Raw genomic sequence first — 70,611 nt, 5'->3', positions numbered from 1 at the left:
TCAGTGACTGCAGTGGCCAATGACTTGATCCTTGTAGAACTGGAATGGCAGGCCACATTCTCTGTTTACAGTATAAACTTCCAGTTATAAGATAAATAAGTACTAGGGATGTAATGTACAACATGATAAATATAATTAGCACTGCTGTGTGTTATATATGAAAGTTGTTAAGAGAGTGAATCCTAAGAGTTCTCATCACAAGGAAAACATTTTTTTCTATTTCTTTAAGTTTGTATCTATATGAGATGATGGATGTTCACTAAACTTATTGTGGTAATCATTTCATGATGTATGTAAGTCACATCATTATGCTGTATACCTTAAACTTACACAGTGCTGTATATCATTTATATCTCAATAATACTGGAAGAAAAAAAATTAGGACACCACTCAGATTAGATTAGGGCCCACCCTAACAGTCTTGTTTTAATTTAGTCACCTTTTTTTTTTTTTGCGGTACACGGGCCTCTCACTGTTGTGACCTCTCCCGTTGGGGAGCACAGGCTCTGGACGCACAGGCTCAGCGGCCATGGCTCATGGGCCTAGCTGCTCCGTGGCATGTGGGATCTTCCTGGACCGGGGCACAAACCCGTGTCCCCTGCATCAGCAGGCAGACTCTCAACCACTGCACCACCAGGGAAGCCCAGTCACCTTTTTTTTTTTTTAAGTTTTAATTCTTTTTTGAATTTTATTTTATTTTATTTTTATACAGCAGGTTCTTATTAGTTATCTATTTTATACATATTAGTGTATATATGTCAATCCCAGTCCCCCAATTCATCCCACTGAGTTTTAATTTTTTTTACAGTAGGTCCTTGTTGGTTATCTGTTTTATTTTATTTTATTATTTAAAAAATAATTTATTAATTTATTATTTATTTTTGGTTGCATTGGGTCTTTGTTGCTGTGTGCAGGCTTTCTCTAGTTGCGACGAGCAGGGGCTACTTTTCGTTGCGGTACGCAGGCTTCTCATTGCAGTGGCTTCTCTTGTTGCAGAGGATGGGCTCTAGGCACACGGGCTTCAGCAGCTGTGGCTCGCAGGCTCTAGAGCGCAGGCTCAGTAGTTGTGGCACACGGGCCTAGTTGCTCCGTGACATGTGGGATCTTCCTGGACCAGGGCTCGAACCCGTGTCTCCTGTATTGGCAGGCGGATTCTTAACCACTGCGCCACCAGGGAAGCCCTCCATGGTTATCTATTTTAAATATAGCAGTGTGCATAGGTCAATTCCAAACTCCCAATCAATCTTAAAAAAAATTTTATTGGCATATAGTTGACTTACAATGTTGTGTTTGTTTCTGCTGTACAGAAAAGTGAATCGGTTATACATATACATATATCCATTCTTTTTTAGATTCTTTTCCCATATAGGTCATTACAGAGTATTTTTAAAATATTTATTTATTTGTTTATTTGGCTGTGCCGGGTCTTAGTTGTGGCATGCGGGATCTAGTTCCCTGACCAAGAATCGAACCCCAGCCCCCTGCATTGGGAGCATGGAGTCTTAACCACTGGACCACCAGGGAAGTCCTGGTCATTATGGAGTATTGAGTAGAGTTTCCTGTGCTATACAGTAGGTCCTTATTAGTTATCTATTTTATATATAGTAGTGTGTAAATCTCCCAATTTAGTCCTCCCCCTTAGTCAACTCTTTAAAGGCACTATCTCCCAATATAGTCATATCCTGACGTCCTGGCGGTTTCAACATATGACTTTTGGGAGGGAAACAATTCTGCCTATATAACAGGTCTCCACAGTAAATTTGAATTGGCAGAAGAAAGAATTAATAAACTTGAAGATATATTCATAGAGATTATGCAATCCAAAGAATAGAGAGAAAAAAGAATGAAGAGCCTCAGAGAAATATGGAACACCATTATGCACACCAACATATACGTAGCAGAAGTACCAGAAAGAGAGGAGTGGGAGAAAGGAGGGAAAAAAAGATATTTGAAGAAATAATGGCTAAAAACTTTCCTGAATTTATTGAAAAACAATCTACCCATCTAGGAAGCTCAATGGACGCCAAGTAAAACAAATGCAAAAAGATCCATAAACAGACACATCATAATAAAAATGCTGAAATATAAAGACAAGGAACAAATCTCGAAAGCAGCAAAAGAAAAATGACTCATCATTTACAAGGGAATCCCAATAGGATTAAAAGCTGACTTTTTATCAGAAACAGTGGAGGCCAGAAGAAAGTAGGACAATGTATTCAAAGTGCTCAAAGAAAAATAAAAAGACAGTCAACTAAGAATCCTGTATTGAGCAAAGCTATCTTTCAAAAATGAAGGTGGGGCTTCCCTGGTGGTGCAGTGGTTGAGAGTCCGCCTGCCGATGCAGGGGACATGGGTTCGTGCTCTGGTCTGGGAGAATCCCACATGCCGCAGAGCGGCTGGGCCCGTGAGCCATGGCCGCAGAGTCTGCGCGTCTGGAGTCTGTGCTCCGCAACGGGAGAGGCCACAACAGGGAGAGGCCCGCGTACCTCAAAAAAAAAAAAAAAAAAAAAAGAAGAAGGTGAAATAAAGACATTCCCAGGTATATAAAAACTGAGAGACTTCATTGCTAGTAGACCTACCTTACAAGAAATAGGAAGTTGTTTAGGCTGATATCAAGTGACCCCAGATATTAGTTCAAATCCATACAAAAAACCCCAAAGAACAAAGGTAAAGGTAATTGTTGGAGGAGGTCATCAAGATGTGATCGTTGGTTGACCCGAAAGCTGGACCCAGGCAATTAGAGGCTCCTTATCCCCACTACCTGAGTCAGTGGAATATGTATTCTACCCACCATTCCCACACTAGGTGCCATTTCAAGAATGTAGCCTTGAGAGAGTAATGCTGAATTGTTGAGACCACCTGGACTGAATATGTGACTGAACCCTGTTAAGGCCTCTATGTAAACTTTTAAGATTCTGATGGGTGGATGCAGAGATTTACTTAGCTTGCAACCACCCAAGACACGCCTCCTATGTAAGTTCCCTTGCTTATTAAAACTGCCACCTACAAATCTGGAGTGGTCTGCCTCTTTCGTTGGTATCTCCTTACCCTCCATGTAAGGGGGCCAATTTCAGATTTCACCTGGGGAACTCCTGAGGTTACAAACCAACAGTAGTTGTATAATTATTAAAGACAATATAAATGCATATTTCTTCTCCTTTCTTCTCTTAACCAGTTTATATATTAACTGTAGAAAATGATATGTCTATAGTGTATTGTTGGGCCTATAACATAGAAATGTAATATATTTTCCAATAGTAGCACAAAGGAGGTGGGTGGAACAAAGATGTATTGGGCTAAGGAAAAATGATAAAAAGAAGGTTAATATAACAGAAGGTATAAATATATACTTGTTCTCCTTTCTTTTCTTAGCTCCTGTAAAAGTCATAAAATTATATAAAGTAATATAATAATGTATTATTAGTTTGTAACATTTATAGATGTAATATGTGTAACAGTAATATCACAAAAAGGGGCAAAAGGGAATAGAAGTATATAGGAATGTTTTATATCTCACTGGAAATAAATTAGTATAAATTAGTATAAATCTGAGTTTTTTTTTATAAAGGATATATATATATATTTTTTGCGGTACGCGGGCCTCTCACTGTTGTGGCCTCTCCCGTTGCGAAGCACAGGCCTAGCCACTCCGCGGCATGTGGGATCTTCCAGGACTGGGGCACGAACCGGTGTCCCCTGCATTGGCAGGCGGACTCCCAACCACTGCGCCACCAGGGAAGCCCTAATTAATTAATTTTATTTTTGGCTGCATCGGGTCTTCGTTGCTGTGCGCGGGCTTTCTCTAGTTGTGGTGAGCAGGGGCTACTCTTTGTTGTGGTGAGCGGGCTTCTCACTGCAGTGGCTTCTCTTGTTGTGGAGCATAGGCTTTAGGCGCATGGGTGTCAGTAGTTGTGGCATGTGGGCTCAGTAGTTGTGGCACGCACTCTAGAGCCTGTGCTCCACAACAAGAGAAGCCACTGCAATGAGAAGCCGAAGCATGGCAGTGAAGTAGCCCCTGCTTGCTGCAACTAGAGAAAGCCCGTGCGCAGCAATGAAGACCCAGCACAGCCAAAAAGAAAAAAGACATGAATGGTAAACCCTAGAGCTGCCATTAGGGAAATAATTCCAAAAATGTGAAAAAATCATTAAAGAAGTTAAAATGCTATATTAGAAAAATATTCACTTAATGCAAAAGAAAGCAGTAAAGTTGGAACAGAGGAACATAAATGAAAAAAAGTAAAATACAAACATACATTCAACTCTATCAACAGTAACAGTAAATGTGAATGGATTAAACAACGCAAAAGATAAAGTTTGTCACACTGGGTAAAAAAACAAGATCCAACTGTTATTGTCTACAGGAGACACACCTTTTTTTTGGGGGGGGGGCTGTGCCATCTTAGTTCCCTGACCAGGGGTTGAACCTGTGCCCCTTGCAGTGGAAGCAAGGAGTCCTAACCACTGGACCGCCAGGGAATTCCCGGGAGACACGCTTTAGATTCAAAGATATAAATAGGCTGAAAAAGATATATCATGTAAACAGCAACCACAAGAGAGCTGAAGTGGCTATACTAATATCAGACATAATAGACTTTAAAACAAAAAAGTGTTACTACAGATAAAGAGGGACATTCTATAATGATAAAGGGCTCAATCCATCAAGAAGATATAACAATTATAAAATATATGCACTTAGTAAAGGAGCACCAATATACATGAGGGAAAAACTGACAGGAATGTAGGGAGAGATGGACAATTCAATAATTTTTGAGACTTCAATACCCCATTTTCAATAATGGATAGAATAAGTAGGCAGAAGATCAACACAGAAATAGAAAAATCTAACAACACTATAAACCAAATAGATCTAAGAGACACATCCCACTCTTAGAACCCTCCACCCAACAAGAGAATGTACATTCTTCTCAAGTGTACATGGGACATTCTCTAGAATGGACCAAATGATAGGCCATAAAACAAACCTCAATAAATTTAAAAGGATAGAAAGAATACAAAGTATGTTCTCTAGCTACAGTGGAATGAAATTAGAAATCAATAACAGAAGAAAAACTGGAAAATTTATAAATATATGGAAATTAAACAACATACTCTAAAACAATCAATGAATCAAAGAAGTCAAATGGAAAATTAGAAAGTACTTTGAGATGAATGAAATGAAGACACAACATACCAAAACTTATGAGATGCAGCAAAAGCAGTGCTTAGTGGGAAATTTATAGCTTTAAATCTGTAGATTAAAAAAAGAAAAATCTCAAATTAATCACCTAACTTTCTACTTTAACACACTGGAAAAGTGTCTTTTCCAACTAAACCTAAAGCAAGCAGAAGGAAGGGAATAATTAAGATTAGAGGGGAAATTAATGAAAGAGAGAACAGAAAAATAGAGAAAAATCAATGAAACCAGAGCTGGTTCTTTGAAAAGATCAATAAAATTGGTAAACTTTTAGCTAGATTGACTAAATAAATAAATAGCAAAAGAGAGAGGACTCAAATTACTAGAATCAGAAATGAATAGGGAAGTCCCTGGCTGTCCAGTGGTTAGAACTCGGCACTTTCACTGCAGGGCCTGGGTTCAGTCCCTGATCGGGGAACTAAGATCCCACAAGCTGTGCGGCGTGGCCAAAAAAATAAAAAAAATAAAAGAGGGGACATTACTGATGATCTTATAAAGATGAAAAGGATTATAAATGAATACCATGAATAACTGTAAAAGAAATTAAAGATTAAAATGAATGGAAAAACATCCTGTGTTCACTGATTAGAAGATTAACATTAATTTTTTTAGTTACTTTATTTATTTTGGCCACGTCGCCATGAGGCTTGCAGGGTATTAATTCCCTGACCAGGGATTGAACCCAGACCCTCAGCAGTGAAAGTGTGGAGTCTTAACCACCGGACTGCCAGGGAATTCACGATATTAATTAATATTATTTAGATGGCAGTGCTTCCTAAGTTGATCTACAGATTCAATGCAATCTCTATCAAAATTCCAGCTGATTTATTTGTGGAAATTGACAAGCTGACTCAAACATTCATAAGGAATTCATAAGGAATTGCAGGAGATCCAGGATATCCAAAACAATAGGAGGGCTCACACTTCCTGTTTTCAAAACTTTCTACAAAACAACAGTAATCAAGACCTTGTGGTACTGGCATAAAAATAGATATATAGATAAATGGAATAGAATTGAGAGTCCAGAAACAAGCCCATCTGTCTATGGTCAACTGATAATTTTACAAGACTGCCAAGAACATTCAATGGTCTTTTCAACAAATGGTGCTAGGTCACTTGATAGCCACAGGCCAAAGAATGAAACCAAACCCTTATCTCATGCCATATACAAAAATTAACTCAAATTGTATCAAAAACCTAAAAGTAAGAGCTAAAACTATAAAACTCTTGGAAACATAGGGGTAAATCTCTATGACTTCAGATTTATTTATCAGATTTATGTATTCTCAGATGTGATGCCAAAGTATGAATAACAAAAGAAAAATGGTTAAATTGTACTTCATCAAAATTAAAACCTTTTGTGCTTCAAAGAATACCAACAAGAAAGTAAAAAGACAACCCACAGGTTGGGAGACAATATTTGCAAATTATATATCTGATATGGGCCTGGTATCCAGAATATATAAAGAACTCTTACAACTGAACAACCCAAAGTCAAAGAAACCAATTAAAAAATGGGTAAAGGACTTGAATAGACATTTCTCCAAAGATGACATACAGATGGCTAACAAGCACATGTAAAGATGGTCGTCATTAGTCATTAGGGAGGTACAAATCCAAGCCATGATGAGATACCACTTCACAGCTACTAGGATTGCTATTAAAAAAAAAAAAAGGAAGTAAGTGCTGGTGATGTGGAGAAATTGGAGCCCTCTTACATTGCTGGCAGGAATATAAAATGGCACAGCTGCTGTGGAAAACAGTTTGCCAGTTCTTCAAAAAGTTAAAGATAGCATTACCAGGGACTTCCCTGGTGGCACAGTGGCTAAGAATCTGCCTGCCAATGCAGGGGGCACGGGTTCAATCCCTCGCCTGGGAGGATCCCCCATACTGCGGAGCAACTAAGCCTGTGCGCCACAACTACTGAGCCTGTGCTCTAGAGCCCGTGAGACACAACTACCGAGCCCACGCGCCTAGAGCTCGTGCTCCGCAACAAGAGAAGCCACCGCAATGAGAAGCCCGTGCACCGCAATGAAGAATAGCCTTTGCTCACCACAAGTAGAGAAAGCCCGTGCACAGCAAGGAAGAACAAACGCGGCCAAAAAAAAAAAAGATAGCATTACCATATGACCCAGCAATTCTACTCCTAGGTGAATACTCAAAAGAATTGAAAAACAGGTACTCAGAGATATGTACACATTTTCAGAGTAGCCCTATTCACAATTGCCAAAAGGTGGAAAATAAAAAATGTCCATCAACAGATGAATGGATAATAAATTGTGGTATATACATACAATGGAATATTATTCAGCCTCAAAAAGGAAGTTCTGATACATACTACAATGTGAATGAACCTTGAAAACATTATGTTAAGTGAAAGCCAGACACAAAAGACTACATATTATATGATTCTATTTATATGAAGTATCTAGAATAGCTAAATCCACAGAAACGGAATGCATATTGGCGGTTGCCAGGAGATGCTGGGAGGAGAGAATGAGGATCATTTGCTTAATGGGTATGAGGCTTTCTTCTGGGGTGATGAAAATGTTTTGGAATTATATAGAGGTAATGTCATCAAACTGTTCCTTTTAAACCGGTTAACTTCTTGTTATGTGAATTTCACTTCAGTTAAAAAAAATGTTTTAAAAAAGGTTAAACAGTTACCATATGACAGCATTTCCACTTCTAGGTATCTCCCCAAGAGAAATGAAGATGCACATCCACACAGAAATGTGTGTACATGAATGTATCATTACTCATAATAGCCAAAATGTGGAAACAACCTAAAGTCCATCAACTGATGAATGGGTAAACAAAATATAGTATAACCATAAAATGGAATATTATTCAGCCCCCTTAAGGAATGTATTGATATACTGTACAACATGGATGAACGTTGAGAGCACGCTCAGTGAAAGCAGGCAGTCACAAAAGGCCACATATTATATGATTCCATTGATATGAAATGTCCAGAAGAGGTGAATATGTAGAGACAGGAGATTACTGGTTGCCTGGGGGGATGGAGAGTGACTGCTAATGGGTATGCTTTTCTTTCTATTTTTTTTATTAGCAAACTTTTTTAAATTTTAAAAAATTAGAAAAAATTTTATTGGAGTATAGTTGATTTACAATGTTGTGTCAGTTTCAGGTGTAGGGTATTGCTTTTCTTTTTGAAGTATTGAAAATTTTCTGAAATTAGATAGTGGTGATGGTTGCACAACCTTGGTGAATATACAAAAAGCCACTCAAATGCATATTTTAAAATGGTGAATTATATGATATGTGAATTATATCTCAATAAAGCTGTTACAAAGAAGAGTACATGGGAGAGAAACAAAAGACATTAAGTATACATTATTCTTGGTTGGGCGAGAGGGAAGGAGAGATAAATAGCTAAAGAGGAAGATCAATGGAAAAAAAGCAAGGGAGTGATTACCATAAAAATCAGCGTAGTGGTTACCTGTGTGTGTCATCTGGAGAATCTGGATAATGTGATGGGCTTCTTGAGTGTTGTCAGTTTTGTATTTCTTGACCTGGGTGGTGGTTATGCAAGGGGTTCCTATGTAACTACTTGTTATACTGCAAAGTTATGTTTTATGCACTTTTCTCTATGTGCCTCTCTCCATCTCACTAAGTGGTACCACTTTCCACCTGGTTGCTCAGGTCAAAAATCTTGGAGTCACCTTGACTCTTCTGTCTTACACCTCATATCTAACCTGTCAAGACAACTTGTCAGTTTTACCTTCAAACTACATTCAGAATCTGACCCCTTCTCACCACCACCTGGCTTGAGGCACTTACCATCTCTCACCTGGACAACCTTTTTTTTTTTTTCTGGCTGCGTTGGGTCTTCATTGCTCTGTGCTGGCTTTCTCTAGTTGTGGCGAGCAGGGGCTACTCTTCGTTGCAGTGCGCAGGATTCTCATTGCAGTGGCTTCTCTTGTTGTAGAGCACAGGCTCTAGGCACACGGGCTTCGGTAGTTGCAGCATGCTGGCTCAGTAGTTGTGGCTCGTGGGCTCTAGCACGCAGGCTCAGTAGTTGTGGTGCACGGGCTTAGTTGCTCCGCGGCATGTGGGATCTTCCCGGACCCGGGCTCGAACCCACGTCCCCTGCATTGGCAGGCAGATTCTTACCCACTGCACCACCAGCAAAGTCCCAACAGCAGTAGCCTTCTAACTGATCTCTGTGCTTCATCCCTTGACCCTCCTGCCCTGGTTTATTTTCGACATAGCAACCAGTTTCTTTTTTTTCTCCTTTGATCTGAAGGTGTTTCTTAATGAGATATAATCACATACAATGAAATGCACATACATGTACAGTCCAGTGAGTTTGGACAAATGTAGACACCTGTGTAACAAATACCCCGGTTAAGATATAAAACATTTCCATTATCCCCCATAAGTTCCAGAAGGATCCTTTTTAAAGCCAGTGTTAGATCATGTTAGTCCTCTGCTCAGAACCTCCCAGTGACCCTCCATGTCACTGAGAATAAAAACTCAAGTTCGTACAATGGCTCATAAGGCTGTACACAGTCTGCCCTCGCCCCCGCCATTACCTTTCTTATCTAATCTTAGAGTTCTTTCCTCTTCCTTCAGTCTACTCTGTACGGGCTCCCAAAACAGATAATTACATTTCTTCCTCACTGTTCCTAGGACACGTCAGGCACTTTCCTGCCTCAGGGCCTTTGCACTTGGTGTTCTGTCTGGAATGCTCTTCTCCCAGATATCTGCTTCATTTAGGTCTCTGCTCAAATGTCACCTTATCAGAAGAGGCCCTCCCTGACCACCCTATATAAAATAACATGCCCCCCCACCCTGCACTCTCATCCCCTTACCTTGCTTCATTGTTCTTCATAGCACTTAGCTCAATCTATTATATATTATGCATGTATAATTCTGTTAGTCTCTCTCATGTAAGTTCTAGAGTGCAGGGACTTGAATGCTTTTGCTTTGGCTGTATCTCCAGTGCTTAACTCAATGCCTGGCATATAGTGGGTGCTCAAAAACTATTTATTAAATGAATGTCCACAGCCTCCGGTCTAGTCCAGTCTGCCATCATATCGCCTGGACTAGTGCACGAGCCTCCTAACTGATCTCTCTGGCTTGTGTCCAGTCTCCACAATCCATTTCCCACACTGCAGAATTATCTTTTTAAAATTCAGATCTGATCATCTCACTTTCTTTCTTAAAACCCTTTGATGGCATCCCTTTGCCCTTCTGATAAAGTCCAGAGTCCTTAACATGACTTGCAATGTGGCTGACTTGGCACTGACTACCATCTGTCTTTTGCCTCCAGCATCCTGGTCTGCTTTGAGTTCTTAGCTGAAGCCAGTCCCTCACTTCAGGTCCTTGGTGTATACTAACCTTCTGACTGTGATACTCTTCCTACCACCCCCCTTTCAGGTCTCAATTCGAGGGTCATCTCCTAGGGGAGCCTCCTCTGAGCTCTCAGACTAGGTTAGCGCCTTCAGAGTCCAGCTGCAACTCATCTCTGCTGGCATGCTTTCTTCCCCCCCCCCCCCATATTTATTTATTTTTTGCCACGCCACAAGGCTTGCGGGATCTCAGTTCCCCAGCTAGGGACTGAACTCGGGCCACGACAGTGGAAGCCCGGAGTCTTAACCACTAGGCCACTAGGGAACTCCCTCCATGTTTAATTTTTTTTTAATTTGTAGGAATAACTATTTAGTTTTCACCTATGAAATGAAGTTGCACCATTTAATTAAACGTGATAAAAATATTTCTTTTAAAAACTTTAATCATAAACTTTGTAAACATGAAAAATACCTTGAGTACACCACTGATTTTTGCTAGTCATTGTCCTGTTTCTTTCCATGACACTTTTTAGAACACTGTCTTCCTTTGCGTTCCACCTCAGTGTAAGCTTCTCTTTCTCCATCTGCCTCTACAACTTCCTCTTTCCTGTTCTGCTGTTTTTTTTGTCTCATCTCTTAAATGCTGTTTTCTGTGTGATGCTTTCTTTAGCCCTTTTCCCACTAGGCTTCTCATGTATCCCCACTGTACTTAATACATTCTGTTAAAGAATGTTATCACATTATATCAAGTGAGTTTGATTCTGAACTCTCCCAAAGTCTGGGATCGGCTTAATCCTGAGAGATCAACCCACTGCACTTTTGTTCTTGTACTCATCACACCTGCACTGTTTGATGTCCAGCTCCATGAGGTAAGGGGCTATGTCTATCTTGTTTGCTAATATCCTGTATGCCAGGCATGGTGCCTGACAGAGTTGCTCAAAGAATATCTTTAAATGGACTAATGAATATGAATATAGAAACTAACCCACAATTTATTCTTACATCTGTTTCCTGGGATCAGCCCAAATTCTAGTCAGATCAAGAAAAATTTACTAGTCATTTTCCCTAACTGGCCTCCCTGCCTTCCATCTCCCTGCCATCTATCCAATAGCCTGCAACCACAGTAACATTAAAAAAAAAAAAAGTCTGATTGTGTTCCCTTCCCCAAGTCTCTATCTCGTCATTACCAACGGAATATAGTCAAAGCTCCTCGGCTTGGGTTCAAGGCTTTGGCCCTGATCTCCTTTTTCAAACCTCTGTGGGTTTATTTATTAAGTGCTTATTATATGCCAAGCACTGGCCTGGTCACTGAGGAGTTCACAAACTAGTTGGGAACACAGGTACATAGATTAACTTTAATAGGGCGTGATCAGCTCTATTACAGGGTCTGAGAGAACACAGTTTCAGACAATGGATCATAAAATGTTAGATTTTTGCCCTCTGCAGGTTCACAAGTTCAGTGTAGAACTGCATGTCCAAAACGGTGGCTACCAGCCACATTTCAAGTGCTGAACAGCCACACGAAGCTAGTGTAGTGGCTGTCATACTGGACCACGGAGCATAGGCCATTTCAGTCATCCATGGCAGGGGGTTACCTAAAGGTGCTTTAAGGAGAGCAAGGAGCATCTCCCATACGCACAGGCTGTGGGGCTATAGCTACCAGTCTCCCGACCCAATTCTCCCACTCCCACTGCTGCCCTCAACCCCCAACAGACACACCTTGGCTGGGGTGTATTTTGTTTTGTTTTGTTTTTTGCGGTACGTGGGCCTCTCACTGCTGTGGCCTCTCCCGTTGCGGAGCACAGGCTCCGGACGCGCAGGCTCAGCGGCCATCGCTCACGGGCCTAGCCGCTCCGCGGCATGTGGGATCTTCCCCAACCGGGGCACAAACCCGCGTCCCCTGCATCGGCAGGCGGACTCTCAACCACTGCGCCACCAGGGAAGCCCGGCTGGGGTGTATTTTGAAGTAGTACGCGCTCCCAAGACGGATAATGTATGAAAGTACTTTTGTAAATTATTAAGTGATGCAAAAATGTGATATAATAAATAGGTCCAGTTCTTGCTTTCATCACAGGTTTGGTCACTTCAAGCAAATTCTAGCTCTTTTCTCGAACTTCTCCCATCCCCCAAATTTATGCTAAAGGGTTTTGAAAAGTATCTGTTACACACAGGCAGCATTTATACCAGGTAAAAATCCAGATTATACCTACCTTGGTGCTTTTACAAGCCATCCATCCAGCACCCTACTTCACCACCCGCCTTTTACTCTCACTTTCCCTAGAAAGGAAGGACACAAATTAAGATTTCCAAAACAAAAAAACATTTATTTTGAGATTTGAGAATAATGGGAAAATTAAGTAATGGGAATTGGACCCTCATCGGGGTCTTCTGGGAAATCGGAAGCACCATCCTCTTCTGGAGCTCTGTGCTTCTCCAGTTTAGCAATCAATTCTTTCGCTGGATTGAAGACGCCATTGGTCTGCTGGTCACAGACATAGCAGCGCGGGGTGGTGCGGAAATGCTGCAGGGCACAGCTCTCGCAGAAATAATGCCTGCACTTGGTGACAACTGGGTTTTGGAAGGTCTGGCGACAGATGAAACACTTGAATGGTATTTCCTCCTCATCACTTCCCACTTCATAGTTTTCATCCTCATAGACACCATAGCGACCCTCATCAAGCTCACGTTCGATCTGCCACCCATGCTTGTAATCTGAACGGTCATGAAGGAATTTGCAGCTGTCTCCGAAGCCGCAAAAGCCAGTCTCCTTGTAGTCCTTACAAATGTCGGGCTGGTAATCCCAGCGCACGGTGGCACGCAGATGCTCGGGAGCTCGGATGGGGCCCTTCCTCACCATCCCGGAGGAAGCATTGCCCATAGACGTATCCTTAGGCTTCATGTATTTCTGATAATTATTGATTCCCCGATAGATCTTGTCATCTTCCTTGCCCTTCAGCTCCTCCTGGATCTTCTGGCTGCGCTCAAAGATGGCTTGCGCGTCACGTTCCTTCTCTGTGTCTAGTTCGTAGACAGCAGTCGCCCCCATATCTTCTGGCCCCACGGGTTTCGCCGAGCGAGTGGACTTATACACCACGCCGAGGCTCTCGGGCTCGTTCTCCCCCTCCCCCTCTCCGCTACTCAGGTCGCCGTAAGCCGCATTCTGTTTACCACTGCCACGGGTTTTCTGTATCATCGGATTGTGGGTCGCCCGCTTCTTTTCCGGGCGGATCACAGTGTTGCCTTCGTCACTGCTGCTGCTGTCTCCGGACTCTCGTTTGCAGACCGGGCGCTTTCTGCGGCCTGCAGCCCCTTTTCGCACAGGCTTTTTGAAAAAAAAGGTGCACACCTGGTCTGTCGTCTTTCCTGGAGAAAGTTGCTCTGCCATTTTAAGAGTTTCGAGCTCCGAAACGGCTGTGGCCTGCTGGGTGGCGCGGAGCTGCTTCACGTCACTGCACGTCTTGCACTTGACCGCGAGTCGGTGCAAAATCCGCTGCGGAACGATGGGTGTGGGAGCAAGAGTGTGCGAGAGCGCAGGCGCGCGCCACGCTTGGGCCCTGCCGCGCTCCGTAGCTTCCTCCGCGTACATGACTCCGCCCCGCTCGTTCGCTGCCGCGGAAGTTACGGGAAAGGGATTGAAGCCGGGTCACCTTTAAGGAGCGTGGAAGGAAGTGTTTGGCCTTGGTAACGGTGTCGCGATGTGGTTCGAGATTCTCCCCGGGATCGCCGTCATGGCCGTGTGCTTATTCATCCCGGGAATGGCCACTGCACGCATCCACAGGTTCACTAACGGGGGCAAGGTAAGGCGGCTTCTCCGGCCCGGCGGCTGACTCCACCGGCTGGCGTTACGAAATGGGCGGTGGGGTCGGGAACCCATTAGAACCCGGAGCCTCTCTCCGAGATGGGGAATACCGAGATCGGCCCTTTTTCTTTTTATTGCCTAAAAGCAGAGGCTTGTGGAACGAAGCCGACGGGAACCGTATTCTACTTTAGCAAGAAACAGCTGGCTGCTAGGTGAAGCGTGGGCAGGAGGGCGGAGTAGAGTTTTGGGGGCTGGAAAGATAGGAGATTGAAAGAGGTAGGTCCAAACTGCTAGGCAGAGGAGAGAGGCGTCGATTAGTCTTGGCCCCACTCCATCTGACCTCTGGTCTCCTTTCTTGCTGGATTTTGGTTTTAATTTCTCGCATCCATATCTTGGTATCTTCATGTTTTTCACTTTTTTCTAGCCTTTGTTTTGTTTTTGGCTGCGCCGCGCGGCTTTCGGGATCTCAGTTCCCCGACCAGGGGTTGAACCCCGCTCGGGCAGTGAAAGTGCCCAGTCCGAACCACTGGACCTCCAGGAAATTCCCCTTAATTAGGTTTTTTTTACCTTGACATTTTTTTATCCTCCCACTTTCTCTTGCAAGCCTTTAGGAACTTAGGTCATGCTCCTGTTTTTCACATTAGGATTTGTGATTTTCCTCTCTAATTAGTCCTTCACATTATCTCAGAGTATAAATGTACTTACTTTCTGGTTTTGTGATTGTCTTTCACTTGTGATCTACCACTGTCGTTTCTTCTCACTAGGGTCCCCAAAGGGAACAAGTAGTCATGACTTTAAAAAAAAAAAAGAAAGGAGGAAAGAAAAAAAATGATGCTGGTTAAAATAGAAAGTGTAAGAACTCATGGTTACCATCTTAGCTCTAAAGTTTAGTGGTCCGATTTTATTTAGGATTCTGGTCTTATATTGTTAATTTGGTTTTTATATCAGTGATTCCATTTTTCTGGAATGTCACTTATAAATATCCCTCTATTGGGTCACTCATCTTTGTAAACTACAATAACAATTTCTTTTAATTGTAGGAAAAAAGGGTTGCCCATTATTCATATCAGTGGAATTTGATGGAAAGAGATAGGCGCATCTCTGGAGTTAATCGTTACTATGTATCAAAGGTAAGATGGCTCTGACGCTAGCCCATCTGTCAGGGTTGAGGTGCATTCTGGTTAATGTTTTGCCAAAGGTCTTACAGCAGACTGGGAAAATGCAAACTAAAATAGCACTGTCTTTTACATATTTAATGATCCTTTGCATTTCTTATTATGTGGATCATCTGCCTATATCCTTTCTTGTTCTGTTGTCTTTTTCTTTTTGATTTATAAGGTTTCTTATATATATATTACAGATATTAATCTTTTGTCTCTTTTATATGTGGCAAATATTTTTCTCAGTCTGCTGTCTTTTTTACTTTATGGTGGCTTTCATCAGATAGTTTTTTTTTTAACGTCTTTATTGGAGTATAATTGCTTTACAATGGTGTGTTAGTTTCTGCTTTATAACAAAGTGAATCAGTTATACATATGTTCCCATGTCTCTTCCCTCTTGCATCTCCTTCCCTCCCACCCTCCCTATCCCACCCCTCTAGGTGGTCACAAAGCACCGAGCTGATCAGATAGTTTTTAATCTTGATGTTCAGTTTATCATATTTTTATCGTTCTGGATTTTGGGTTTTATATCTTGTTTACAAATGACTTTTGTACCCAAGATTCTAAAAATATATTTCTACAGTTTCTCCAAATACCATTAAAGTCTTTTTTACATTTAGTGCTCTGACCTGTCTACAGGTCATTTTGGGGTATAATGTGAAGCAAGGATTTAACTTTAGTTTTCTCCAAGAAACAGCCAGTTGTCACAGTTATCTACATATGGAAAAGTCCATTTTTTATTTGAAATACCACTCTAGTAAACTAAATTTCCATATACACATGGGTCTGTTTCATGAATGCACTCTTCTATACTCCATTGGTTTGCCAGTTCCTGCACCAGTACATTAAAGAATTACTATAATTTTTTATTTGATTGAGTCATATGAAACTGCTGTTTTTGTGGGTCAAAAATGGCCAAGCAGGGCTTCCCTGGTGGTGCAGTGGTTGGGAGTGCGCCTGCCGATGCAGGGGTCGCGGGTTCGTGCCCCAGTCCAGGAGGATCCCACGTGCCGCGGAGCGGCTGGGCCCGTGGGCCGTGGCTGCTGGGCCTGCGCGTCCGGAGCCTGTGCTCTGCAATGGGAGGGGCCACAGCGGTGAGAGGCCCGCGTACCGCAAACAAACAAACAAACAAACAAACAAAAAATGGCCAAGCAGTAGCATTTTCATATGGTTCAACTTAATAGTATGTTCTTATATATTGTAGGAGTTCATCCTCATTATTCTTGTAAAAATTTTACTATTTTATACTTTCTCCTTGCTGATTCACCCTTCACAGCAAATCTAGGTAAATATTAATTCCATTTTATAGATTAGAAAACAGAAGGTCAGAGTGATTAAATTATAGTATAAGGACTCAACCTATGTGATCTGCCTCTCAGTATAGTGATATTTGAGAATCTAATCTGATGAACATGATGATAGATATCTACTCATCTAGAGTGGTATTTCTCAAAGTATGGTTCAAGAATAACCAAAAAAAGGGGGAGTGGGGGAGGAATTCCTTGGCTGTCCAGTGGTTAGGACTCTGAGCTTCCACTGCAAGGGGCAGGGACACGGGGCACGGGTTCGATCCCTGGTTAGGGAACTCAGATCCTGCAAGCCGCACAGCCAAAAAAAAAGAAAAAAAAAGTATGCCATCAGGATCACCTGGCATGTGAGATAAAATACAGATTCCTAGGACCCTGACTGGACCAAATGAATTAGGATTTTTACAAGGTGGCTCCTAGGACTATGCAATTTTAATTTCTCTCAAGGTGATTCTTCCTTCAATTGAAACGGAATACGTGGAATGTGTTATTTTAACACCTGGAAGAAATGTCATCACTGATTACTCTTTTACTTTGTTGTTTCTGAAGTATTTGGTTGTGAACTGAGTAAGATAGAGTGGTCTTCTGAATAGTGTCATGCTTACAGGGCAAGAGTTCTGGAGTTGGGGGTCCCTGAACTTGAATTCTGGCTCTACTGCTTCCTTACTGACTTAAACGAGGGACTTTAAATCTCTCTGAGCCTCCATTTTTTTCACCTGTAAAAAAGTAGAATGGGGCTAATAATATCTTTCCTGATGTTGGCTGTTATTTTATAAAATGGATTTACCTTACTGTCCTCTGACGCTGAGGGTGCTTTGTAGAAGGATCCAGGTGGTAAATAGTTGCTTTACTTTAGTCTTGATTGCAAGTGGAAGGGGGGGTTGTCTTTTCATATAAAGTGGTATGTTTGCTACTGTCAGAAAATGAAAATTAGGAGCCATTATAGGTTATAGGAATCATTGTAGGTTATAGTACATGTACATCTTTGACAGGAACAGAATTCTCACATCATCCTTTTTAAACTGTTTTTCAGGGTTTGGAGAACATTGATTAAGGAAGCATTTTCCTGATTGATGAAAAATAACTCAGTTACGCTTATCTACCCCTGCTAGACGGTTATGCAGTGTATTGTGTAGCATGCAGTGTATTTTGTAGTGTGTAATAAAAATAAAACAAAAAAGTAAAATCAGAGGTTTTCTTTACTTTTTAGAATGGTACTACACAAGATCAAGCAGTCTACCCAATGTAGCCTTATCACTTTAAAAAAACTAAAGGCAACTGAGGCTTGTAAAATTAGAGACATAATGTACACCAAGTGCCGATCACTGTGCCTGGTGCCTAATGTGTCACAAATGGTAGTTCCTGCTATTGTAATATTACTGAAAACCATTGTTTCTTCAGAGATTGCTAGGAGAATACAGAAAAAGTAGTACTTTGTTTTTTTTCTAGTTCCTTTTCTGGGTGAATCCTATGTGCTTAAAATTCCAGACCGCACCTTCAACTTTCATGCACTCTGTATCCAGCACATAGTATTCACTTAAGTGTTGATTTTTATTTTAGATTGCTGTGTAGAGCAGAAACAACAGTGATTATGTTTATTAAAATGAGTGTACCGACCATTTGAAATAAAGAATTGCATGTTCAGATAATATGAAGATCTGAAAGGGTGTAACTACTGTGAAGATGGTGATACTCCATGTGTACAGATCAACACCCCAGGTGACCACAGGACGTCTGGGTGAGAAAACTAAGTTATTTGTCATCCCCATCTTTTATTTAGTTTAACATTTGATCTGCTGGTGACCTTAAACACACCTGCACTGTATAGTTTCCATTGACCTCATCTTACAGGACAGGGCTTACAGAGGAAGGAGGTGGCAGTCCCACTTAGAGGAATACTGTATATTGTGCCACCCTGTGATGATGAAACTGTTTAAGGAAAGCTGTGGTCATGGTTACAAATTTAATACAACCTCTAGTCTTTATTTAGTGCTACACAGGGCTCATTTTGCTGACTGTTATGAGAACTATCTCTGGAAAGGAAGAGAGAGGGCAGGTAGTACAGATAGGAATACAGGAGACTTACTGACAACATTACCAAATTTGTCACTAAATCTATTGATTTTTAGGTCTGTTCTCTGTCCACTGTACCTCTAGGCAGGGCTCATCCACTAGAGGATTCATCCTTAGATGAATGTCAGGGCTGTATAGCGAGGGGCTACAAAGTGACAGAAAATCAGTTGGTCAGGTTTAGCATTAGCGTCCGAATTTTTCACTCCCTTTTTTGTGGCACTTGCTATGAAATTTAGCCTTATTTTTATACTCCACTGCCAGGGAGTAAACCAGATTAAAATGCACACTTTGAAGCTAGAAGACTATAGTGGTGCGTTGTAGCCTGCATTTCTCTTGATTTTTTGAAAGTGCAGTTAGCCAGAAGGGTTTTCTTACAGCAGCTATGACAGATGTGGTCTGGCTGCTGACCTAGGGTCCATTGGTCACCTGCTTTTAAGGCCAGTTGAAAGGATGCTTGGTAAACGATGCCATTCATTTGGTTTTATTTTTTATTTATGTTTATTAAAGTATAGTTGATGTACAGTATTATATAAGTTTCAGGTACACAACAAAGTCACAATTCTTAAAGGTTACTCTCCATTTATAGTTATTATAAGATATTGGCTATATTCCCTGTCCTGTACAATATATCCTTGTAGCTAATTTTATACATATGGCTTTATTCTTTAACTTTTAAAACAGATACTGTATTCACATAGCTCAAAAATCCAACAATATAAGGTATTCAGTGAAAAGACTTGTTCCAGTCCCCTGCCCAGCACCTGCCCCACTGTCACAGTACCCCAAAGGGTCTCTATGCATGTAGAAATACAAACACGTGTTCTTCTGTCTTCTGTGATGGTAACATTTGATACACAGTTTACCTTTATGTCACTTGTTTGGAAGAATGGTTCTTTGAAATTATATCTGTCAGGCTGCCCTCATTATTTCTAGGGTGAAATGAAATAGTAGGAAAGAATTTGAAAAAGTTTAGAGGAAGCCATACACATTCAGAAGGGGGTTGGAAGAGGATGGCCCTGCCCTTTGGGAAACACTTTTAAATGAAATATTTATGAAAAAAAAGACAACACTCTAGAATCAGCAATTCCAACTTATAAGGACCCTTAGACATCTAGTCCAAATTCTGATTCCTCAGATGAGGAAACAAAGGTTCAGCCATGGGAAGCCATCACCTGGCTAGCTAGTAGCAGACCAGGGACTAGAATCTTGGTGTCTAGACTCCCAACCTAGTGTACTTTTAACTGTTCTTTGTGGCTCACTTCAATAAACACTGCTGAGTGAATGCCACATGCCAGGTACTGTGCCCCAGATTTGAATAAGACAGCCTCGCCCTTCTGGAGCTCAGTCCGGAGGACTGCAAGGCAGTTATAGGATGGGGTGGTGAGTGCTATGACAGGGGTCTGCAGAAGGTGCTGTGGGAGCACACAGCTGGGATCTGACCCAACCTTCAGATGGAGGGAAGGGAGAGGGCTTCAGGTAAGTTCCAGGTGATGCCCACACCAAGCGAAGTCTTGAAGGTTGGGGAGCATTTACGAGATAAGCAACTGAGGCGAGAAAGCAGCGCGAGTGTGAGGACACAAACTAGCGTGGCTGTGTGGGAAAGAGCCGCAAGTATTGTGCAGAACTAGAGCAAAGAGTGAGGCAGGAAGGAGAGGGAAGAGGAAGCAGAGAGGCTGGCAGGGCCCAGAACACCAAGGGCCTGGCCCGTCTCCCTTGGGTGTCAGACTTTGTCCAGGGCAGCTGGAAACCTCTGGGGGCGGCAAGCAGGAGAGTGAGGTGGGGACGTGCATCCATCTGCCGGGCTGCTCTGCAGAGCACGGACTTAAAGATGTGCTTCACTTTTGCCAAGTTTGGAGACGTTTTCACCGTCACGTGGGGAGTCGGGTGAGGTGCTACTGACATCTAGTGGGTAGACCCTACAGTGCAGGGGCCAGCCCCTCCCAGGACAGTTTTAGGGAGCCCATGACGTCAACACTGCTGAGATCGAGAAATTCTGAAAGCAGCAGGGTCTCCATCAAGCAACACGCCAGGAAGTGTTATTTTTTTTCGCACGGCTTGCGGGATCTTAGTTCCCCGACCAGGGATCAAACCCGTGCCCCGTGCAGTGGAAGCTCGGAGTCTTAACCACTGGACCGCCAGGGAAGTCCCGAAATGTTGCTGTTTTTTTTTTTTTTTTTTAAATTCCTACTTATTCAGGTCAGGAGTCTATGGGAGTAATTCCCCTTTTCCTCTCGTTCCTCGTTCTCTGTTCATTAGAGTTCAGATCCCAGATTCTCTCTCGGCTCATTTGTAAACCTGAACTTTATCTCATCCCTGGAGGCATTTGTTTTCCCATGGATGTATCCCAACTCACTGCGAGTGACGTGCTTCAAGTCGAGAAGACAACAAACCGTTTCTTTTCTGAAGGGCTGTGGAGACTCGGAACTTTGGGGGAATCAGCACATCAGGAGGCTCGCCGCCTTTAGCTGTGTGACCTCACGCAAGTCACTTCACTGCTCTGAGGCTCAGGTCTCCTCCTATCTTCCAAGGGAAAATAATACGCGCTCGGCACACGTCCCTGGGTATCTGAGATAGTCAGGACATCATGTATGTGGAGTAGTTTGTAACTGGGCAGCCCTGTGCCTGTGGAGGGGATCACTGCTGGCGCTGCAAGCACCCCTGGAACAGCTGTCCAGTCCACTCCCAGGTCGCCCAAAGGCACTTACCTGAACGTGGTAGGAGGACCGTCAGGCCCTCTGCGGAACCAAGTGTAGGTGGCGGCAGCAGTCTTGGGTCCTCTCTTAGAATGAGTGATCACACCTAGGGATTCGCAGAACACCGCAACAAAGACAACAGACCACACTAACCTCTATAAGGACACGCATTGCTCTAAAGGTGTGTTCTGAGAGCAGAGAGGAAAATGCAGTTTCTTGCCACCGTGAGGACCGAGTGCCCAGTTACCCCTCTCGGCAGACGCGGCCTGCTCTGTTCTAGGAGAAGGTGGTGACCGGATGGGACTGAAGCTGGCCGTCCTCAACAGGGAGCCTTTGGATGGGAGGAGGGTAGAGAGTTAAACACCACTTGGTTTTCAAGATTTCATATCACCCTGATACTTTTGTGACCTGAGAACTCAAATGATTCTACTACACTTTTGTGACACGTGAGACACACAGAACGGTTATCGAGGTTTTTCTTTCCCAAGTATGTCGATGCAGATTTTACGTATCTAAAGACACTGGCGTTCAGCTTCTTGGTTTGGGTCCCCGTGTGCTTGTGTAATGCTGCCTTCCTCCACCCCACCTCATCCACACACCCCTGACCCAATATTTCATCTCTGAGGTTTGCATACTCGGGAATATTCTTTTGGGATGTGCTCTTCCTTTGCTTCCCACGTGAAGCTGGAGTAGAGCCTGAGCTAGACCCTGAGGGGTTCAGAATGTTCTTATGACCTTCACATATGGGGCACTGTTGATAAAAGATGAGGAAATTTCTGTAAGGAATAAATCCAGTGCTATGTTTGCATAATCTTTAATTGTTAAAGGTTTCCTTGGCCTATTTGTGTACCCTCTGTGTCTGATGCTGTTGGGCATAATATACCTCTCCCACCCGCAGAGTCTCTTTAGCAGTGCGGAGCCAAGTCACTGCTTTTGGGATTTCCGCAAATCTTGATTGACGACTAAAGACCTAAGTGTTCTTTTCAGGGCATCACTGAGAAAATGGCCTAGCAGATCTTACTTGTGTAAACCCATGTAACTGGTGCTTTACTAGTTTGAACACATTTTGTTTCATCTGTTGTTCTGTTTCTTGGCAGGCGTCTTCCTAAGTTCCAGAAAACATGGAGAAACCAATTATGATATATGGGCTAGAGCATAGTCAGGTAATAAAATTGACAAACAAGTATGCAATTTCAGTTATGACCCTAAAGGACTGTAATACCAAAGGCAATAGGAAAAAAGGGAAGACAATGGAAACACTGAGCATCGCTGCCCCCAAGAAAACAAGAATCTTTCCCGTGTGTTTAGGAGTTTCTTTGGTATACCTGCCTGTCCCCGTGCGTGCCACCTACTGCACGGCTGGAGAGGGTCTCTTTCACTTAGCAGACAGATTTTTTTCTTTCTAGGTTTAATACCCTTTGTTTCTAGAGGCCAGAAAACAGCACAGGCCCCCAGAAGCCCACTCCGGTCTCTCATCTCTAAGAGCCTGGTCTTTGGGGCAAGGTGGGTCAGGTCTCTAGGGCAACTCTGGAGTTTTCATCCGGTGTCTGTTGGGGGCAGCCCAGTGTGGTTATGACCGTGGAACAGAACATCAAGGCATCACCATCGAAAGTCCAGCCATCCGGGAACAGCTCTGCCACAGTACTTGTGTTCTGAGCATGGCACTGTTCAGTGAGGCACTCGCCCTATGGCAGACCTGCATATGCTCAAGCTGGAACGTTCTGAGTGGTCTTCATGACATCATGACTGTCAGGGATCCACCCAACCTGGGACTGACTGGCACAGTACAGTACTCAGGCTGTGTGGCCTTTATGGATGGAGAATGGGCCTCAGTTTAGGAAAGGCCCTGGGCTCCTACCACCTCCTCTCCCTTCTCGGGACAGTCTGGTGGCCTTTTAGACTGGAAGTGAGGTCACTCTGCCACACACTTAGAACCTGCCCCAACCCAAGATACCTTGCTACATTTGACTCACTGGTTCTCTTTTCACGTGAGCACACCTTATCTTCCCAACTACATTGTAGGTGCATTGAGGGTGGGAACCTTGTCTCACTCAGCTTCACTTCACCTGTCCACTTTGCCTGCCACCTGTCCTGCCACCTGTCCACTTTGCAGTACTTAGAAGATATGTGCTGGCTGACTGGGCTCACCTGACAGGAGAACGTCAGCATTTAGCCCGAGCTTCATCGCTGAGAACTGACAGCCCTGCTGGACATAGGCAGGGAGGAGGAAAGGCGGGGTGGGAGAGTAAGAAGATAAATAAGGGAAGGGGGTGACGGGGTGAGCATGAGGGTACAAGAGGAGGCGAGAGCAGGAACTGGGAGGGAACTGACATGACTGAAGGGCTACAGGTGGGAAAGAATAGAATCCAAGGCCCAAGGTGTGGCCTCCTTCCTCGTGCGCTGACGTCAATCGCCCCTGCCAGCACCCCCCAACTGCCCTCAATTCAGGAAGGAGCTGACAGCGACGGAAGCAACTCCTCGCTCTAGTGAGCACCGCATCCTGGGTACAAATTCGCCCCACTTCCCATATGCGGGGGGGCAAGTGAGGCCCCTGCCCTCTCCCTCCCCTGGCAGAAGGAAGGAAGCCCGGGAGGCGGGCTCACACGTCTGACCCCGTCTGACCCCGTGTGTCGATGGTCTCCCTGAAGCGGACCGGGCATGCTCCGCGCACTCACCGGGCTGCCGTGAGGGTCTGGAAGGGCTTCGTGGCGGGTCTGGGTCCGCGGGGCACATCTTTGCACGCAGCCTCCACCTTCTTGCAGGGGCCAGGCTGGACCAGGCGCCGTGTGTGTTGGAGAGCGGCTGCCAAGGCTTATTTCCTGCTCCCGTCCTCGGGCCCCACCTGCGCCGCTCCGGGCTCTGTGCCACTTCTCCACACTCAGCTGTGCCGGGAAGGAGGCACCGGAGGAGGGCATGCTTTGGAAGAACCTGTCCTCAGTGCTGCCTGAGAGTTCAAAAGCCCTCTCAACCTGGACAGCCTGGAGGCCAGAATTTGTCGCTTCAGTGAGCGGCCTGGCTGGGGGTAGGAGGTCAAGTTCTGGCCCACCCACTTGCAGCTCCTGCTTCAAAGAGGAGCCTTTCTAATCGTCTGGGAAATCTCTCCTGGCTCCCCCACGCAAACACTTTGTCTTCTAGGAGTTTCTCATCGCTGGCCTGCAAGTCTCTCTCCTCCGGGCAATTAAGAATCCCACTGCCCGCCCTTCCAGGCCAGGCCCTCACGCTGGGCCTCGCACCAATGGCCCCAGGGCTTCTTAGGAGAGGTCTTGCTGCCCCGGCCCACAAAAGCTTGGCATGCAGGAGGCTGGAGCTCTGCTCTTTTGGAATGCATCTACGTAGGGCCTAGTGTTTCCAGTTTCCCCTCTTTCCCCCAGGGAACCCAGGAGGAGGACAGGGTGTGGACCAGGGCCTGTTATGGCACTAGAAGGTTCATGGCAGTTGGTCTGATGGACCTTGTGGGAGTCAGATCAGCAAACAGAACTGACGCCAGTCCTTATCATCAGTCATTTTCGTAGATCAGGAGCCTGTGGGCTCACCAAGGGCAGTGTCCACACGAGTCCTCCTCCTGCTTTGGCTGCTGGGCATCAAGCCTAAACAGTGAGAGCTCAAGACACACCCGCCCCTGTTATCCTAGGCACGTTCTCCTAGCTTTGGGGAAGTGACCGGCTCTTTCTGACTGCTGTACTTTTTTTTTTTTTTTTTTTTTTTTTTTTGCGGTACGCGGGCCTCTCACTGTTGTGGCCTCTCCCGTTGCGGAGCACAGGCTCCGGACGCGCAGGCTCAGCGGCCATGGCTCACGGGCCCAGCCGCTCCGCGGCACGTGGGATCTTCCCGGACCGGGGCACGAACCTGTGTCCCCTGCATTGGCAGGCGGACTCTCAACCACTGCGCCACCAGGGAAGCCCCTGCTGTACTTTTTGATTCTCCCCGTTATGGTTTGTCTCTTCATCGTCATGACTGTGGTACCTAATGGTTATTGGGCACTGTGGACAAAGAAAGTCGCCTGCCATTCTAGTAAACAAACAATGTTGCCCGCCATCAGGCCAGGGGCCACTGCAGCTGCACCCCCAGCCCAACATGGTGCACCCTGAGGGGAATTCAGAAAGGAGAAAAACGGGACACTGGCTATAGATAGTTAAGGTGCATATCTAAGGAATGATTTCAATGAGCCCAGACTCTGGCATCTTCACATACAGAGAAAAGCACTAAAGTCATGAACTTCAGATGTTTTTTGTGATTAGCAATAATCGTTTGATGTTTGACAACATTTTTTTTTTTCAGCAAAAACTCCTATATATCGTGGCTCCTCCCTTACCTCTTCGGAATGGTTCCTCAGAGCTCTCTGAGAGGCTGTCTCATGGGCTGTAGTCCTCAGTAAGGTCCCTGAATAAAACAGAACTTAAAACTTTTAGGTTGTGCTTTTCTTTGCTCCAGTCAACAGCACTTAGAGTGTGCCTGTCCTTGTTTTGAGCGCTCTGCATGAATCGCTTCCTTTCATCTTCTTATCAGCCTTGTGAAGTGATGCCTATCAAGATCCCTATTGTACACGTGAAGCTCAGAGAGGTGAAACAACCCGCCTGAAGTCACAAAGCCAGTGCATGGCAGAGCTGGGGTTTGAAATCCTGTCTGTGATCAGAGTCCGAGTTCCTCCATCTAAGCCACAGTACCTCCCACCCCAGGCCATCCCCAGTCCATCCCTACCTCACTACAACCATCTCAGCAGTCTCTGTGTGGGGGTCCTGTATCTGTGTGTGTCTTCCACGCAGTGAGCTCAGCATTTCATCCTGGATAAAGAGGACACTTAGCAAAGCACTTTCCTTTCTTTATTGGGATTGAGACCAACTGTCTTATGGTAAGAAACCAACCACTCCATATATAAAGCACAGTGGTTAAGGGCAGGGGTTCTGAGACTTAGGGCTTTCATGGATTAAGAGAATTAATAAAATAAAACTGGGTTCTAACACAGGGCCAGTGACTTTTGATTTCACCATTTAAAAGAACACTATTTATACTACTACTACTACTATTAATACTACTAGAAATAATACCTAACCATCATAGAGAGAGGCTATGATGTACCAAGCACTGTTCTCAGGCTTTACGTGAATTATCTGATTTAATCCTCATAAAGAACCCTATTCCATAGGCACTGTTATCCCCGTTTTATAGACAAAGAAACTAAGAAACGTTAAGTAAATTGTCCCTGGGTCTGTGCTGATAACCATTACAATATAAGCTCACCCTTGATTCATAAAAGACATCTTTGAAAAAAAATCAAGCACACAAGGGAGACTCTAACCTCAGAATTTGGGGATAAATACGTAAAAGCTCAGTGAAGTTGGACAGCTCTGGGTTTGAGTTTGGGGCAACTTGTTTAATACTCTCTGTGCCTCTGTTCGACTGTAATGAAAGCACTGACACCTACCTAATGGGGCTATTGTGAGGAGTAAATAAGCCCTTCCCACGGTGACTGGCACATAATAAGGACCCCCAGTACATACCAGCTGCAGGTTTACTATTCCTCCTGGCACAGCCCTGCGAGCCCATCTGCTGGGGAGAAGCTGGGTGTGGACAGGACAGCTTGGTCCTGCTTTGCAGGTCAGATTGTTGCTGTGACTGACTATCCCCCTCTCTCACTAACAGAAGCAGTCAGACATTTGGGCTTTACTTCCCATTGGTTGAAATTGGTGTTGCCTTGGCAGCACGTGTAAACATTCTGGCTGGGAATCCTGGGGAAAAGCTGCCCAGAGACTTTCTGAGGCTTCCCGGGCTACTACTGTTCCAGACAAGGATCTGGTCACTCAGGTATCGAGGGTTATTAAGGGTGGGAGGGTTCCACAAAAAGGACCTGCAATTGTTCTCCCCATTCATTGCTCAGACCACAAATTTGGCCCTGGCCCTTCACACCCATTTTGCCCATCTGGCCTCTCATTAGGAAGGGAAGGGGAGAAAAAGAACTAAGAGAGGCAGGTTGGAGGGATGCTTTAGACTGGTGCCCACAGATGTGTGAGGGTAACATCTGAACTTTGCTGAGCCCTGCTCCCCCCTTTCCCTCTGCCACTGGAGCACAGGGCACCCTGGGTCCTTCCATAGACAAGGCCCCTACCTCATTTGCTAGGTGTCGAAGGGCACAGATTTGGTTTCCAGTCAATTTGTCAAGAAGCAGTTTGCTGAAAGCCAAGTCGCTGAATGGCCAAGTAGCCAAATGGGCCATTTTCTGAAGGATCACGTTGCTGTATGGTTAACTCACCAAAGCCTACCGAATTTACCAATTTACCAAAAAACTATTGTCTAACTATAGAGTTTACGGCAAATTGCTTTGGCCAAATTGGCATGGGCCTTGGGCTGGGGAGAGCTAGTTCTCTAGAGCTAAGGGCCTCCAGACACCCTTACCGCCACCCTTCAGGTCCTCCTCACTCTGGGATGGGCAGCCTGAGAAGATTCCACTTTCCTCCAGAGGATGACGCTGTCCACCAGTTGCAGCAACAGGGAACTGAGGCAGAGGCAAACGAGCTTAAAATGCTGACATGAAACCCAAATGAACACGAGTCAGTATTATTCCCAGAATGTTTAAAGGCTGTTCACACCATTTCTGGCCTGACGGCCAGGGGAACTGGGGTTGCTTTGTACAGCACTCACCACACCTTGGGACCCGTGATGTCCAGAAAGGGAACAAAGGGTGACCCTTCTTGAAAGAGGCTCGCAGAAAGAGAGTGCGCACATTCTGGACGGCAGACGGAAATGTGAGATCAGGGCCCCAGGACTCTTTGTGAACCTTGGAGGGAGGAGAGTGGGGTGATTAAGAGCACAGGCTGTGGAGCCGGATGGTCTGGTGTGAGCTTGGCTTCCTCATCTCACATGGTAACAGGAGTCCCTCTCTTTATGACTCAGGGCCCCAGCAGGAAATTGTTGGCATATAGAAAATAGGAGAGGTGGAGAAGTGTTAAGTAAAGGGAATATTTACAAAGGTGTGAGCAGAGGGTAGGGAAAGGAGGGGCTGGTAACAGTGGGGCCATGGGGTTGAGGGGAGAGGAAGGTTACCCTCACCAGACTGACAAGTTGTGAGCAAGCTGCCCCAGGACAGATGGACACCTCCTCCACTCAGCCAGCCACAGGTGACCCTGGAGGCGGAGAACCCCGGTGAATACACTCTTCTCCCTTCAGCCAGAGGGCATGGGAGAGCCCACTGCTGCAGTCCCAGCAGGTCAGCGTTCCAGGGCAGAGAGTGGGGGAGGTGGGGAGAGTGGGCCTGGAAGGGCACAGGGAAGGTCTCCAGCCATGATCTCACAGCGCTGTGCTAAGAGCTAAATGGAACGAGGCCCATTAAACACCCCAAATTGGGAGTTGCTATTTTTACAAAAATAAATAGCTCCCCTGGGAGTGAGCGAGCCACTTTCACGCAGGGCCCACCATGCAGGGATTGCCTACAAGGGATTTATAACTGGCGCTAGAAGTGAGTGACTACTCCTCCGTGAGGAGACTTCAGTATAGCAGGGAAAGAAGGAATCCAAGACTCAAGGGAAAAAGATGGAAAACGTGCAAAGACTTCTAGCTCTGTGATGAACCCTTCACAGCCCTGATAACTCTAATCTCCACAGTCTCAACAAATGCTAAAAGCATTTGGAAAATTTTAGTTATCACTTATAAACATCTTACTAAAATAGGAGCAGACAAATGTTTTCTGAATAAATCTCAAGCCATGAGCCAGCATCATACTTACTGGTGTGACACCAGAAAGCACACACACTGAAGCCCGACGCAAAAGAAGCAGGCTCACCATCTCCACTTTCACTTCCATTTTTCTGTAAGTGTTACCCAAAGCTAACACATATATTATAGGAAAAGAGATAAAAAATGATAGTTTCCGGCAGATAATTGTATACCTGGAAAATCCAAGAGAAAAAAACCTGAAAAACGAACCTCTCCTATACTGTACTGCCTCTAATCATTTTGATACACTTTTTTAAAGAGTCGCGTGCCCTCAGTGGCCTAAAGCAGGGGTTGAAGTTCTAAGAAAGACTCAACTGGAAATCAATATTGTTAGAACTCTAAGGAAGTTAGGAATCATTCGGCTATGTCTTGCTGAAGTCTTCATGGTTATGAGAATTGGCAAATCCTTGGTTTTCAGGAATATGGACCTCAACACCATTTCCTGTGTCTTATGATTCTTCAAGAGATAGTCTGTACTTAGACGAGAGTGTACACACGTGCGCGCGTGCACACACACACACACACACACACGCAAAAAGTAACTTTTTGAGTTTTTTTCCAAGCCAAAAGAAAATGAATGTGACTAAAAATGTCAAATTTCAGAAGGAAGTAGATGTGGATAAAGGTCCCTACAAGCCAGATGATGGATACAGAAGACACTCAAAATGTAACTGAACTAGCTCTAGCTGTAGCCAAGAATGTCATCGCTGCTGCTATCAAGTTCGTGGAAGGTAGTAGTGCTGTTGGGGTGCGTAAAGGATGGTCTCATTATGTAACAGCACACTAGGAGGCAACTAATAAACTCATACCTTGTTTGCAGAAGCCAAAAAGCCCATCAAAAATATCGACTGGATCACACAGGGTGAATTCACAGAAGAAAGGGGCCGTAAACAAATTGAGGATTTCGTTTCGGTAAGTCCGTTGACCACTCCAGCTCAGCACAAAGGGGAAGAACAATTAAAAGGCTCCTGTTTGGGCTTCCCTGGTGGCGCAGTGGTTGAGAGGCCGCCTGCCGATACAGGGGACACGGGTTCGTGCCCCGGTCCGGAAAGATCCCTCATGCTACGGAGTGGTTGGGCACGTGAGCCATGGCCGCTGGGCCTGCGCGTCCGGAGCCTGGGCTCTGCAACGGGAGAGGCCACAACAGTGAGAGGCCCACGTACCGCAAAAAAAAAAAAAAGGCTCCTGTTTGATGCAAAGTGGAAGTCCTTCTAGGAAGCCTAAGCAATGATATCACAGGCGACCTGAATAAGTAAAAACTGTCCTCATCTGGGTTGCAAAGTCAAGATGGGATAGTCTTTGAAGGTGAAAAGCCAATTGTATTTTCCAGTGTTTGTGTCTTCCTCACCGTACACTTCCCTAGGAAAATCGGATATTCTCAGCTAAGCAATTTCCCCATGCTGCTGCTCTAAATGGGGGCCTAGTGGCCTAAGGAGGGAGATGCCCCTCTAAAACAGGGGTTCTCCAGCCCCAGCTTTAGAGTTCTCATATTAACAGAGGGGATGCACACAGATCACGAGTCTTTTTGATTTAGCTTTGGAATGTATTCACTGTACAGTCAGATGCACATGCTCATGAATTTCTTTTCTTTTTCCTCCTGGTCCTGGCTCTGACCTATTTGTGTGGCTTATCCCAGCAGCTCTGGGGAGAAGGCCCTGGGTGGCTTTGCATAACGGGCGGGGTGGATGAAGAAGAATGGCCTGAAATCCCCACTCACTGTATTTCCTTAGAAGAGAAACCAGTTGAAATTGGTGGAGGCAAACTCCCCCAGCCTGGGAGAAGTCTCCAGCTGTCTCTGTTCCTCTGATCAGCCCATCCAAGCCTTCCACCCTAAGGGCACTTTCCCAGGCCCAGGAAGGCTTGGTCAGGTGGGAAGGAGGAAAAAGGTCAGGGGTTCCTGGCTCCACACCCTCCATCCGTGATTGCGGCACGGCTCGCCATTGCCATTGCAAGGGGTATCAAGAGCACAGTGAAGAGAAACGGTGCAAAGTACTAGTTACTCTTGGGCCTTCCTGCTCTGGAGCACATCTCCCATTTGGGTTGGGGCAAAAGTGACTGCCTGCTGCACCCAAAGTCTGTGAATCAGACTGAAATTGGACACAGAACAAGCAGGAAAATGTTCCCCTGCAGATCCTACTGGTTCTGAGTAAAAGGCAAAGGTCAGTCCGGACAGTGGCCTATAGGGCCCGACATAATCTGAGTCTCCATCCCCACTTCCTCCCAACTGACTGCTCAGACTCCATCACCCATCACCTTCTCCCCATTCACCTTCCTCACTCCAGCCATACTTGCCTCCTTGCTGTTCAACTGCCAGGCATGCTCCCACCTCAGGGCCTTTGCACTTGCTGTTCCCTCTGCTGGAACCCTCTTGCCTGAGATCTACTCTCATCGTTCGCACTTTCCCTCTCTTCAGGTCTTTGTTAGGACGCCTTTTGCTCACTGAGGCATTTCCTGGCCACCTCATCTAAAATTGCACCCATCTCTCCTCTTATTTTTTTTTTCCATTAGCACTTACCTCTACCTATGATATCAGATTTTATTTACACTATTGCCTTTTTTCCATCACCAGACCACATGATCCATGAGGGCAGAGACTTTTGTTCATTGCTCTGTCCCCAGGCCTTAGAAAGGTCAGGTACATAGAGGATGTTCTATAAATATGTGTTGAATACATGAACAGATTTATTCTCTCCATACCATTATTCTTCACAGATGAAAAGCTAAGTCAAGGGCTGTTGTGAGGACACAGAAAATTAGAAAGTAGAAGGTGATGGAAAAGGTAAAAGCTCTATATAACTCCTGACATAAAATCACCCTGTTCCCAGCCCCACTAATGCAGCAAGCCCTAGAAGTGAAGTCTATCATCTAAGTGCTAGGCATTTCTGATGGAGAACTTTCTCAAGCCTATTGCAGATTTCCCAGAGTCCACCATACACCAGGGGACAGCAAATTAGGAGTTACCATTTCCTGAGTGAGCACTGCTATGTGCCAAGCACCACTAAGCACTTCACATGCATTATCTCATTTAATCCTCACAACAAACCTGTGTATAGGTACCTCAGTGTACCCATTTTACAGATGACGAATCTTGAGGCTCAGAGAGGTTGGGCAATTTGTTCAAAGTCTTTCTTTTTTTTTTTTTTTTTGCGGTATGCGGGCCTCTCACTGTTGTGGCCTCTCCCGTTGGGGAGCACAGGCTCCGGATGCGCAGGCTCAGCGGCCATGGCTCACGGGCCCAGCTGCTCCGCGGCATGTGGGATCTTCCCGGACCGGGGCACGAAACCGTGTCCCCTGCATCGGCAGGCGGACTCTCAGCCACTGCGCCACCAGGGAAGCCCCAAAGTCTTTCTGATTAACCAGCAAAATGAAGTTTTGATCATAGGTCTGTCTGATATACTTCTTCCACCTTAACAGGAAAAGTACTTTTTGATGACAGAAATAATGCAGTTTACTATCAATGAAAAATGCAAATTCAAAAGATTTTAAGGCATTGCAATGTGAAATGGGGCACGGGTTCAATCCCTTGGGAACTAAGATCCCGCATGCCATGCGGTGCAGCCCCCCCCCAAAAAAAGAATGATTAAATCTGGTATCACAAGGCTTGTGTGTTTGTGGGGAGGAACTGATGCACTTACACATTGCCAGTGGGCATAATAATTGGTTAATTTTCTTCAGGAATGCAATCTTGCAACAAGAATATACAAATAAGTTCTTAATATAAGAAAAACTGGAAAATCCCCCATGCCTATCACCATACTTAAAATATTTTTACAATAAGACATCATTATTAAAAAAAAAACTCTGAGCAAAAAGACACAAAGTAGAAAATGAAAGTTCCCAGATCTACTCCCTCAAATGTCACTTATCATCGATAACAGTTTTGTGCATATACTTCCAGGTGCCTGTTGATTTTGAGTGTCCAGTAATATGTAATTGGCTAAGCCATCCATGGTAGAGTAGCACAATGAGATACTGCTTCCTGGAAGTGAGTATATGAAGCAATGTTATGTAAAAATGATAAAACATGGGATAACACACACTCACTGCACAGAGATAAAAATGGGAAGAGAGTGGCCTGATGGAGATAGCTGAATTTACTGCGTCTAAGGCTGCTTTAGAAAATCCTAGAACTGAGACATCTGATGGGGTGGAGAGAGCACTGCTCGGGAGCCCTCCGAGCTGGCTGCTCGGGAGCCTGGGTCCCAGCTGTTGTGTGGGATTGTCCCTTCCTGTTTCTAGGCCCCAGGATCCTCATCTGCAAAGTGAGGGGCCTTGTTAGATGATCTTTAGGGACCACTCCAATGCTACAAAGTCTGTGATTGTGTGACAGATTAAACATTAGGCCTGAAAAAGTATATCAAGTAACACAGAAAGGTTGGGAAAAAAAAGACATGCTCCAACGGGCCTCATGGGGTTGGCTGTCAGACTCCTTCAATGAAAGGGAAAATGATCTATGTAAGAAGACACAGAACTGATCTCAAGGAATCTAGGGTCTGGTGCTCCTCTCTGGCTAACTGAAACAGCCAATTGGGTATAAGTTTGAAATAAAGTTAGCTGAGGCAGAAGGCCAGCCTACATTTTTTTTTTTTAAAGGAAGGCCTAAAGTCTTTTTACCATCTCCTCCCAAACTCTCTCTCTACATCAGTGGGATTGTTAGACAATCCTACTTCCTTCCTTCTGTGGACCTGCATCTGAATTCAGATCTTTTTTAGGAAGATTTCTGTGCCCCAATAGCCAGTGCAACGGTGTTCTGTTGAACCTGTTGAACACCTCTGGCATTCAAGGCCTGGTGCTCAGACTCAAGGCTACATCATGCCTTGTGCGGACCACAGGTGTTAGTAAGATCTGTGCTTTGGAGGGGGAAGCTTCTCCAAGGGATCTGAGGGATCTGAATGATCCCCTGCCTGATCTATTCCTTTTCTGACCTTATTTTACCTACCACCTAGGGCTGCAATGAATTGAGTCTGGTTTTCCAAAACAGCTTGTGAAATCAGCCCCCTTACTTTCTAGTCACACCTTTAGGTCTTCTGGAGTACAGTGAGCAGAACACGTGTCCTAAGCACTTTCTAATTATTTTCCAATTAACCAAAGTTGCCTTCCAAGAAAAGGTCTGGAAGGAGGTTAGCGTGTATGTGTGTGTGGTGTGTATGTACACACACACTGAGCGTGGGCCCCTGAGCTCCAAAGCCCAATCTCAAGCAATGTCTGCACTATTCACTTATTTGACATTTTAGCTCCACCTTTTCTCTCCCCTACCTGTGGAGATAAGCGGGGGTTGACTGTAGTTTGTATCCCCGTCAAAAGTGTTAGAAATGGATCCAGAAGCAGGGCTGTAACCCCTACTGTTGTGCGCTGCCTTCGTCTAGACAGCTTGAACACAAGTCTGCTTTTCTTCCTTTGTGTGCTTTTTATTTTTTCCTATGAAACAGCACTGGAAGTATCACGGCCGCTGGGTGCACTACACAGAGTTTTTAAAGAGGGAAGATGTGATTCACAGCTTCCACTACATCTACTGTGTACACTGGAGCATCCCAACTGCTCGGAGACCCATACCACGAATCAGTGCCAGTGTCTACTTCACCATCAAGATCAACACAAACAAACCTCCGGTAAGCGCTTTCTTTTCTGCCCTGTTCCCTTCGGTGAGGCTTCGACGAGAATAGAGACTTCTCTTGTCAAGGCCATTGATGGGCCCCTTCTTTGTGAAACAGAACAGTCATATTTCTGTCCTCGTCTCGCTTGGCCCATCTGCAGCACTTGCCATAGCTGATCACTCCCTCCTCCGTGAAATATTCCATTTGGCTTCTAGAACAACATTCTCTCCTGGTTTTCCTCCTGCCTCACTGACCATTCGTTCTCTACTGGTCTACTAGCCTCTCCTCCTCTCACCAACCTCTTCATGTTGGAATGTCCCAAAACTCAGGCCTTGGATCTTTTCTCTAGCCTAACCTCCTTGATGATCTTATCCAGTCTCCTGGCTTTAAATGCCACCTCTAGCTCATGATTCCCAAATTTCTATCTCCAGCCCAGATTTCTGCAACTTGGATGTTTAATAAACATCTCACTTATTGTATCCAAAACTGAACTTCTGATTTGCCTTTCCAAGTCCGACCTACCTGCGCCTTTCTCATCTCAGCTGATGGCCAAAATCCTTGGCGTCATCCTTGACTCTTCTTTTTCACTCACATCCATTAGGAAATCCTGTTGGTCCTACCTTCAAAAATAGGCCCTGACGGGACTCCCCTGGTGGCGCAGTGGTTAAGAATCTGCCTGCCAATGCAGGGGACACGGGTTCGAGCCCTGGTCCGGGAAGATCCCACATGCCGCGGAACAACTAAGCCCGTGCGCCACAACTACTGAGCCTGTGCTCTAGAGCCCGTGAGCCACAACTACTGAGCCCGCGTGCCACAAGTACTGAAGCCCGCACACCTAGAGCGCATGCTCCACAACAAGAGAAGCTACCGCCATGAGAAGCCCACGCACTGCAACTAAGAGTAGACCCTGCTTGCTGCAACTAGAGAAAGCCGCGCACAGCAATGAAGACGCAACGCAGCCAAAAAACAATTAAAAAAAAAAAAGGCCCTGAATCCAAGCGTTTCTTCCCACTCCACCTCTACCACCCTGGGCCAAGAAACCATCATCTCTCACCAAGGTTATTTCAATAGGCTTCTAACTAGTCTCTCTGCTTCCACCCTTACCCACATCCTGTCTCTTTTCAGCCAGCCGAGTGAGCCTTGGAAAAATGAAGTTATGTCACACGTCTGTTTTGAACATTCCAACATGCTTTTCAAACTTCAAAGTGCATGTGAATTACTCAGGGGTCTTGTTAAAAGGAAGATTCTGATTCAGCAGGTCTGGGGCTCAAACTTCTGCATTACAAAGAAGCTCCCAGGTGATGCTGATGCTGCAGGTCCACAGACCATACTTTGAGTAATGAGGGCCTACAGGCCTTGTGTGATCTGGTTCCTTGTTATTTCGACTTTCCCGTTACTCCTTCCCCCTCACTTACCCTGCTCCAGCCACTCTGATCTTGCCACTCCTTAAATAAGCCAGGTATTGTCCCTCCTCAGGGCTTCTGCGCTTGCTGTTCCCTTTGACTGGAACCCTCTCCCCTAGGTACGTGCACAGCCTGCTGGCTCACCTCCTCCACTGCACTTTCTACCCCACCCCCATGATTTTGCTTTCCCTCCATAGCACTTTATCACCTTCTGATCTTCTATGTAACTTCTTATCTTGTTATACCCTGCTCCCCCACCAGAATGTAAGCTTCAGGAAGGCAGGGATTTCTGTCTTGCTGTAAAACAAAGCCTGGTAAATAGCAGGCACTCAATAAATACTTGAAGGAATGACTGCTTGTAGCCACTAGGTCGACCGTGAATATGAAATATGTTGATAGCTGGTGTGAAAGGAGTCCAAATAACATGTATGAATCCAAGGCTAGGGTCCTTAGGACAGGGTTGGTACCAAGCATAGTGCCTGGAATACAGCAGACATAAAAATGTTATTTCCCCTCTGCTTTCATCCTTTCAAAGTTATTTGAGGCTCTGCCTGACTCTAAGGCTTTATATATGACCACACAGTGAGCCAACTATGTCCTATATTCATCCTATCCTAGTACAAACTTACCTAGTTGGAGAGTTTGGAACCTGGAGTGATCTAAAGAGGTAAAATCTGTGAGTTCTCACTTCTCCTGGTCATATATCCTGCCATCAGCTGTCTTGCTAACTGGCGAGCTCTAAGATCGGAACGTGAGGCTGCTGGAGGTGAATGAGACCATGACAAGAGACCACACAGAGAGAGGGCTTGGGAACCTGGCTCTCGCTCAGAATTCCGAGTATAATTTTGGAGGGGACACTGGATGGGGACCACTGAGACGGCATTACAACCTAGATTTTTATGCTGCTTTTAAAATGTTTTTGAACCATGTTCATCTATATGGTTTCATTCTTAGGCCATCCTTACGAGGTAAGTTGGTTGAGTGAAACTGGAGCACGTAAAGAAGGCACATGACTTCCTCATGCTCCTAGTAATGAGAGCACAGCCTCTCTTGACTTGTTTTCAATTTTGTGGATACTCTTAAGGTATTTGTTGCCAAGAAGATCTTTTGGGGAACACAGGTTTGGAGTGAAAAAGAACTACTACCTACAGACCTCCAACTCACAGGGAAAATGAATTCTAGAAATTGAGGAGTCTACTTATGGACACTTGTAGCAATGGAAAGAATCATGAGTTGCCGTGACTGGTCTTGGCTGACAGGTGTCTTTTTCTCTTAGGATACACCCATTGATGTCTCTTACGTCTTTGAGAGCCATTCAGTGGTTCACAGGTAATGAACATTTAGAGACTTACTTTAAAAGGGTGGTGGGAAAACTCATCACACTCCAGGAGCCCAGCAGGCCCACAGCCACAGGTGATTTACGTAATGGTCACTTTTCTTCTTTGGACCACCTACTCCATTAAGATGGGCTGAAAGTAGGAGTCTGCCTTTGTTCTAGAAAATTGTTTTTATTTTTAGTGTCTCGTTTTTCAGTGATTATAAATGTGAGGATTAGTTGCTGGAGTAGGGTGGGGCCAAGGTAGGTCATGTCTACTGTTTCTATGTGAAACTTCACAGTCACATGGAACTAACTCACATATAATAATTCCTTTTATTTGTACAGCTCTCTCTTAAAGAATCTTTACATATAAACTCATTAAGCCTTTTATTGAATGGGCCTAAGGAACAGAGACGACCTTTGTCCCCCACCCACAAAAGGCATTTTGCTCACTAGAAATGTAACAGAGTAAACAGGTAATCAATCCCTGGCTCAATGTTTTGTTTCATTTTAAAAGCTTCTGTTGTGTTTGTTTTTCTTCCTCTGCAGACCAGGAACGACTCACTTTCAAGAAAAATGCCTGAGGGACATTATTGAGGGCAAATATATTTTAATGAATTCAAATATCTTCCAATTAAACAGAGTCAGAATCTTCCCGAATATTTTAGGAATAGATTTCTCATCGGAGTGTGTTAAAAATACAGTACTGTACATTGAACCACAGAATAGTATTGAATAATAAACTTGTGGCACACAATCCAGCTGCACTGGTTTTCTTTGCATTCATTCATTTTCCAGTTGGCAACTTCCATCACATTAGCAGAGTAACCAGTAAGTTGTCTTCTATTTTCTAAAAGGTTTTTCCCATCACTGTCTGCATCACTCAGTCTTACAGGTACAAAAGTTGAGTTTAGGGAGTTGCTAAAATTCACCTGTCAGACCAAACTGAGATTGGTCCTTGGCTGCCTGTTCCCCCATTTGAGCCTAAGTCTCTAGCCTGGACACACCTCTTTCATGGGCACAACTAGGGAACAGAAAAATGGCAACAGTTCTACAGCTCATAATATAACCAGTCTGAAGAGTTTCCCTACTCGCAGACCCCTTTATTTACTGCAAGTTAAGCCTCACTGTTAAACAATACATTCTGAAACTATGAAACTGGGTGCGCTGCCTGACACAGCACAGCATCACAACTGTGATGGCACCAGGGTGGCTTGAGGATTGGGTGCAATGAAACAGGGAAGGTTCAATCGCCACCCTTACTATTTCTTGTCTTCTTCCCATCCTCACACCAGATCGTTCCTACCATTCCTGTGAGGTTGTCTTGCCTGGCTGCAAGGTTTTAAAACACCAAAGACAAAATTATGAGTGATTACTTACAGGTACATCAGAATATGTATTTATGTACAGAAGCACTGGAAGGGAACACAGAATACTAAAGACAATTGATGGGGTAAGACTGTGGGTCATTTTTCTTTCTTCTTATTTTCTAACTGCTGCATTTGTGCAATAAATTAAAAAGGAGGGAAAATCTCATCAGAGCAACAGGTGAGGAGGGGGGAAACTAGGTAAGTCTCCTTGGAGAACAAAAAATATATTTCAAATACAATAGCCCTCCCATTTGACTTATGGCTCAGGTGACTAAAACACAGTTTGAAGCAGTAACTCTAATAGGCTGAAAATAAAATACTTTTAGCCCTTTTATTCTTCCCTCCTCTTTCCCAAAGAACATGCTACTGAAGCTATTCTTTGGCAGATCTTTCCTGAAAAAAACTTGATGAAAGATATGATAAAGTTCTGAAATAAATTAATATATTTTCTTTCATTTATTCAACAAGCATTTGTTGAGTATCTACTCTGTGGAGGAGACAGGAGAATCCAGTGAAAATCCACAATATTCATATATCACAAAATTGTTGCATTTAAACTACCTTGCCTACTGAATGAAAATCAGAGAACAAACCCATTCAGTCTCTAGGAACCAGTAACAAAAAGTAATGTTCTTAGAGAACAAAATTTTTATTTTAAAAAAAATTTTTGGCCACCTGCGCAGCTTGTGGGATCTTAGTTCCCCAACCAGGGATTGAACCCGGGCCCTAGGCAGTGAAAAACGCCGAGTCCTAACCACTGGACCACCAGGGAATTCCTAAGAAAATTTTTTTTTTTTTTTGGCGGTATGCGGGCCTCTCACTGTTGTGGCCTCTCCCGTTGGGGAGCACACGCTCCGGACGCGCAGGCTCAGCGGCCATGGCTCACGGGCCCAGCTGCTCCGCGGCATGTGGGATCTTCCCGGACCGGGGCACGAAACCGTGTCCCCTGCATCGGCAGGCGGACTCTCAGCCACTGCGCCACCAGGGAAGCCCTGGGTCTTCTTTTTGTATCCATTCAGCCAATCTGTGTGTTTTGGTGGGAGCATTTAGTCCATTTACATTTAAGGTAATTATCGGTATGTATGTTCCTATTCCCATTTTCTTAATTGTTTTGGGTTCGTTATTGTAGGTCTTTTCCTTCTCTTGTGTTTCTTGCCTAGAGAAGTTCCTTTAGCATTTGTTGTAAAGCTGGTTTGGTGGTGCTGAACTCTCTCAGCTTTTGCTTGTCTGTAAAGCTTTTAATTTCTCTGTCAAATCTGAATGAGATCCTTGCTGGGTAGAGGAATCTTGGTTGCAGGTTTTTCTCTTTCATCACTTTAAATATGTCCTGCCACTCCCTTCTGGCTTGCAGAGTTTTGGCTGAAAGATCAGCTGTTAACCTTATGGGGATTCCCTTGTGTGTTATTTGCTGTTTTTTCCTTGCTGCTTTTAATATGTTTTCTTTGTATTTAATTTTTGACAGTTTGATTAATATGTGTCTTGGCGTATTTCTCCTTTGATTTATCCTGTATGGGACTCTCTGTGCTTCCTGGACTTGAATAACTATTTCCTTTCCCATATTAGGGAAGTTTTCAACTATAATCTCTTCAAATATTTTCTCAGTCCCTTTCTTTTTCCCTTCTTCTTCTGGAACCCCTATAATTCGAATGTTGGTGCATTTAATGTTGTCCCAGAGGTCTCTGAGACTGTCCTCAGTTCTTTTCATTCTTTTTTCTTTATTCTGCTCTGCAGTACTTATTTCCACTATTTTATCTTCCAGGTCACTTATCCGTTCTTCTGCCTCAGTGATTCTGCTATTGATCCCATCTAGAGTATTTTTCATTTCATTTATTGTGTTGTTCATCATTGTTTGTTTCATCTTTAGTTCTTCTAGGTCCTTGTTAAATGTTTCTTGCATTTTGCCTATTCTATTTCCAAGATTTTGGATCATCTTTACTATCATTATTCTGAATTCTTTTTCAGGTAGACTGCCTATTTCCTCTTCATTTCTTAGGTCTGGTGGGTTTTTATCTTGCTCCTTCATCTGCAGTGTGTTTTTCTGTCTTCTCATTTTGCTTATCTTACTGTGTTTGGGGTCTCCTTTTTGCAGGTTGCAGGTTCGTAGTTCCCGTTGTTTTTGGTGTCTGTCCCCAGTGGCTAAGGTTGGTTCAGTGGGTTGTGTAGGCTTCCTAGTGGAGGGGACTAGTGCCTGTGTTCCAGTGGATGAGGCTGGATCTTGTCTTTCTGGTGGGCAGGTCCATGTCTGGTGGTGTGTTTTGGGGTGTCTGTGGACTTATGATTTTAGGCAGCGTCTCTGCTAATGGGTGGGGTTGTGTTCCTGTCTTGCTAGTTGTTTGGCATAGGGTGTCCAGCACTGTAGCCTGCTGGTCGTTGAGTGAAGCTGGGTGCTGGTGTTGAGATGGAGATCTCTGGGAGATTTTCACCGTTTGATATTATGTGGAGCTGGGAGGTCTCTTGTGGACCAGTGTCCTGAAGTTGGCTCTCCCACCCCAGAGGCACAGCACTGACTCCTGACTGCAGCACCAAGAGTCTTTCATCCACACGGCTCAGAATAAAAGGGAGAAAAAGTAGAAGGAAAGAATTAATAGAAGTAGAATAGAAAGAAAGAAAGAAAGAAAGAAAGAAAGAAAGAAAGAAAGAAAGAAAGAAAGAAAGGAGGGAGGGAGGGAGGGAGGGAGGAAGGAAGGAAGGAAGGAGGGATGGAAGGGAAAAAAGGAAAAAAGAAAGAAGTAAAATAAAATAAGATAAAAATAATAAAGTTATTAAAATAAAAAATAATTTTTAAGAAAAAAAACGGATAGAACCCTTGGACAAATGGTGGAAGCAAAGGTATACAGACAAAATCTCTCACAGAAGCATACACATACACACTCACAAAAAGAGGAAAAGGGGAAAAAATCATAAATCTTGCTCTCAAAGCCCACCTCCTCAATTTGGGATGACTCGTTGTCTATTCACGTATTCCACAGATGCAGGGTGCATCAAGTTGGTTGTGGAGCTTTAATCCGCTGCTTCTGAGGCTGCTGGGAGAGATTTCCCTTTCTCTTCTTTGTTCTCACAGCTCCCAGGGGCTCAGCTTTGGATTTGGCCCTGCCTCAGCGTGTACGTCGCCGGAGGGCGTCTGTTCTTCGCTCAGACAGGACGGGGTTAAAGGAGCAGCTGTTTCAGGGACTCTGGCTCACTCAGGCTGGGGGGGATGGAGGGGCACGGAGTGTGGGGCGAGCCTGTGGCGGCAGAGGCCGGATTGACGTTGCCCCAGCCTGAGGCGCGCCATGCGTTCTCCCGGGGAAGTTGTCCCTGGATCCCGGGACCCTGGCAGTGGCGGGCTGCCCAGGCTCCCCGGAAGCGGGGTGTGGATAGTGATCTGTGCTCGCACACAGGCTTCTTGGTGGCAGCAGCAGCAGCCTTGGCGTCTCATGCCCGTCTCTGGGGTCCGCGCTTTTTTTAAAAAATTAATTTATTTTATTTATTTCTGGCTGCATTGGGTTTTTGTTGCTGCACGCGGGCTTTCCTCTAGTTGCGGTGAGCAGGGCTACTCTTCCTTGTGGTGCGCGGGCTTACTGCTGTGGCTTCTCTTGTTGCAGAGCACGGGCTCTAGGCACACGGGCTTCAGTAGTTGTGGCACGCAGGCTCAGTAGTTGTGGTTCCTAGGCTCTAGAGCACAGGCTCAGTAGTTGTGGCACAGGGGCTTAGTTGCTCCATGATATGTGGGATCCTCCCGGACCAGGTCTTGAACCCGTGTCTCTGGAGGCCACGGATGCTGTCACCACGGAGACACCCTAGCTCCCACCGAAAGCCAACTTCTAGCAAACCCCTCACCCAGGCTCTAACCCGCTAGCTCCGTCCTAGTCACAACTGAACCCACGGAACCCCGAGGCCATTGAGGAGCAGCCGACTCCTTCAATCGCTGGTTAGAAGTGGGATGGGTGTCTGCGCTTTTAGCCGCGGCTGGCGCCCATCTCTGGAGCTCCTTTAAGCAGCGCTCTTAATCCCCTCTCCTCGCGCACCAGGAAACAAAGAGGGAAGAAAAAGTCTCTTGCCTCTTCGGCAGGTCCAGACTTTTCCCCGGACTCCCTCCTGGCTAGCCGTGGTGCACTAACCCCCTGCAGGCTGTGTTGACGCAGCCAACCCCAGTCCTCTCCCTGCACTCCAACCGAAGCCTGAGCCTCAGCTCCCAGCCCTGCCCGCCCTGGCGGGGGAGCAGACAAGCCTCTCGGGCTGGTGAGTGCCAGTCGGCACTGATCCTCTGTGTGGGAATCTCTCCGCTTTGCCCTCCGCATCCCTGTTGCTGCGCTCTTCTCCGCGGCTCTGAAGCTTTCCCCCTCCGCCACCCGCAGTCTCTGCCCTAGAAGGGGCTTCCTAGTGTGCGGAAACCTTTCCTCCTTCACAGCTCCCTCCCACTGGTGCAGGTCCCATCCCTATCCTTTTGTCTCTGTTTATTCTTTTTTCTTTTGCCCTACCCAGGTACGTGGGGAGTTTCTTGCCTTTTGGGAGGTCTGAGGTCTTCTGTCAGCGTTCAGTAGGTGTTCTGTAGGAGTTGTTCCACGTGTAGATGTATTTCTGGTGTATCTGTGGGGAGGAAGGTGATCTCCGCGTCTTACTCTTCCACCATCTTCCCCGTGTCCACTAAGAACTCCTTTATGGCTCTTCATCTTTCGAAAGGACGTCTGGTCTTTGCACTGGGCGCAGGAAGGAAAAAACTGAAGCTCAAAAGCAAAGTGCAGTGATGGGAAGTGGCACACGGTGGCATTTGGGCAAGATGGAGAAAGGGGGCGCTTGGTTGTGGATGGTCTGAGGGCCCGGGAGGGAAGTTTGCCCGGAAAATCCACCGTCAGCCTCAGAGCACCAGTTTACCTGGGATCGTCTCCGTCAGGAAAACCAAAGACCCTCCCCCAAAACAGCTTTGTGGGATGCCTGAGGAACTTTCAGTTGGATTTGAAACCCCTGGACACCGCTTCTGCAAGCTTTGGGGTGTCTCCCTGCTTGGATGGCTCTTTGGAGAAAGGCATCTATTTTTCTCAAGAAGGAGGTCATGTCATCCTAGCTAACTCCGTGCTTTTGGGGCCAGAATTTAAGCTTGTTTTCAGCATTCGCCCGAAAAGTCTCACTGGAATTCTATTTCACATCGGAAGTCAACCCAGGGAGCTCTTATGTGTTTATATGGAGGCAGGAAAGGTCATGGCCTCTGTGGGCAGTGAGGCAGGTGGGATCCTGACATCGGTCACACCAAAGCAATCTCTGTGTGACAGACAGTGGCACTCAGTGACAGTCACCATAAAACAGCACATCCTGCACCTGAAACTGGACGCAGACTATAGTTCCACCGCTGGACGGCACCCCCCATCCCCACTGCCCACACGCAGGAGCATCTGCACATTGGAGGTGTCCCAGCTAATTTGAAAACCCTGAAGCTTCCTGCGTGGAAATCTTTTTGGCTGCCTGAAGAATGTTCAAGTCAACCACGTTCCTGTCCCTGTCACTGAAGCCGCAGAAGTTTGAGGGACTGTCAGTCTGAATGACTGTCCTGACCACTAACTCAAACCTATCACAAGGCAAGGAAGTTCACCTCCGGAAGCACTGATTACCCAACGCCCCTCCCTCTCCCCTCTCAAGGTCGTTCTTGACTTAAGACACCATCCCGATAGGTTTATTAACAAGTCTCATTTTTAATTCCAATAACACATACCCATCATTTTGGCATTCAGTGCTACATATATATTTTACATAAAAATCCCATTTCTTGAAGAGGATGAACAAATCCTTACATGCTTCTGGTAATATCATTTTCCACTAAAAGTTTGATGTATTTTAAAGAACATTATTTTCCACTTGTTAAAAAAAATATATATCTTTCAAAGCACTTTACAAAAATTTTACATGTGTTAAGATGTTATAATTTATGGGGTTAAATAAACGCAGTGTACTCTTCAAAAGAAAAAACTTTTTTTAAAAAAAAAACTTTAAACTATTATAAGGAGAGAGGGCATTTTATAACAGCAAAGTCAGAAATTCCCCATCACTCAGATAATTTAAATTTATCCTAGGCACATAATAATGCAGCTCAAAACAACCTTAACAAAAACAGTCAAAACTTCTACTATCCCCTCCCCCTTCGCTCGTATGTCCTAACAACTAAACTTTAACAAAAGGAGGGAAGGAAAAAGATCACGATCTCACAGTCCCAGAATTTTCCATTTCCTCCAAACTTAAAAGCCAACAGTAGCCATAAAAAAGTGAGAAAGTGAGGGGTTCTATATGAAGTTACAGATTAAACTGAATGACAGATGTAAAAAATAAACTGAAAAGTTTAACAATGCTTAAAATGAAATCTGCTTATTACAAAGGACAGACTTTAAAAACGTTTAACATCATTTTAGCTTCATCCTTATGAAGCAACCAAGTTAAAACAATGAAAACAATGACTCATTATATTTTTCCTTATTAAACTCCTGATCATTGCTGACTCCCATCCATTTCTAGTATTCAAATAATGATCTAAACACAGCTCAGATGGAAATAATGTATACTTACACTGGCACAACAGGAGACTTCCCAATATTTTATATTTGAAATAACCATTTTTAATTAGCCTATTAAGAATTTTAAAACTAATGTTCACGTTTTCAATTCAACAAGTCTGTGGGTTAGTTTGCTTTTTGGTTTGTTGGTTTTGGGGTGGAGGTAGGGACTAAAATCAAAACACATTACTTCCAGAGCTGACAATAATATTGTAATATACAAGTCAACCTTCAAATTCCAGATTTGCTTTTTTCAGCCATGCCTTCATTTTGTTAACAAAAGTGGCCTCCTGTGTGTTTCTATCAAGTCCATTTATAACACCTTCAACATAGAGGAATGATAATTTCTCCCAAGTTCAGTTGGTACGGGTTGGGGAGTGGGCACCATGTAGAGCTAATGGGAGCACTGTCCCGTGGTGTGAGAGTGCAGTTTCTCACCTCACCAGCACCTTCTCTCAATGCCACCTCCCCCAACACAGCAGAGTTTCATTCATAATTTGGATTTTTAAACCAGAAGGTTGTTCTGGTCAATCCAAAATAACCCAAAGAGCTTGCTAAAGTTACATCAATAAGCAGCTTTTTATAGAAGGACTGAAAGAATTAAATAGAAGGCACAGTAGCACTGTAAAGCTTTTTCAGATCATGATAATCTTTTTGTGTGTATATATGGAACCCAAACTTTCTTTTTTGTTGTTAAAAATGTCTGATGAACAATCAGAAAATCCTTATTTGTCCTCTTTCCCTTTAGTTTTTCTGTATACCATCTCTCGAAAGCTGGCCAGAATCTTGTTTTCTCTCTTTCGTCTCTCTTCTTGGTTAAAGGATGCAAGGGCTCTCTTCTCATCAGCACTATAGATCTGGTTCTCTTTTCGCAGTCGCACAGCCTCCATTCGGCGATGCCTGGAGATAATTTTATTTTTTGGCTTAATTTCTCAGTAATTATTTTCATAGTGCTTCCTCACTAATCCTTTCTTAATACAGAGTAGTCTATTTAAAAAGCCGACAAATAGAATCTGTTTCTGTAATGGGTTAGATTTTCAAAAGATCATTCATTTTATCTGCTGACATGTCCTTTGATTCATTTCTAGTATTCAAATAATGATCTCTGCGGTTCTGTCAATAGGGTGAATGTTATTAATTTCAAATACTAAGGGCCTAAGTCTGGTTCTGTTATTTCCAGTAAAACAACTAGGAACAGGCAAATTATTAAACTTCTTAAGTGATATGTAGACTTGATAGTAGGATAAGATTTAAGTTGTCATCTAGCAGGTGGAACTTCTCCAAAGTTCTAATTTATCATACAACCAAAAGAACCAGGTTTAAATTTACAACTGAATTTTTGGGTGAGTTTTGTGGGTGGATTTAACTTCCTTAGAATTCAGTTGCAGCTCAAAGAAAAGAAAGAAGGGATTTTAGCACAAGGACCAAATCAGTAAAGTATAGGGGTCGAGGCAGAGGGAAACTTTTACATCATCTTCAAAAGATCTGCCTATTTAGAAGGAAAACTTCATGAAAACCTGCCTCTTTTATGTATATGTACCCAATCCTGCACAATCAATTCAAGATGAAGCTTCAACTATGCCTAGAAAAACAGAGCAAACTGAGTAAGGAAAAGAGGGGAGAATCATTTCAGGTTAGTGTGAAGGTGGGGGAGTGGCAGGTGGTAAGTCAAGGAGATGACAATGTATTTAGGTTGCTCAGGGTATAGTGAGTAGTTTATCTGGAACGGAAAGTGCCATGTGAATGATGCTGTAATAAACATCAATGTACACATCTCTTAGTACATGGGAAAGATTCTCTTGGGTATGTAGGTATGGAGTTGCTGGGTCATAAAATATGTGAATGCTCAACTTTCCAAGATAATGTCAGAATGTTTTCCAAAATGGTTGTACCGATTTATACCACCACTGGCAACACTTAAGAGAGCCTGTGGATCCACATCCTCTCAAATGCTTGGAATTGTTAGAACTTTGAACTTTTCTCTATCAAATGGCTGTAAAATGGTATTTCCATATGTTGATTTCCATTTCCAATGATAACAAACATCTTTTTTGTATGTGTAGGCCATATATTTTTTCCTTCTGACAAATGCCTGTTTGTGTCATTTTCCCACTTTTCTTTTGGATTGTTTATAGATATTCTTTAAATACTCTCAATACTAACTATCAGTTGTGTGTATTACAAGATCTTATCCCAGCTTGGAACTTGTCTTTTTTACTTATTTTAAGATGTCTTTTGATGAACAAAAGTTCTTATTTTTAACTCAGGCAAATTTATCAATATATTATTTTATAGTTAGTGCATTTTTTTGGTCTTCTTTAAGAAATGCTTCCCCACCCCAAGATCTAATAGAAATCTCCTCATTATTTTATACTAAGAGTATTAAAGTTGTTTTTGATGTTTAACTCCTGATCTAGCTGCAATGATTTTTAAATATGGTGATACGGGGTTCTACTTTCAGCTTCTTCCATACAGATAACCATTTTCTTCCTGCTCCATTTATTGCCTAGTTCATTCTTTCCCCACTGATCTGACATACCAGCTCTTTCATATAACGAAGTTCCATACATGTATGGCTCTGCCCCTGGGCTCTGTATTTTATTCCGTTGAACAGTTCATTTGTTAATGCCACTCTTTCCAAAGTGCTGCAAGCTTCATAATAAGCCCTCATATATGGTAGGGCAAATCACCTTCCTGCTCTTCTTCAGAGAAGTAAGATGGCTATTCTTGGCCCGCTAGTCTTAACATATAAATTTTAGAACCATCTTATTACGTTTCATGAAAATCTCAGTTGTGATTTTGATTGGAACTGCACTGAATCTACAGATTAATTTTGGAAGAACTGACAACTTTACAATATTGCCTTCCTATTCATGAACATGATACCTCTCCATTTATTTAGGTCTTCTTTAATGTCTCTTAATAATGTCTTATAGTTTTCCCTGTAAAGGTCTTGGACATCTTTTGTGAAGATTTATTCCTAAGTCCTTCATATTCTCTGATACTATTATAAATGTTTTCTTTTTATTTAACTACATTTTCTAGTTCTTTGTTGCTGGTACATAGAAATGCAATTGATTTTTGGGTGTTAACATTATATCCAACTATTTGTTAAACCTTCCTATTATCTGTAATTCATCTGAAGAGTCTTTAGGATTTTCTATGTAAAAAATCATATCATTCACAAAAAATGACAGTGTTATATCCTCTGTTCTAATTCTTATGCCTCTAATTTCTTTTTCTTGTCTTACTGGTCCTTAGATATAATGTTTTCAAATATCAGTCCTCAGAATTCCAAGATTCTGGAGATGCTTCAGGGGTTCCACAAATATTTGCCTCCAATTTCACTTAAAAATGTTTACCCACTTTTAAAAGTTTATGAAGTTTTAAAAAATCCAAAATTCAGTTTGATCTTGGTACTGATACCCTATTAGTTCACTCTCCTTGTTCTTCCTGGGACTTTGCTTTCTCTTCCCAATTTTGTATTCCTTTTCTCATGCTAAAACTGATCTCTGTCATAATCCTTTTCTGCTCTTCATTCTCAGAGTCCAGAGAACTAGAGAGTCCAAGTTCTCTGACTCCACAGAGAACTAGAGGCAAACTCAGAAAACAGGAAACACTGTCTTATGTAAATGCTTTCCTAACTACCAGAATGCCACATTCCTCGTGGGGCAGTGATAAATAGCTGAATTTAACTATATCCTCCGGAGGATAAACTATCTGTACCAAAATATGGATTAGGACACTGAAAAGACTGATTCTTTGAAGTTGGAGACACAGCCGAGTTGCATACCTACTTGGAATTTTAGACAACTACATTTATACTAACAAAACCAATATTAAGCCTATATTTATACTTTTCTTTTCATTAGGAATGGTCACTTAATGAAAATGTCACCAAAATATAATTTTGGTAGTGAGAAAGGAAACTGACCTCAATGCCAAGAACATACCTGCTACCACTCATTACATAACCCGAGCATTCAAATGATGCAATTTCTTCACTTGTCAAGCCAATTTCACCTCTTCGTGGGATACGTTTTCCAGCTTTTACATATTCAGCCATAGCTGCACCTTCACCAGGTAACAGAGCATGGCCATAGCTACGAAGTAATATAGAATTCAGAAAAGGTTCATTATAAAAAGTTCATCATCTAAAGAGAGCACAAAAAACCATTTCTCTCAGAGAACAGTAGGAATAACAGTTGCTGGGCAGCATGCTGGGAAGTCCAATGTAAATTACTTCAACTTAACTAGGGAACACTGCACTGTGACCTATATCACTAACCCGGAAATGCAGAGATACTTTGGAAGAATAAAAGAACTGATGTTAGTGAGCATATATTCATGGTTTACAATTATGGATCAATTTTCCCCACAGGTATTGCCTTTATTGCTTCTGCCTCCAGCGAACTCCTTTTACCTTTTTCCCTTTAAAAAAAAAGTAAAGAAATAATATATCTCAAATTAACATATTTATTAGACTTATAACCAATAATAATGCTATACAGTAACGGTTCTCAAATAACTTTCATTCAAGGGGACTTTGAAAACTACCATCGCTTCATTCAATTCATTGAATTCTTCTTGAATAGCTATTAAACTCAAAGCTTGTAATATAAAAATAATCTCTGTTCTTATGGCACTTACATATTAATAAGGATATAACACTAATACAACGTAGAATATGTAACACATTGCACAAAAGAAAGAAAACGCTATGAGGACTAGAGGATTAAAGAGGGGTAGGAGGACTTCCCTGGTGGTGCAGTGGTTAAGAATCCACCTGCCAATGCAGGGGACATGGGTTCGATCCCTGGTCCGGGAAGATCCCACATGCCGTGGAGCAACTAAGCCCATGCGCCACAACTACTGAGTCTATACTCTAGAGCCCACGAGCCACAACTACTGAGCCTGTGTGCCACAACTACTGAAGCCAGTGCACCTAGAGCCTGTACTCTGCAACAAGGGAAACCACCGCAATGAGAAGCCCGTGCACAGCAATGAAGAGTGGCCCCCACTCGCTGCAACTAGAGAAAGCCTGCGTGCAGCAATGAAGACCCAATGCAGCCAAAACAAACAAACAAACAAATAAATAAAACAAAGTAAAAAATAAAGAAATAAAAAATAAAGAGGGGTAGGAATCACACCTACCTGTGGAGGGACGATATCAGCAATCAGCACATGCCCCCTCCTTTTGAAAAGGGCTTTGAAGAATGTTAAGCATTTTAACAGGAAGAAATTGGGGGTAGTAAAGAAATCAGGACTGGGGAAAGAAGGGAAGGCACATTGGGGGAAGAAATAAGGTGAAAGTGCACAGTGAATACAGGGAAGTTTTAGTTCAGCTCAGTTGGAACCTGGCGTCTAAATAAGGAAGTAGAGGAAGATAAGCTTGGAAGAGGACGTTAGGACCATACATTTGGGAAGGTACTTTAGAGATTATAAACACACTCTTACTTACTTCAAAGGTTTATCATCTTGAGAGGCAAGTGTTTTGGGAGCCTCTGGGCCAATCAAATCTGAGGGTTCTTCAGGCTCTGCACAAAAGATGTTCAGAAACATATTCACATTTTGACTAATCAGTTAATTTAATGTTTTATCTGTTCTGAGTCGAAGTCTAGCAGAAGAACCTACTTGATCGATCCTTCCAGGGATTCTCCAGAAACTCTTCTTGGGACTCTTTAGAACTTGAATCACTGGAATCTTTTCTGCTCTTCTTAGACTTCTTTTTCTTATATTTCTTCCTGTAATGATTATAATTTGATATAAATTGATTTAATATTCCCATGCTAAAGGGCATCTTATTTTTTTCAAGGCAATGAAGGACTGACTGAAATGATCTTGATGCTCAGCTAATTCAAACTTATTAGAGAAGAACTTTAATTAAAAAAATCTAACTTATTTAACCAAATCATGTTTCACTATAAAAAAAAGATCCTGGGGCTTCCCTGGTGGCACAGTGGTTAAGAATCTGCCTGCCAATGCAGGGGACACGGGTTTGAGCCCTGGTCCAGGAAGATCCCACATGCCACAGGGCAAGTAAGCCCGTGCGCCACAACTACTGAGCCTGCACTCTAGCGCCCATGCGCCAAAACTACTGAGCCTGTGCTCTAGAGCCTGTGCGCCGCAACGAGAGAAGCCACCGCAATAAGCCTGCAGGCATTGCAACGAAGAGTAGCCCCTGCTCACCAAAACTAGAGAAAGCCCGCGCGCAGCAACGAAGACCCAATGCAGCCAAAAATAAATAAATTTATTAAAAAAAAAAAAGAAGATCCCTAAGGGAACAATAAAATACAGTTCTCATGTTGTAGAAAGATAGCAGAAATAAAGCAGTTTAAAAAATAGCTCTTGGGTTTCCCTGGTGGCGCAGTGGTTAAGAATCCGCCTGCCAATGCAGGGGACATGGGTTCGAGCCCTGGTCTGGGAAGATCCCACATGCCATGGAGCAACTAAGCCCGTGTGCCACATCTAGTGAGCCTGCGCTCTGGAGCCCGTGAAACACAACTACTGAAGCCCGCGTGCCACAGCTACTGAAGCCCGTGCGCCTAGAGACCGTGCTCCTCAACAAGAGAAGCCACCACAATGAGAAGCCCGCGCACGGCAACAAAGAGTAGCCCCCGCTCACTGCAACTAGAGAAAGTCCGCGCACAGCAACGAAGACCCAATGCAGCCAAAAATAAATAAATAAAATAAATTTATTTAAAAAATTAAAAAAAAAAACAGCTCTTACCAATTTGAACATCAACAATTTTCAGTGTAATGGATTAAAATACATCAAATGTTTGAATTCTTGGGTTCATAATGATACTAAAAAACCCCAACTCATTTATTTGAAAACTCATAAAACAAAAAAAGGAAGCAATTATTCTGCCCTTACTATACCAACTATACTTCAGAGTAACCAAATAGTTAATAAGGGTAGGTTTCTCATATAGAATTATTCTACCTAATACATGAAGAAAGAAAGCCAGAAGTAGACCATCACCATTTGGCAATGATATAAGGGACCTAGACAATGACTAGTGATGCCAGTTAATATAACAAAAAGAGACAACCAGACATTATCTGCCTCCTGCTGCAAGTACACAGCACCGCCTATGAAGTATTCCTGCCAGAAACTCAAATCTGAACCTTATCAAGTGTCTAGACCTAACTGTCAATCTATAGGAAATACAAAGGACAGAAAACATGTGAAAAGAACACTGTAAGAATACAACCAGCAAAATCCATACCGCAGGAAACCCTCCAGGACAAATGATTTTGTTTCTGCTACAAAAAAACTGCAGGAACAAAAAGGGAAGGGGAAACTACCTATTTCAGGAGATGTAAGAGACATATCAACCAATCACAATTTATGTACATTGTCTGGATCATAATTTGAATAAACTATACCAAAAACTACTGAGAATTGAATGAACAATTACTGTTAAACATTTTAGGCGGATTAACAGTATTGTACTTTTTTTTTTTTTTAAAGAATGCCTATCTTTTAGAGAAACTCGCAGCTTTATGGATGAAATGATATCTGGTATTGGTTTCAAATAGTGGGGGGGTAGGCAGCAGAGACTGCCAATGAGTTGATAATTGTTCAAGCTGGGTGATGGTTACATGGAGGTCCATTACACTATTTTATATAATTTTCTATATTTTTGAACTTTTCCATAATAAAAATTAAAGAAAAAAACAGACGATCTGCGTTTCTTCTTCTTTTCCTTTTTCTTGGCTTTCTTTGCTCTCCTTTTTGTATCTTCATCTGCAAATTAAAGCACATTATAATTTAAAAAATTTTTAACTCTAAAACCCCAATACTCTTGAGTAGATAAATATCTTATTACTCTTCCATTTGTTGTTACAGAGAAATTAATTCATTCAAATTCATTCAAACGTTTATTTCTACTTGTTAGGAAATGTGCTAGGCACGGGGGACATAGAAATTAAAGTTGCATTTGGTTATATAGGGTATTATTATTAACCTTATTGCATGAGATAATAGTATTGTGGTTAGATACAAAAATGTCCTTATTGTTTAGAGGTGTATACAGAAATATTTAGGGTGGCAGTGTGATATTTGTAATTTGCCTTGACTATCTCAACAAAAAAATCCCTATTTGAAGCAAATACGTCAAAATGCTAACAAATGTTAAACCTGAGTGACAAGTACTGTACATGGCATTAATTATACTACTCCCTTTAGTTTTCTCAATGTTTGAGTATTTTCATGATGTGTGTGTTTGGGGGTTTGCTTTCCAGGAGCTCATTCTAGTGGAGGAGACACAGGGAAAGAGGCGAATTTGAGTGAGAGGGAAGCATGGGGTGCTCTGGGCATACAGAGGAGTCTCAAAATCAGGCTGATTTGGGGATAGTGGTTGAGGAATGGTTGACCAGGAAAAGGTGACTCTTAAGCTAGTTATTTTTAAAATCAGTTTCATTACAAACGTAATGCATGCCCATCATAGCAATGAGTAAGTCAAGCCGCGTGCAGGGAGAGACCAACATTGTAGGCAGACGGACTCTCTGTATCAAGCGACAGAGTCAAGAGAAAGGATGTGCAGTATCAAGGAGATGGAAAGTCATCCTTAGGCCAAAGAGGACGCTGCAGGAGAGCCACAGGGTACGTGTGATGTGAGAGATCAATTGGGATCTGACTTTACCCTGAAGGCCATGGAGAACTGCAGAAGGATTTTAAGTAGGGACCACCATGCTCAGATTTGTGCTTCAAGAAAGCTCAGGCTTCTAGCAGTGAGGAAGAAAGGTGACAGTGAGGGCCAGGAAACCCAGGTGACATCAGAGGAAGGGGTGCCTTAGTGTAACGTGTCCCCAGAGGAGGCACCCTCTGTCAGTCATCAGCCAGGCATTGTAGGCAGACGGACTCTCTGTATCAAGCGACAGAGTCAAGAGAAAGGACGTGCAGTATCAAGGAGATGGAAAGTCATCCTTAGGCCAAAGAGGACGCTGCAGGAGAGCCACAGGGTACGTGATGCGAGAGATCAATTGGTGTTGCAGTTTTCTTATGACAGGGCTGAAAGTAAGCTCATCACACGAGATGAATTGTGCAGAAGCACAGCAGTAGAGGGCTGCTGCTCGCTCAGGCAATACAGCGCCGTCTCATCCTGCTGTGGTGACTTTTATTTAAGCATTATCTATGTTTACATCTTAAGACTTAAAATTTTAACATTCCAGAAATGCCAAAGCAGCAATATATGCTTGTATTGATTAGACAAGCAACAGTGGGCTTTCTTGAAGACATGCCGTGCTTCATCCTTGAGCTCACAAGCAGCACAAGGACATCTCCTTGTGTTCCCATCATTCTGATTATACTGAGGTCATTTCATGGATCAGCGCCCAAAGTATCCAGGACTGCCTGCAGTTCTGGCTTACTCGCTAACCCTCGGTCTGCCGAGGGGTTCATGGGTCACGTCTCCTTTCCATGTCCTCAGTTATTCCTCTACAATTGGGATCTGACTTTACCCTGAAGGCCATGGAGAACTGTGGAAGGATTTTAAGTAGGGACCGCCATGCTCAGATCTGCGCTTCAAGAAAGCTCAGGCTTCTAGCAGTGAGGGAGAAAGGTGACAGTGAGGGCCAGGAAACCCAGGTGACATCAGAGGAAGGGGTGCCTTAGTGTAACGTGTCCCCAGAGGAGGCACCCTCTGTCAGTGATCAGCCAGGAGAGGGCACAAAAAGGTGACTTTTTTGTGATGTGCCGCCCCACAGGAAGTGTGATACATAAATCAGCTGCTGGCCAGAGGGAGTCCCCTATGGTGTACCTTTTTGAAAATTGCACAAAGGTGCCCACTAAGTGTGAGAATCTCACAAAAGAGCTGCTCCACTGGGCTGAGGCAGCCCCGTGGCTTGGTTTAGCACCACACGTCTCACAGACTAACCCCAACATGGTTCGGTGCCACATGCCTTGTACAGCTACACACAACCAATCTGGAGTCACACGGCTTAGGTTTGAATCCCAACTGTGTGGCCTTGGGTGCGGTACTTATAACCTGCTCTGGGCCTCCATTTCTCCATCTCTAAGATGTGTCCTACAGTGACTGTGTGGATTAAATAGCAATAATGCATATCAAGCACTTAGCAGGGTGCCCAACACAAAGTCAGTGAGTGTTCAAAACTCTTGGCTATTATTGTTTTTAAGAACCTGCTTCTAAAATAAGCTTTCAAGAAGTACAACTAGTTTTGAAGTAAGGCTCACAGAAGGATGTTGGCTTTCTTACCACTGGAGTCTGTTTCAGAATCAGAGTCACTGTCACTATCATCAGAATACTTCTTGTGTTTTCTTTTAGATGATTTTTTCTTCCTCTTTTTCTTGGACCTTTCTTTTGAATGACTAGACTTCTTCTTCTTCTTTTCTTCTACATAAAATACAAATAAAAAACTAACTTCTAAAGAAGTATTTCTGAGCATCAATTTTATTGTATTAAAAATACTGAAAAGGAATTGATGACAGGCGATTTGAGTAAAGTCTAATGTTCAACTATTTATAAACGTATTTTTTAAACTTCTCAATAAAAAAGTCCTATATTTAAAAAATACCTTCTGAAGTAGAAGCTGAAGTGGTACTTTTCTTTGGCTCTTCGTCCTCTACTGGTGTATGTTCATCAGAGCTGAATTTAAAGAAAACTGTAGTAAGAATCAGGAAAGTGATAAAATATGGACCACAGAGTATAAAAATACATACTTAAAATTTTTCAGTAACAAATTGATTGTCCAAGAACCATTCAAAGCCAGCACCGGACTGCTTTTGTAACAGTACAGCTTATCGGCCAACCACCTTCATAATAGTAGAATAATCATTTACATTTGCATAAAGCTTTCGAGTTAACAAAATGCTATCCACACTGAAAGCAGCATGAAGGATTTATATTTTCGAAGAAACCACAAGGCAAATGCAGGGAAACAGGAACCATAAGGAAAGAGGAGAGAAACTGGAGATAAGAAGGCTGAGGGAAGACTTCATAATTTCATTCTACTTGTGGAACAGACATACGGTAGAGCAGCAACTGTTCTGTCTCCCCAGAGCAAGAATCTAACACACTACAGCTACAGAGATTTCATCCTGTTGTAAGAGAATTCTGAAAATGAGTGTTATTAACATTCTACAATAGCTTAAAAAGGGAATTTCCATATCACAGTCTCTTCCTCTGAAGATCACATCTGGAATAATTTAGAAATTGCCTAGAAAATTATTTTTAGGATTCCTTTCAACTCTAATTCTTTGAGTATTCTTTTAAAATAAATAAATTTATTTATTTATTTTTATTTTTGGCTGCGTTGGGTCTTTGTTGCTGCGCGCGGGCTTTCTCTAGTTGTGGCGAGCAGGGGCTACTCTCTGTTGTGGTGCGCGGGCTTCTCATTGCGATGGCTCCCCTTGTTGCAGAGCACAGGCTCTAGGCACGCAGGCTTCAGTAGTTGTGGCTCATGGGCTCTAGAGTGCAGGCTCAGTAGTTGTGGCACACGGGCTTAGTTGCTCTGCGGCACATGGGATCTTCTCGGTCCAGGGCTCGAGCCCATGTCCCCTGTATTGGCAGGGAGATTCTTAACCACTGCGCCACTAGGAAGCCCTCTTTGAGTATTTTAAAGGCATCTGTTAGAACAAGTTTCAGTATCTCAACATAATAAAGACAATATATGACAAGCCCACAGTTAACATCACACTCAATGGTGAAAAGCTAAACAAGACAAGGATGCCCACTCTCACCACTTTTATTCAACATAGTATTGGAAGTCCTAGCCAGAGCAATTAGGCAAGAACAAGAAATAAAAGGCACCCAAATTGGAAAGGAAGAAGTAAAACTGTCCTTACTTGCAGATGACATGATATTATATATAGAAAATCCCAAAGACTCCACCAAAAGACTGTCAGCACCAATAAATGAATTCAGTAAAGTTGCAGGATACAAAATCAATACACAGAAATTCGTTGCATTTCTATACACTAATAACGAATTATCAGAAAATGAAACTAAGAATACAATTCCATTGAAAAGAATAAAATACCTAGAAATAAATTTAACCAAGGAGGTGGAAGACTTGTACACTGAAAACTATAAGACATTGATGAAATAAATTGAAGAAGACACAAAGAAATGGATTTTCTATGCTCACAGATTGGAAGAATTAATATTGTTAAAATATCCATACTACCCAAAGCAATCTACAGATTCAATGAAATCCCTACCAAAATTCCAATGGTATTTTTTCACAGAAATAGAACAAACAGTCCTAAAATCTGCATGAAACCACAAAAGACCCTGAATAGCCAAAGCAATCTCGAGCAAGAAGAACAAAGCTCGAGGCATCATGCGCCCTGATTTCAAACTATACTACAAGGCTACAGAAATCAGAACAGCATGGTACTGCCATAAAAACAGACATATAGATCAATGGAACAAAACAGACAGCCCAGAAATAAATCCATGTATATATGGTCAATTAATTTATGATAAAGGAGCCAATAATATACAATGAGGAAAGGACAGTCGGTTCAATAAATGGTGCTGGGAAAACTGGATAGCTACATGCAAAAGAATGAAATGGACCACTATCTTACACCATTACACAAAAATTAACTCAAAATGGATTAAAGACTTGAATGTAAAACCTGAAACCATAAAACTCCTAGAAGAAAACATAGGTGGTAAGCTCCCTGACATAGGTCTTGGCAATGATTTTTTGGATTTGACACCAAAAGCAATGGTAACAAAAGCAAAAATCAGTAAGTGTGACTATATCAAACTAAAAAGCTTCTGCACAGCAAAGGAAACCATCAACAAAATGAAAAGGCAACCTACTGAATGGGAGAAAATATTTGCAAATCACATCTGATGAGGGGTTAATATCCAAAATATATAAAGAATTCATACAACTCAATAGCAAACAAACAAACAATGTGATTTAAAAATAGGCAGAGGATCTGAATAGACATTTTTCCAAAGAAGACACACAGATGGCCAATAGGTACATAAAAAGATGCTCAACATCACTAGTGATCAGGGAAATGCAAATCAAAACCAAAATGAAATATCACTTCACACCTGTTAGGATGAATATTATCAAAGAGACAGGAGATAACAAGTGTTGGTGAGGATGTGGAGAAGAGGGAACACTTGTACCCTGTTAGTGGGAATATAAATTGGTACAGCCATTATAGAATCCAGTATGGAGGTTCTTCAAAAAATTAAAAATTGAACTACCATATAATCCAACAATCCCACTTCTGGATATATATCTGAAGGAAATGAAATCAGTATCTCAAAGAAATATCTGCATTCTCATGCTCATTGCAGCATTATTTAAAATAGCTAAGATATAGAAACAACCAAATATCCATGAACAGATGAATGGATAAAAAAGAACTGTGAGAAATACACACACACACACACACACACACACACACACACACCACAGTAGAATATTATTCATCCTTAAAAGGAAAGAATCTTGCCATTTTAGACAACATGGATGGACTGTGAGGGCATTTGCTAAATGAAATAAGTCAGACAGAGAAAGACAAATATCATATAATCTCACTTATATGTGAACTCTAAAAAACAAAAAACCAGCAAGCTCACAGATACAGAGAACAGAATGATGGTTGCCAGTTGGTGGGGCATGGGTAAAATGTGTGAAGGGTATAAAAAAGTACAAACTTCTAGTTATAAAATAAATAAGTCCTGGGGATGTAATGTATAGCATGGCAACTACAGTTAATAATGCTGGGGCTTCCCTGGTGGTGCAGTGGTCAAGAATCCGTCTGCCAATGCAGAGGATACGGGTTCGAGCCTGGTCCGAGAAGCACGTGCCGCGGAGCAACTAAGCCCATGCGCCACAACTACTAAGCCTGCGCTCTAGAACCCGCGAGCCGCAACTACTGAAGCCTGCACGCCTAGAGCCTGTGCTCTGCAACAAGAGAAGCCACCGCAAAGAGAAGCCTGCGCACCGCAACAAAGAGTAGCCCCCGCTCGCCGCAACTAGAGAAAGCCCATGCACAGCAAAAAAGACCCAACTCAGCCAAAAATTAAAATAAAATAATAATAATACTGTATTGCATATTTGAAAGTTGCTAAGAAAGTAAATCTTAGAAGTTCTCATCACAAGAAAAAAATTTATAACTATGTATGGTAATGGATGTTAACTAGACTTATTGTGGTGATTGTTTTGCAATATAGACAAATATCAAATCATTATGTTGTATGCCTGAAACTAATACTGTATGTCAATTATACCTCAATAAAAAAAATAACAGGTGGGCTTCCCTGGTGGCGCAGTGGTTGAGAGTCCGCCTGCCGATGCAGGGGACATGGGTTCGTGCCCCGCTCCGGGAAGATCCCACATGCCGCGGAGCGGCTGGGCCCGTGAGCCATGGCCGCTGAGCCTGCGCGTCCAGAGCCTGTGCTCCGCAACAGGAGAGGCCACAACAGTGAGAGGCCCGCGTACAGCAAAAAAAAAAAAAAAAAAAAAAAAAACAGGTGGTGGGAAAAATAATTTTTTTAAGAAGAAAAAAGAACTTTCAGATAATAATGCTTTATCACCCTGTTACAAATAACAGGTTTACCTGTCAAGCACATTGTCTCAACTCAATCTAAAGAAAACACAGAAATAAAGGAGAGGGAAGAAGCAGCTTATGAACAACACCAAAGAGAAAAAAAAATAGGCAAAAAGAAAAAGCATTAGGCCTTCAACAATACTGTATGCAGGAAACTAAACAAACCCATATCAGTATATTCATTTAAAAAAACGCTTTGTAATGCTAATGTCTGACATGCAATCAGTTACGGGATTGAGAAAAAATAATTCAAAATAATATAAATGTATTTGTTTCAACACTGAACCCTTCTATGAATAGGAAATTAGCACCTCATGAATTACAACTTAAAGAGAACAATTAGCATGCTAAAATCCACTAGGAGCATGTTTTAATCCTTAGGTATGTTCAATTTTTTTAAAACTTAACGAGTAGAAGAGCATAAATCACAAGAAAGAGGGAAAAAAAGAGCTGTAGTTAAAGTTCTTAACAAAAAATTTGACAATAGACTCTGGATTTAAACAAATGTTGCATTTAAAAAATATATTTTTAAATCACTTACTCTGGTTCTGGATTCTTTGGAGAAAGTCCCCATACTTCAGGAGCTCCCAATTCTCCAATCCTCTCTCTCTCACTTAATCTCCTAGAAGAGATAAGCAGGTAAATTATAACACCATGGCTAAACTGTTTCCTAAATATATAATAAAAGTCAAAGGAGTCCAGTTAAGTTCCATTTTCCCTTTACAGTTTAAACTTTAAACTAATAAAAACTTGGTTTAAATGTAAACTCAACACTTAGGATCTGATGTTCTGACGGTACTATCAAATGGTACAGACTACAGACAGCCTGACAGGCCAGGCCAGAAATTCAGCCTGGGAGGCTGTCCTTCCACCGCATGCATGACATAGCTCCTAATTGCTCCTTTCACCTTCTGCAATATGTGACAGAGACAGTCTTACATTTGGAAATAACTTCATTTGTTTATGTATCCTTATGAAAGTAAAGAGAATTCTCTACTTTTGATAAGGTCAAAACTTCTGTTTTCAGAAACTCAGGAATTAATGAAGAAAATAACAACAAAGCATTAGAAGTAGAAAATAAAAGGAGCTCTGAAAGTGAAAGAAAAGTTTTATTTGACAAAAACTGTACTCAATAAGATACAGCACTTGTTTTCTCTGATTTCCCTTTAATTCCTTTTTCAAAAAGGAGTAAATCCTCTATCTACTCTTGGAAGACACAAAATTTTTTGTTTTGTCTTATGTTTGTGATTTCTTCTCTTAATTTTTGATATTACTTATAAACACACACACAAAACACAAAAAAACTAAGGCTTAATTCCTCAAAGTTTAGCTGCTGTGATGCTACTTGTTTAAAAAAAAAACCTTACAAAATAAATATAATTGGTTTGATTTTTAAAAAATAAATTATTTTTCTTCTTTATTCAGGGTAAAAGGTGTAATCAGGCAGAGTCAGATTCAGGTTTCCCACTTGAAGTAACATGGACCTGGAGTCTGTCATAGAGTGAAGTAAGTCAGAAAGAGAAAAACAAATACCTTATGCTAACACATATATATGGAATCTAAAAAAAACAAAAAAAGAATGGTCATGAAGAACCTAAGGGCAGGACGGGAATAAAGAAGCAGACCTACTGGAGAATGGACTTGAGGACACGGGGACGGGGAAGGGTAAGCTGGGACGAAGTGAGAGTGGCATGGACATATACACACTACCATATGTAAAACAGATAGCTAGTGGGAAGCAGCCGCATAGCACAGGGAGATCAGCTGGGTGCTTTGTGACCACCTAGAGGGATGGGATGGGGGGGTGGGATAGGGAGGGTGGGAGGGAGATGCAAGAGGGAGGAGATATGGGGATATATGTATATGTATAGCTGATTCACTTTGTTATAAAGCAGAAACTAACACACCATTGTAAAGCAATTATACTCCAATAAAGATTAAAAAAAATCTAATAAGGGACATACTTACAGCCAAATTTTGAATATATACATATAGGACAAAGAATGCTTGACAGGCTGAAAAAAACAAGCAGTCAAGTTCTTATCCCTCCCACCACCTGACTTCATCTGTACTCTTAAGATAAATTATTTATCTTCTAAATGTACAAATGCGAATTTCATCCAAGGAATTCTGACATCTTTTGGTGAAGAATGTCTAATAAGAAAACTGGATGCTTTTTGATCGACACAGCCTGGGGGTAACTTTCTGGAAATTCTAATTTGGAAAAGTAGGTCTCCAACCTAACTCAGGACTGTTTGTACTGTTTCTGCTCCCATGCCCAGAACACTAACAGCTAACACTTAAGGACTATTTATTATGTTCCAGGCACTAAGTCATTACAACTCTTAAAAAGCTTTCGTGCTATTTTATCCCCTTTTAAATGGTGAAGAAATGAAACTCAGAGAGGTTAAGTGACTTGCCCAAGGTCACACAACTATTAAGCAGCAAAGGATGGCTTCAAACTCAGGCAGTCTGATTCTGGAGCCTGTCCTCTTCATCACTACATTTTATTACCTCCCACTCCTGGAAGAAAAAGATTCATGAAGACATCTCTCACCTGTTGGAACCTTAACCTGCTCCTAAATGCCTGTTATACTTTTTAATTTCTTGGTTTTTAAAAAACACATACAGTGTGGTAAAGCACTCAGTACAGTAACTGATACACAATTTAACAACCAATAAGTGTTAGATATTAAGACTTACAAAGCATATAATAACTATATATGAAGTATAACCTTTAAAAATTGTGAATCACTATATTGTACACCTGTAACTTAAAACACTGTACATCAACTATAAATCAATTTTTAAAAAGTAAAAAAATTTTTTAAACTTACAAAGCAATAATTATAACCCTTTTCCTTTCTCCTTCTTAAACTATTCATTTTCCACTCCAATACTCAGTCTCATTAGAGATCTGATCTCACCCTGACCTAATTTTTCATGGTCAAGATTGAGACCACTTAACAAGATCTTTCTTAGTGTAGTCCAATCTACAGTTTAGCAGATCACTTTTCCTACATTTATTCAAACATCTTGTTTCAGAGGTTTTCCTCCCCTCCAATTTAAGCCTTAATCTCAACCCTTCCCCAATCGCTACAAAACAATTCCACTCACTTACCCTATCATCTCAAACCTGTTTGATCATTCAACAAGCAAAAGTTGCGCGCCTACAAAGTGCTAGGCACGGTGAATTTTGTGATCAATAAAACCGGGCTCCTACTTTCCATGAGCTCAGTCTAGTGGGGAATAAAACATGCTCACGAATGATAACGACACACCAAGTAAATGCTATAATTCCGGGACGTCTGAGGCTCTTGGCCATGTCCGCTACAAGCCAGGAGGCAGGAGGGGGTTGCGGGAGGCCAGCGCACTAGATGAAGGGGCCCGGGGATGAGTGAAAACCTAGAGTAGAAAAGGCGAATAAGCTGTTATCGTGGGTGGACTGAAGGAAGGGATGAAAATGGGCGCAAGTCAGGGAGAGAGAGCGAAATGGGTATAGTCGGGAGCAAGATGAACGATAAATCGGACACTGAAGGCTGGTGGGCTCACGAAAGATAAGGTACGTTCGTCTCACTCACTTCTGCCGCAGGCTCTCTTCCCTCTCCTTGTCCAGGAGGCTAGGCCATGGCTTGTCGCTCCCGTAGGGGCGTGAGTAGCCGCCATAATAGGCGGACGAGGAGGCAGAAGCGAAAGGGGCGCCCCGCGGCGCGGAGGGCCGCTCTCGAGAGCGTGACCGCGAGCGGGAGCGGTAGGACTGGTTTCGGGAGCCTTGGTTGGGGCCACTCAGTTGATGGCTAAGGCCATTCCGGTCCCCGGACCGAGAGCAAGAGTGCGAGCGAGAGCGGCGGCCCCGCGGGGAGCGAGAGGATTTGCTGGGCTTAGGGCTCTTCGAAGAACTGCGACGCTTCTTCCCCCCGGAGCCCGAGGCCTCCCACTCCGGGCTGCGGGAGCCAGACACCGGAGCCATAGCTGTTGCTGGGTCCCCGAAGCCGTGGGAGAAGGGGGCGCTCTCGCGAGCTGGGAAGATACCGTTGCCTTGGCTCCCAGGACCAGCAACCGCGACACCACCCGAGCCCGAGAAAACCTTGGAAACAGTTCCGAGTACGTCGGCAAATTCCTTCCCCCGGACGTAGGCGGTCCTGCCAATGGGACGGGATGTGTGTATCCGTATAAAGAAGCCGTGGGGCAACTAGATCGGCTCATCCTTCGAGTTCCGACTGAGGCTGCTCAAATCTAAGCTCTACTGGAGACCTTGTACTTTTTTTTTTTTTTTTTTGGCGGTACGCGGGCCTCTCACTGCTGCGGCCAGTGAGAGGCGCTCCGGACGCGCAGGCTCAGCTGCCATGGCTCACGGGCCCAGCCGCTCCGCGGCACGTGGGATCCTCTCAGACCGGGGCACGAACTCGTGTCCCCTGCATCGACAGGCGGACCCTCAACCACTGCGCCACCAGGGAAGCCCGAGACCTTGTACTTTTTTCAGCTTTGAGTTGAAATAGTTGAAGGGAAGGACGACAGACCACAGGACACATGTCACTGAGCGGCCGTATGAACAATAAGTACATTGTAACTAAATAAGTAAATAAATAAATGTGTCTATGTATGTATGTATAAGTGCGCGTGCACGCGCGCGTGCACACACACACACTTTTTTTTTCTTTACAATTCCAAGCAAATTAAAGGGGGTTTATCTAAATTGGTGGAGAGCTACAATGTCTAAGCCCCATATTGGCCAGTTAGCTTAGAGGTCACAAATTCTGTATTACTGATTTGAGCCTGTTAACATTCCAGTTAGGTTCGCAGCACAGAGGAAAACTGCATATTTACCCCTCAGCCACCCATCGCCACCAATGTGCTCCAGCAAAAGGAATTTATAATCCTCTCCTTGTCTAGCTCCTTAAACTAGTCCCATCATATGTGAGGACAAAAAAAAAAAAGTGTTGCCTGCCATACCAATAAACTAGGAATGTTGCCCTCCCTCAAGCCACCAGCCACTGCAGCCGCCTTGACCCCCACACCCTAACCCTGAGGGGAATTCAGGGTGTTGAAAAAACAGGATAGTGGCCCTAGATAGGGAAGATGCATATCTAAGGAATAATTGCAATGAGCCCAGACTTTGGCATCTTCCCATACAGAGAAAAGCACTAAAGTCATTAACTTGAGATGTCTGGTTGTTTTTTGATTAGCAGTAATCTTTTGATGTTCAACTACAGGTTTTTTGTTTTTGTTTTTCAGCAAAAACTCCTATATATCGTGGGTCTTCCCTTACCACTTCGGAACAGTTCCTCAGAGCTCTCCGAGAGGCTGTCTCCCAGGCTATAGTCCTCAGTAAGGTCCCCAAATGAAACATAACTGGCAACTTTTAGGTTGTGTGTTTTTCTTCAGTCGATATATACTAGCTCAGCAATACATGATTAATGGTCATTATTTCTATTCATTTTATACTGTTTTAAATGAAAGAGCATTAAGACACTAATTATACTAATTTTTTTTTTTTTTGCGGTACGCGGGCCTCTCACTGCTGTGGCCTCTCCCATTGCGGAGCAGCGGCTCCGGACGCGCAGGCTCAGCGGCCATGGCTCACGGGACCAGCCGCTCCGCGGCATGTGGTATCCTCCCGGACCGGGGCATGAACCCGTGTCCCCTGCATCGGCAGGCGGACTCTCAACCACTGTGCCACCAGGGAAGCCCCTATACTAATTTTTAAAATTTATTTTTAAAAATTTTATTGACATATAGTTGATTTACAATATTATATTAGTTGTATCTCATGGTTTTGATTTGCATTTCTCTGATGATTATCGATGTTGAGCATCTTTTCATGTGTCTGTTGGCCATCTGTAGGTGTTCTTTGGAAAAATGTCTGTTCAGGTCCTCTGCCCATTTTCCAAAATATTTATTTATTTATTTTTGGCTGCATTGGGTCCTCATTGCTGCGCAGGCTTTGTCTAGTTGTGGTGAGCGGGGGCTACTCTTCGTTGCGGTGCCCATGCTTCTCACTGCAGTGGCTTCTCTTGTTGCAGAGCACGGGCTCTAGGTGCGCGGGCTTCAGTAGTTGTGGCACATGGACTTCAGTAGTTGTGGCGCACAGGCTTCAGTAATTGTGGTGCACAGGCGTAGTTGCTTGGCAGCATGTGGGGTCTTCCCGGACCAGGGCTCGAACCCGTGTCCCCTGCATTGGCAGGCAGATTCTTAACAACTGCGCCACCAGGGAAGCCCCCCTCTGCCCATTTTAAAATCAGGTTGTTTGTTTCTTTGATATTGAGTTGTATGTGCTGTTTGTATATTTTGGATATTAACCCCTTATTGGTCATATAATTTGCAAATGTTTTCTTCCATTCAGTAGGTTGTCTTTTCACTTTGTTGATGGTTTCCTTTCTATTGACCTTAATTTTTGAAGGCACAATGAGTTTGCTCTGGAAATTATTTTTTTAAAATTATTTCCAGTTGTAAAGTACATTTAATGGTAGGAAATCAATAATGATGATAGTAATGGACACCATTATATTGAGCACATTCTACGTGCACAGCACTTTACATGTATTATTTGTATTCCGTATAACAACCAGGGTTAATATTCTACATTTCAAATGTTTTTAAAAAATTAGTCTCAGAGAGACAAATGTGCCATAAATCAAGTAAATGGCAGAGCTGAGGTGCAAACCAAGATATCTAAAAAGCCCAGATTCTTAGAGGTCAATGAAAGGTGGTAGAACATTTTTCCCCTTTCTAATCTCAATCAATCTCTCTTCCACCCTCCCTGTCTTCTTCCGTCCTATACTCAGTTCCCTGCCCTGCCCCTCACCTGCCACTGCTGTGGAAATTCTGAATCCAGTCTATCAGTAGTTAGATGGCCTCTGGGGTTTTCCTCTTAAGAAGTAACCTATCAGACCAGGAAAACTAATGCCATTGATTATTGGAAATCTCCTTTTTTTGGAATTTAAGAGAAAGATGTACAATATAATGTTAAATGGAAAAAGCAGACCACACTACTGGATATCTTCTATGTAACTACAATTAGCCATGGGGTGAGGACCAATAACTGAATTGAGTAAGAGAAGTTATGTTATTTGGGATGGGGATTTAGGGAAATTTCTAATAAGACAGTTTTCAGTGGAAAACCTATGCCTAACTTTTGTGACACCTGGCTGTACACTTTCACATCAATTGCCTGTAAAAGCCAACTTCGGAACAGTGCTTGGTCTACCTGCCCAATGGCTGGTAGGCATGCATTTTAGTTCCAATGAGAAATCCTACCCCTACACCTCTGATTTGCATGTTACGCTTATTGTTCAGCTTCCTTGGAGCAGCCTGTGTTTTTTGACTAGGAAGTGAGGAGGAAGCCAGAGCACACAGGTAGGTGTAGGTAGTGAATGGAGTCAGGCAGATGTTGAGTCCTGTGGAAGCCCAGCCCAGCCAAGACAAGGAATCATTCACACTCACATTGATTCGTTCTTTGCAGGAGTTAAATCATTTGTGTGTTATGGGCTATGAGGGCATTCGGCTTTCGCTAACTACTTCTCTTCGTAATCTGAGCTGCCTGGACAGGTTCATGACTACCACCCAGAGCACTAAGGCTGGGATCTGGGTTGTGGAAATGGGGGTTGAGGTGGTACAAGTTAGGGGGACTCTTTTGTAGTCTGCGTCCATTTGAATTTGTAGGTGCTTTCCAATTATACGAACGATTGTTTAAGAAGTTCCAAGACTAAAACAAAGTTTTAAATTACTAATCTGTTTTGAAAGCATTTGCAGGCTCAAAAGCTGAACTACATACTTAAAAATTTTTTTCTTCCCAAATACTTCTTGGTTGATACATACTTGTGGTCTCTAGTAACTCTGCTATGGTGCCAGCTTTGTCAGTCCCTCTAACACCAGGATTTCTTCTCTGATAATGAATTGATGCTCCATTTATAGGAAGGAGTTTGACGATATTAGGCCTCTAGATGTATGGTAAATTTATCAAACTCTTGGGTCAGCCAATATAAATTTCATATTGGAAAACTGTGCCGTAAATGGACAATTATCTCTAGCTTACCCTCACTGGGAGGAGCTATGTCTGCCAACAGGTAGAAAAGCAGCTGGAGCTTATGGGAGTGTTCTGATGGCCCAAATTAACACAGGATGAAATGGAATGATGTGACCATTGCAGGATATATTTGAGCTAAAGTGTCTGTGTGTGTGTATGCAAAAGATAGAGGAAAGAATGAACAATACACTGTACAGAGCATGGCTTGGATGGAGAATCTGAGTGTTTTGCTGCCCACCAGGCCCCTAGGGGAATAGGATGTTGACCAGCTTTGCTAGAGGCTAGTGTTGAGCGTGGGAAAGCTCATCCTCAATGTCTGAGAAGGGTGGAGACTGAGGAAGCCGCAAAACTTGGCAAATAACTCAGATCCTGAAGCACAGCCAATGGTTGTGGTATCACAGATTCCAAATAAAATTAAACAACTATCAATTCACATCTCTGTGTGAAAGAGGAGAAAAGGGAAAGACGGTTGAATACAGAGGCAAAGAAGATACAGCCCTCCACTCCTGCATTGCTTAATTCCAATTCACTGATATCTTTATTTGTGGCATTTAAGGTATAAAACTTTGGCTGTGATGATATTAAAAGATAAATGTGCTGCACATTTGCTATTCCTTTAAGGGCAAATGTTAAATATGGTATTTGATTTCCTCGGGCTGCCGTCTTCTTTTCTTCTTTCCTTCTCCTTCTCCACATCTCCCTTCCTCCTTCCTTTGCTTTAAAAATGAAAGAACACGAGTTTCCCAGAATGAGGTTTTGCAAAATTTAACCAACACCACACGAAGTACTTTTATATCTATTATCAGATAAACTACACCAAGAAACCGAAAATCCAAAATAGGCACATCTTGAAAACATTGGATTCAAACAAGCGGAGATGCTAGCAATATTCACGCTTTGATCTTGTCTTGCTTTTTAAAAAAATTAGTAGACTTAATTTTTTTTAGACGGTTTGCAGCAAAATTGAGCAGAAAGTACTGACAGTTCTCATACACTCCCACTCCACTCTAGCTAGCTCCCGGCCCCCCACAGTTTCCTCTATTATTAACATTTTGCATTGGTACATTTGTTACAGTTGATGAACCACATTCATGCATTGTAATTAACAAACACCTGTTGTTCACGTTAGGGTTCAGTTCTTTGTGTCCTGATTCCTATGGATTTTGTCAAATGCTTAACGTCATGTATCTACCATTACAGTATCATACAGAATAGTTTCACTGCCCTAAAAACCCCCTGTGCTCCACCTATTCATTCTTACTCTTTCGCTCTCTTCCCCTTCCCCCATCCCTGGCAACCTCTGAAATTTTTACTGCCCCTACAGTTGTACCTTTTCCAGATTGTCATATTGTTGGAATCAGACTGGCTTCTTCCACTTAGCAATATGTATTTAAACTTCTTCCATGTCGGGACTTCCCTGGTGGTCCAATGGTTAAGACTCTGTGCTCCCAATGCAGGGGGCCCGGGTTCGATCCCTGATCAGGGAACTAGATCCCGCATGCTGCAACCAAGAGCCTGCATGCTGCAACTAAAAGATCCTGCGTGCCAGAACTAAGACCCGGCGCAGCCAAATAAATAAATAAATAAATATTAAAAAAATAAAGTTCCTCCATGTCTTTTCATGGCTTGGTAGCTCTTTTCTTTTTTTAAAATTTAATTTACTTTTTTTAAAATTAATTTTTATTGGAGTATAGTTGATTTACAATGTTGTGTTAGTTTCTGCTGTACAGCAAAGTGAATCACTTATATTGATACGTATACATATATCCACTCTTTTTTAGATTCTTTTCCCATATAGATCATTACAGAGTATTGAGTAGAGTTCCCTGTGCTATACAGTAGGTCCTTGTTGGTTATCTATTTTATATATAGTAGTGTGTATATGTCAATCCCAATCTCCCAATTTATCCCTCCCCCACTTTCTCCATTTGGTAACCATAAGTTTGTTTTCGACATCTGTGACTCTATTTATGTTTTGTAATAAGTTCATCTGTACCATTTTTTTGTAGATTCCACATATAAGCAATATTATATGATATTTGTCTGCCTTATTTCACTCAGTACGATAATCTCTAGGTCCATCCATGTCGCTGCAAATGGCATTATTTCTTTCTTTTTTATGGCTAAAATAGTCCACTGTATATATGTACCACATCTTCTTTATCCATTCATCCGTCGAAGGACATTTAGGTTGATTCCATGTCCTGGCTATTGTAAACAGTGCTGCAATGAACATTGGGGTGCATGCATTTTTCGAATTATGGTTTTCTCTGTATATATGACCAGGAGTGGGATTGCTGGATCATATGGTAGCTCTATTTTTAGTTTTTTAGGGAACCTCCATACTGTTCTCCATAGTGGCTGTACCAATTTACATTCCCACCAACAGTGTAGGAGGGTAGCTCATTTCATTTTATCACTGAATAATATCCCATTGTATGAATGTATCATAGTTTATCTACTCACCTATTGAAGGACATCTTGGTTGCTTCCAGGTTTTGGTGATTATGAATAGCTACTACACACATTCAAGAGAAATTTTTTTTGTGTAGACATTACTTGTCAACTTACTTGGGT

At 43.1% G+C, this 70,611-nt stretch overlaps 4 protein-coding genes across 5 annotated transcripts; 2 read left to right on the top strand and 2 right to left on the bottom strand.

Moving 5' to 3' along the window:
- Window positions 1-12,809: 12,809 nt before the first annotated feature.
- Window positions 12,810-14,042, bottom strand: RNF113A (ring finger protein 113A). The gene has a single exon (XM_067723172.1). It carries the CDS (start codon window positions 13,895-13,897, stop codon window positions 12,866-12,868), a length of 1,032 nt encoding a protein of 343 aa, XP_067579273.1. The 5' UTR covers window positions 13,898-14,042; the 3' UTR covers window positions 12,810-12,865.
- Window positions 14,043-14,100: 58 nt separating this feature from the next.
- Window positions 14,101-17,967, top strand: NDUFA1 (NADH:ubiquinone oxidoreductase subunit A1). The gene is made up of 3 exons (XM_067723173.1): window positions 14,101-14,309; window positions 15,352-15,441; window positions 17,812-17,967. The coding sequence occupies exons 1-3, from the start codon at window positions 14,208-14,210 to the stop codon at window positions 17,830-17,832; spliced, it is 213 nt and encodes a 70-aa protein (XP_067579274.1). The 5' UTR covers window positions 14,101-14,207; the 3' UTR covers window positions 17,833-17,967.
- An 11,600-nt stretch (window positions 17,968-29,567) lies between these two features.
- Window positions 29,568-38,327, top strand: AKAP14 (A-kinase anchoring protein 14). The gene is made up of 5 exons (XM_067724676.1): window positions 29,568-29,982; window positions 30,072-30,163; window positions 34,681-34,860; window positions 37,525-37,577; window positions 38,116-38,327. The coding sequence occupies exons 1-5, from the start codon at window positions 29,865-29,867 to the stop codon at window positions 38,303-38,305; spliced, it is 633 nt and encodes a 210-aa protein (XP_067580777.1). The 5' UTR covers window positions 29,568-29,864; the 3' UTR covers window positions 38,306-38,327.
- Window positions 38,328-45,253: 6,926 nt separating this feature from the next.
- On the bottom strand, window positions 45,254-64,138 carry LOC137217500 (NF-kappa-B-activating protein). Of its 2 annotated transcripts, XR_010940118.1 has the most exons (10): window positions 63,590-64,138; window positions 60,550-60,630; window positions 55,997-56,067; window positions 55,678-55,815; window positions 53,144-53,207; window positions 51,089-51,198; window positions 50,916-50,991; window positions 50,609-50,720; window positions 49,408-49,557; window positions 46,217-46,354 (listed from the first exon to the last, which is right to left on the bottom strand). XR_010940118.1 is itself a non-coding variant. In XM_067724423.1 (9 exons), the coding sequence occupies exons 1-9, from the start codon at window positions 63,976-63,978 to the stop codon at window positions 46,180-46,182; spliced, it is 1,254 nt and encodes a 417-aa protein (XP_067580524.1). In that variant the 5' UTR covers window positions 63,979-64,132; the 3' UTR covers window positions 45,254-46,179. The 2 variants fall into 2 exon arrangements, 1 of the variants encoding a protein (XP_067580524.1); XM_067724423.1 differs by lacking the exon at window positions 50,609-50,720 and having other exon boundaries at window positions 45,254-46,354; window positions 63,590-64,132.
- Between the last annotated feature and the right edge of the window lie 6,473 nt (window positions 64,139-70,611).

Source organism: Pseudorca crassidens, chromosome X, assembly GCF_039906515.1.
Source record: "Pseudorca crassidens isolate mPseCra1 chromosome X, mPseCra1.hap1, whole genome shotgun sequence".
NCBI classification, from domain to species: domain Eukaryota; kingdom Metazoa; phylum Chordata; class Mammalia; order Artiodactyla; family Delphinidae; genus Pseudorca; species Pseudorca crassidens.
Note: the sequence above shows the minus strand (reverse complement) of the source record. Positions and strands in the feature narration are given on the sequence as shown.

Excerpts from the sequence above, each read along its gene's own strand:
- RNF113A (XM_067723172.1), bottom strand. The coding sequence starts at position 13,897 with ATGGCAGAGCAACTTTCTCCAGGAAAGACGACAGACCAGGTGTGCACC.
- NDUFA1 (XM_067723173.1), top strand. The coding sequence starts at position 14,208 with ATGTGGTTCGAGATTCTCCCCGGGATCGCCGTCATGGCCGTGTGCTTA. Across the intron at positions 14,310-15,351 it reads GGTTCACTAACGGGGGCAAG|GAAAAAAGGGTTGCCCATTA; the intron begins GTAAGGCGGCTT and ends TTTTAATTGTAG. Across the intron at positions 15,442-17,811 it reads ATCGTTACTATGTATCAAAG|GGTTTGGAGAACATTGATTA; the intron begins GTAAGATGGCTC and ends ACTGTTTTTCAG.
- AKAP14 (XM_067724676.1), top strand. The coding sequence starts at position 29,865 with ATGTGGATAAAGGTCCCTACAAGCCAGATGATGGATACAGAAGACACT. Across the intron at positions 30,164-34,680 it reads AAATTGAGGATTTCGTTTCG|CACTGGAAGTATCACGGCCG; the intron begins GTAAGTCCGTTG and ends CCTATGAAACAG. Across the intron at positions 34,861-37,524 it reads TCAACACAAACAAACCTCCG|GATACACCCATTGATGTCTC; the intron begins GTAAGCGCTTTC and ends TTTTTCTCTTAG.
- LOC137217500 (XM_067724423.1), bottom strand. The coding sequence starts at position 63,978 with ATGGCTCCGGTGTCTGGCTCCCGCAGCCCGGAGTGGGAGGCCTCGGGC. Across the intron at positions 56,068-60,549 it reads CCAAAGAATCCAGAACCAGA|CTCTGATGAACATACACCAG; the intron begins GTAAGTGATTTA and ends CTTTAAATTCAG. Across the intron at positions 51,199-53,143 it reads AAGAAGAAGAAACGCAGATC|GAAGAAATATAAGAAAAAGA; the intron begins GTCTGTTTTTTT and ends TAATCATTACAG.